Genomic DNA, 62,590 nt, shown 5'->3' with positions numbered 1-62,590 from the left:
TCACTTCTGCTGCTCTGCAATGCATTCGTCCCTCTGCTCTTTTAATTGTAAAAGGCCAAAACGACGTCGTTTCGGGCATGAGGATATAAAAAAAATAAACCCGGGTCTCAGCCAGGTTTGGCCGGGCCGGCCGGGTCCCAGGTCGACCCTCCAGGTCGATCGGGTCTGACCGGGCCAATCCCCAGCCTGTTTTTTACTTAGACCCGGCCCGGCCACAGACCCGGGTCAACCCGCCGTGCCGGGCAGGGTCTTAAAACACTGATTAGCACCCCTAGTACGCCCTACCTAAGGTAAGTTGCTTGGTGTTTGGTTTGCTTTATAATTACTATGGTGTTGGTGTTTTCTAATCCCAATAGTTTTCCTAGGTTTGATTCAAACTAAATTTATTAAGATAGAAATCCAAGGAGATTCCATGTGCTTTAAAAGCTCATTTTCCCCTTACTATTTCAAGAGTTTGCGACCCGTAAATCGCAAGGAGAAGGGACAAAAATTTAGAAATCTAGGGCGCTTTAAAAGCTTATTTTTGCCTTAGTGTTTTATACTCTCACGGCTCGTAAACCATGGAGTAAAAAATTAAAATGTCCTCGATTATAATCAAGGCTTCTTTCAACGATGTGTGATGACTTATTATCCCTAGAAAATTATTTTGGATATTTACCACTTAGAGTTTCTTTATCCAAATATTAACAGCGAATAATAACAAGTTATTCCCATTAATATTTTGGATATTCATCCCTTTGGGATTTCTTTATCCAAACATTAACGGTGAATAATAGATGAATTCCCCTCAAAATAAGATTTTTTTATTTTTTTGGAATATTGGTCAATACCCTTTGGAGTTTTACAAACATGTTGTAAAATCCAGAAATGCAAGAAAATAATTTTTGTTGTGTTTAAGAAATCCATGCGAAAACACATTTTCAAAACTTCCAATATTTTTTGTATAAAAAAAAGGCGTTCAAAACATGTTAGGGTAGTGGCCGTATGCAACACACAAGAAACATTTTTTTGATACATATGTATATTTGTCACATTGTGTCGAAAACCGGGTATTCTAAATACGAGATTGATATTTTTTTTACAACATAAAAAAAATTCAGACCTTAAAATAAATATGCCAGAAAATCATAAATCTCTTTCTCTTTCTTTTATTTTTTTTGAAAGAAGAATAAAAAAACAGCATGTCCGGCCGGCCAGGTCACTTGCCCAAGCAAGTGACCCGGCTGGACAAAAAAAAAAGAGGCGCAGTCTTCTCAATGAACATGGCAAAATGCATGCAAAAAGACCACGTTACTGTTCAAGTGAATTAAAATTCACTTGAACAGTGCAAACACAAAGCAAAAAAATGCATGGTGCGGGAGGTGAAGAGAACAGACCTGGGAACGAAAGGACAACGGTGATGTTTGAAGGCTTGCTGGCTAGTCCATCAGTGCTGCTGTCTACTTCAGCTCTTTCCCCCTATTCTCTGTTGGCGTTCTTCTTCTGAGTTTCACCTCTGCAATCTTCGTTCCTCTCTCTCTTTACTGGTTTTCTGCACTTTCTTCTTCCCTGTTCTGCAGATTTTATATGCAAAAAATGAAAGCAAAGACCGAAAGGCAGTCCCTGCTGGTTTATGGTTTCTCTTCTCTTTTTCGTTTTTCCTGCGCTTTTTTTTTCCTCCTCCTCTGTCCCGTTTTCTGTGTTTTCTTTCTCTCCCTCTCTGGTAACTGAGATGGATGAAGACAATGGTACTGCAGCTTCTGCGCACAGCCGGTGGTCACTACTTCTGGGGACAGTGAAAACGATGGCCACGCCGGTTGATGATCTCTGTTCCTTTTCTTTCCTTCTGCTGATGCTCTTTGTGGAGATGATGAGGGAGACGGCGATGAAAACGTGCAATGCTGGTTGAGTTCACGTCCCTGCCTCTGTGTTTTTCTGCTTTTGACAGTGGCGTTCTGCTTTCTTTTTTCTTTCGTTCCTCTCCCTTTTTTTCTCTTTTTTTCTTTCCTCTTTCCTGTCCTTTTTCTCTCTTTTTTTCATCCTCCTCCTCCTCCTCCCTTCAGGTTAGTAAAGGGTTTATATAGCCTAATCACAACTCTTATTTAGGAAAGATTTAAGGCACTAATTCTAGGATGCAAATCCCTGATGATTTTGCATGTAAAACACAAAAAGGAAATTAAAATATTCTGATTTCTATTCTGATTTCAGCAATTAGTTTCCATTGATCAAAGGGTGGTACAACTCCTTTCTTTCCTTCCATAGCTGTGACTATGAAGCACCAGCTGCTCCCTTTGAAATGAGGCAATAAAAACATGGTTGCAGCTCCAAAAATCAGGCGTGATGATAAAGGAAAACAGCAGGAATTTGCAGAGAAAAAAGGAAAGAACTCAGCCGGGAAGGTTCGTGCAGGAAAGAAACCAGGCGAGGGGAGGGGTTGTTCTCAAAATGACAATCGTAAAAATGAGAGCAAAACGTGATCAGCTCCCCTATTTTCCTTTTCTGATCAAATCTCTATTCTTCAATTTCTTCATCCGGCAAAATTTCTTTCTAATTTTATCTTCAATCAACTTTCTTATTTTAGCACCTTTTCCATTTGGTCCTTGATCCAAAAAAGATTCAAATTGGCCTGCAATTGGTCTTCAAACTTTAAGCATCTTGCAATTGTGTCTCTGCAAACTTGGGCAAAAATCCTTCTTACGGCAGGAATCCCTGCTTTCACACTAGATATTCAAATGAGAATATCTTGAGCTTCTGATATCGAAATCAAGCGATTCAAAAGCTCAAATTCATCTACGTGTCTCAGAATACAACTTTGATGAAGGATTCGAGGTGAGATAAATTCTTTTTGAATAACAGAATTGCAACCAAACTCGGCTGGAAACCTTCTCGCGACAGGATTCTATGTTTTCACGCTAGATTTCAAACATGAATATCTTGAGCTTCTGATATCGAAATCAAGAAATTCAAAAGCTCAAATTCATCTACATGTCCCGAACTACAACTTTGATGAAGGATTCGAAGTGAGATAAAATTGTTTTAGATAACAGAATCCGACAAGAATCTGGTTGGTCAAAAAAGTTTTCTTGATCTGACAATGCCGAGCATCCAAATCTGACTGAGAGTCTGTCCTAAGAACAGTGATCCCTAGGACCCAATAAAGGTGTAGGTCAATTTTTCAACATGTCATGAGTGACAAAATATAGCTAGGATGGTCAGATATCATACGAAATCACGTCAGAATCAGAGCTTAAGTTGGAACAAAAAAATTGCGACATCAACATTACCAGTTTTTTTTAGTGCAAATTCTGAGGCATTTATCCAACCTTAAAGACCAGATAAAGAAGGAACAAATTTAGCATTATGAAGACTCCTGATTAATCTAAGGAAACCTGGCGATTTTGGCAGGAAAGTGGAAGGATAAAGAGAGCAAAAAACAGCTCAAAAAGGGTTTCGAAAAAATATTTATTTCTCAGCTTTTGTCAATCTTCCATCAAACATGAATTAAACTCCTACACTCAGTTCAAAAGAGGTATACACCGTCTCCAGCACGTGGGGTCCAAAAATGAGTAACAACAAACATGTTTTAAATGAATTATGGATAAATGAGAAATTGGTCTTAAATAATTATTGGTTGGCATGTTTTGGTAAGACCCAAAACTTTTTACAGAATTATATCTAGCATTGAAAAAACCAAAAATTTTCTAATGTTTATAAATTAAATAGGTGAAAAAGTTAAAATTGGTCTAAAAGTCACTCAAAATTTTTAAGAGATGAGAGATCTTAGTCACAGTGAGTTTTGAGTTTAAACCCACTTGGGCTTGATTTTATTGTACAATAATATTTTAAGCCATAAAAAAATTATTTTTTACCAACTGAAATTTAGACATGGATCTGGTTCATGAATAACTATTTTTTTCAGCCTATTGCTTGTCTAGTCCAACCAATGAATGTTAACAGTATTTTTTAAAAGCATTTTATATAAACATGAATAGTTTTTTCACTAAAAAAAACTAGATTTATAATCATTATGTTCAAATTTAATTCTTGAGTCATGGTGGTTAATTAAAGGTTGAATGATGTGAATTAATTCTTTAACCGTTTAGCTTTCAAAATTCACTATAAAAAGAAAAGGTGAAGGAAGAGCTTAATACAATATTTTTTTTTAGATTTTTATGAACTCTTACTCGACTCATTCTTGATGTTTTTATTCTCTTTTTTATGCTTTAATTTTCTTTTTAAATATTGAAAGTTTAGATTCACTTTGTTAAGAGATAATTCAGTCATTTCACTCTGTTTCAAAAACCTCAGTTTGAAAGTGTATCCAAATCAAAGTGATGTTATTGAAATCTTGAGAGGCATGTTGCAAACATTTTAAGTGTACAAGTAATGAACAATAAAACCTTAAAAATAAATGATTTCATCATTGATAACAATAAAATATTCATCATTTTAAAGTGTTTCAACAATTAAGTACTCTTTTTTATTTTAATTTAAGCATGATTAATTTTATTATTAATATGCATAATAAAACTGTTTTTATATCAATTACAAGTTTGAATATATGTTTAGCATACATGTTAATATTTTTTTTATTATATTTGTGTTAAAAACATGCATGTTTCTCTTGAATTTTACTTTTGCATGTGTATAAATTTAAAATTATAAATATTCTAAGCTTTTTTTAATAATTTATATATTCATATTTTGATAAATTAAATATCATTATGCACCGATACAATATATTTACAACATGGAATAACGAGATGGTGATCCAGAAGCTATATGATGGGATTTTGTTGAAACAGTGGGATTTATTACTTGGAAGTTTCAGAGCACAAGCCCACTTGTAATTTCAATTTTCTCCGCCCTACAAGGCCTTTTGGTCAAACACGTAAAGTTGCCGAGGACTTTTAATTTTCTTACAGCAATTAATCGATAAAGATAATGATTAAGAGAAGAAAAGTAGTAATTTTTTAGAATTACAGATGACACTAATTCAACAAATTAGAATTACAGATGACATTGATTGATGAAAACCATAAACATATTAGAATTACAGATGACACTGATTTATGAAAACAAATGACACTGATTTATGAAAACAAATGACACTGATTTATGAAAACAATGTCATATTTTGATACAATATCAAAGTATTATTACTCTACCTCGTACAAATTCAAACATAAGATTGCTCAAACTGGACATCCTTGGAATTCAATGGCACATTCTCTTCATGATAAACATCAAGGTGATCCGACAGAGCTGACTTTTCAATTTTTTCATGGTGGTTCGATTTGCAAACAAAATAGATCACTGTTTGGATAACAAGTCCAAACAAAAACAAACCAAGAAACAACGATAAGCAAATTACCCCATATAATACTCTTGTCGCCTTGTTCATCGACACCCCATGAACAACTAGATTCTGGAATGCCATGCATACTACTCCAGAAGATAAATTCTGCATGAAAAATATAATTATAGCAGTCCACATCTTACCTTTGATTAGGGCCCTGCTCTTGGTCATGGCTTTAAACCCACAAGCCTCCTCCAACACAGACACGGGGCGAGCCAATTGCCAAACTATGGTCATATACACAACCCCCATGATGTACAGAACCAACAGAACGATCCCAAGCGAATAGAAGACTTTGAGATAGGGAAATCCGATAAAAACAAAACTTGCAATGATCAACACCAACGAAGAAACCAGGATAGCAACTACACTGTATGCGAAAAAAGCTACAAAGATAGACAGAAAGGTGACCATCAGCCTCTTCCAAACCTTGGGGACAACACTCATAACCTTCTTGAAACTCACTTCTCGGTCAGTATAGATACTAGCTATGGTGTAAACAACAGCCGCGGTTGAAAGAAGAGAGAAAATAAGACTAAGGATGAGATATGCAACTTCGAAGAGCCAAAAATAGGCTAATTCCGAGGAGATATGATGGGATAGTTTATTGTATCTCTTCGTGCCAGCTTCTGTCCCTAGTAACTCTGCTTTGTTATTGATAACCTTTCCAGAGAGGACATTGGATACCTCGATTTGAGCTAGGGAGATGAGCGATAGGGGAAGAATCAAGGCAAGAGTTATCTGACTGAAGATCTTTCTCCATGAGAAGATAATCTTGTAGGCTTCTTTGTATATGCCAAAGACCCCAAGAAATTGCATCTCTTCTTGTTCTCTCTCCATGACTATTGTCTTCATTGAATTTTGGCGCGGGTGAAGAAATGGAGGGAGGAAATGATGAGGGAGAAGTGTGAAGGTTGTGTTTTGGTTGAAACAAATGTGTGTGTATATATATATATGCGCTCGCGTGCCTTTTCAGCGGCAAGAAACTTACCTGCTGCTACTAATTCCTCTTCTCATTAATACCAAGTCAATGCTTGACTTTTCAGCGGTAAGAGACTAACCTGTTGCTACTAATTCTTCTTCCGATTAATACCAAGTCAATGCCAATATTAATTATGTAGTCGAAAAGACGTACAATGGAAAAATTACTATATTAATAAAAAACAAAATTAAAAGAGATGAAGAAAATATTGTTAGCCCAGATATAATTTACCAGACGGGAACAATGTTTTCTCTTTCTTTGCCTTAAAAAAAAAAAAACTCTTTATCATGTGTTTAAAGGTTAAATAATCTGTCCTTAGATAATTTGGTGTTCTAAAATTAACCGGCGGGAAGAACAAGTATTTTGTGTTTGGATTTTCAATATTGTTGCATAGTAAAAAGATATTTGTGTCAGATAATTTAATTCTTAAGTTAAAGGGTATTTGTGTTATTTTGTTGTTGTTTTTTTAATTAATTGGTTGGGTGGGTTCATTTGAGTGTTTTAATATTTAAATAAGAATTAAAAAAAATTGACGCGTGTTGTGCAAGTGTTAGCTGCTTCGCTATTTTTGAAAGGCACATGTGGTTGATTCCAATAGCTGAAAATGCTATTTCAGAGTTATCTCAGTCTTATAACTCGGGTCACAAGTTTTGCAGGTTAGTCGTGTCGACTCGGGATTTCTTTCTTGATTTTTACATTTATTTTTTCTCAACTTCATCTTTTAATATTTGTTTAGTTGAGAATTATGCTTCATAATCATAATTAATTTTTTTATTTTCTTTCTATGAGGTTATTATGATCTCATGACCCGAGTTTGACATGTTAACTCATATTGACTCACGTTATTGTTTTTTTTATTTAATTTTATTTTCAATTTAATCCTTCAATACTGGGTTGATTGAGAATTGAGATCCATAATTTATTTTTATTTGTTTTCTATTGGATTATCACAGTCTTATATCCTGAGTAACATGTTAAGTTGGTTGACTTGATTTTTTTCTCTGTTTTGTAAGTTGATTTTTTTTTCAATCTTATCCTTCAATATTAGATTGAATGAGAATTAGACTTTATAATTTCTTTCAATTTGAATTCTATGAGGTTATCTTGTTCTTATGAATCAGATCGCGAGTTTGTTTGGTTGACTTGGATGATTTTTATGTTTTTTTAAAAAATTATCATTTAAAATTGGGTTGATAGTGAATTGAATTTCATAATTTATTTTAATTTATTTTTTTATCTCATTCTCATGACCCGGGTTTGGAAGGTTAACCTAGATTGACTCAACTTATGTTTTTAGTTGAATTTTATTTTTAATTTTATCCTATAACATTGAGTTTTGAGTTGAATATTTTTTTTCTTATTTGCTTTTTATAGGGTTATCAGGGTCTCATGACCTGAATAACAAATTTGACAGGTTAACTTGAGTTCATCCGAGTCGATTTAATATGTTGTCGTTTCAATACTTAAAAAAACATATATACTTGATTTTTTAATTAAATTATATTTTTATCGTTCATCTAATTTTCTTTGGACCTACCAAGTCAATTTGATCATATCAAATCAATCTTATATAGTTTTAAATTTTTTTCTACTAAAAACACATCAACAATATCTAAATATTTTTTATATTAAAAATAATAATTCATTCTTGAAAATTATCTAGTTAATAGTATTCTTAGTCAAACAGATATTATTGAAGCTTTGTCTTTTTAGCATCTTAGGATATGATAACCACAAATAAGTAGTGGACTAGATTATTCTTTATCGCTTTTTTTTAAAAAAAATAAAATAAAAACAATTATTACATATAGCAACCACCGTGATCGGTAGTGTTTTATTCATAAATTGCTTGCAGGTCTCATCTCTGGCTTAAAGTGGCTTTATTAGAATGAATCTTGGTTTTAACCAGAATTATTAAACCCGGACTGGCTTGGCAGGTCGACCTGGAACCCGGCCGACCCGGTGGCTAGACCGGTCCGGGTTTGTCAAAAGACCGGCCGATGCAATGACCCAGCAAAACCCGGTCGACCCGGTGAGTCGACCCATGACCCAGGCAAACCTGGACGAGACCCGGTGTTTTGGAGTTGGGTCTACTTGAGATGATTGCAGATCTGGGTTTGAAGATCTTGAGGATTGGTGTTCGGTTCCCATTTCTTCCTTCTAGCCCTGATTATTGATGACTGTAACTGGGGATGTAAGAAAACTTCCAAGCAAGATAACTAAAAATGGCTAAGAAATGGCTGGTAGGAGGACTGTAATTGGAACGTGAGCCTCAGGGAAGGCAAAAAAGAATAGATTAGATATTTGAAGGAATCCTCCCCTGCTCCTCAGACAAATCATATAAGTGATTATATAAATCGTCTAAGAGGGTACGATTCGTTTCATTATCCAGTGCCATCCAATCGAGGAGCTAGTCAGCTATTTTGTTTTTCCTTTTGATGGCTCCGATTTAAAGAAGTTAACGAAGCTCTTCGCTCACCCGTTTCCTCTTCGTTAGCAGGTCTTGGTCGTCGAGTGGGGGGCGGACCAAACTCATAGTTTTAGGAGAGAGAGAGGCAACAGGAGCAAGGACCGTGCTTCTGGGCTTCCAACAAGTCGTGTTCATCCCTGCACAGAACTGATGGTTCAAAAAAGAGAGACAACTTGGTTGCTTGTGATGAAGTCAGAGAGGGTAAATAAACTTTGTGAGGAGATGGTGATGAGATGAGCCCTTTCTCTGCACAAAACAACCAACAACATGACTGCCACATTCATCCCATTTCACTGCCTCCCATTTTCCATTTCTTATCTTTAACCTAACCTGACCTTTAAATAATCCGGTTTTTATGGGTTGACCCGGGTTAACCCATACAAACCGGGACCCGGCTCTTTGGCCGGGTCAATTCACAGACCGGGTTTAATAACTTTGGTTTTAACTTGAGGTTTATTTTCCTTTTCTTATTCTTGTATTATTTTATATTTTGATAAAAAATCAAGTTTTTTTATTAACAAGTTTTTTTAATAAAAAATAAGGTCAATTAAAATAAATACTCATAAAAAATTAAATTATTTTAATTTAACAGAAAAAATATATTTTCAATCAAACCCCCTTACCTTATTCATGTAATTCTTTTTTATTAAAAAAAAAACATGATTTTTATAATAAATATTTCTTTGTCAATAAAAACTTGAAAAAGTAATTAAAAAAAAAAACAAAAAAAAAACGTGACTTGATAATTATTACACAATTATAGAAAAAAAAACAAAAGAAGGTCCAACACACCTGCATTTGAAAGGTCAATCCCTTGCAAATGACTTTTTCTTAACAGGTAAATGACACGTTGTCCATTAAAGGTATTTTTCTTTTGAATAAGATAAGGGTAAATGATGTGTCGTCAATTGTTGTAGTTTCCCGCCATCTTTAATTTAGACTAAAATACAGAATTTACACAACCCCTGGATATATGCATCTAGAAGGTGAGGATACTATAGTTTCTCTGAATTCAGAAATGAGAAATTTCGATGTCTGCGGAAAAATTAAATGTTGGAATATAAAATTTTAGGATCCTTTTATGTTTTATTTACCCATAGCTCCCTATAATGTCTTATAATAGCTATAATTCAGTCAATGTTTAGATTATAAAAAACCATTCATGAATTTTTATAATAATTTAAGTTTTTGAGTTAAAATAATTTTTGATATGATATTTTATTTTTATTGACTAAGCAATGAAAAATTCAAATACCATTATCTTTGAGGAAAATTATCTCTAACATCCTATAATTTTATTAAAATTATATTTACTTATCTAGTTTTGAAAAATTACAATTTTGATGGACGTGGTAACAATTTATATCCTTTATAAAAAGTTTTCACAAAAATTGTATAATTATTTATAAAATTACTTTTATATTCCAATTAATGACTAGACAACCATTGCATTGCAGTGTTAAAATTACCATTAAATTAAAAAAAAAAAAAACCTTGAACCCATTTCTCCTCTGTCCTAGCCACCCGTTTCTAGAAGCGGAACTGTCTTGAACACAGTAGTTTACAATCTCAAATCAGTAATTTGTTTTTTAAAAAAAAACACGAAGGAACAAGGCAGGCCCATAATTTTTGATATGATATTTTGTTTTTATTGACCAAGCAATTAAAGATTCAAATATCATTATCTTTGTTTTTGGGGAAAATTATCTCTAACCTCCTATAGTTTTATTAAAATTATATTTACCTATCTAGTTTTGAAAAATTACCACTTGTGACAATTTATATCCTCTATTCAGGCATAAAACAAATTAACAAAAATTGTATAATTATTTATAAAATTACTTTTATATTTCAATCAATGACTAAACATCCATTGCATTGCAGTGTTAAAATTACCATTAAATTAAAAAAAGAAAAGAAATCCTAGAACCCATCTCTCCTCTGTCCTTGCCACCCATCTCTCCTCTGTCCTAGCCACCCATTTCTAGAAGCGGAACTGTCTTGAACACAATATAGTTTACAATCTCAAATGTCAAATCAGTATTTTTTAAATAAAAAAAAAACGAAGGAACAAGGCAGGCCCATAAGGCCATAATATCTAGTAGCCCACATTTCTGTTTAAATCTTTAACACTGGCGATAGCGACTCCACCTTAAACAAGGTTTGACAGCACTCGAGATTTTTCCAGGACAACAAACATCCAGGTTTTATTTCCAGTCCCATCATCACTCTAGAAAACGCTAGCCTCACATGAACACATGTAGCACAATCTACTAATACAGGGATATTACAAGAAAGATAACCTTAAGCCGAAGGTTCAAGCAGCATTAATAGCAATCTTCATCCCAGATTCACAGTGTCCTGCAACATTGCAAATGAAGAAGTTTTGTCCCTTTGATAATTTTATCTGATCTTTTCCTGATTTATAAACTTTTGCACCCGCTGGAGTGATGCAACTGCTGTACCCTCCTCTGTTCACGGCCACCACATTGTGGATCGTTGGATCATAAGTGAATACTGAAAAATCTCACCAGAGAATGTACATAAAACAGCCTTGTTATTTAGCTTGATCACCTCTTGAACATGATACATGGCAAATGCACGGGCTTTGTTTCTTGATTCCCTTAATTTACCAGTTCTCAACAAATTTTCGTCCATCAATATTCTTTTTCATGTGTCTGTGTCTATTAACATTATTAACCACTACTACGTGGCATTTTCCAGTTTCTTTATGACCATTTCCTGCATGACTTTAACTAGTAGAAAAAGAATGTGACGGAACTTACCTAGGGTGTCACCAGCTTTAAAGCGCTTGCCTTTCGGCCAACTATCCATATTAAGGGTCCAACCACCAGAGCCGCCGACTGTGTAAGTTGCTGCGTGAACGTGCCCAGTGAGAACCATTAAGCACAGGAGTGCAGCCACATTAACCATCACTAGATCTGCACTGCCCCTTCCCTGAACCATGTTTAACTATTGCTTGTAAAAAAGAAAGCTGAAGTTTTGAGTGAGAAGATTGATGTGAGGATACAAAGCAAGAAAAAACATAGCCTTTTATAAGAGATTTACTGAAATAAAGAATTTGAGGGGTCCTATATTTTTTTGAAAAATGACAAAACATGAAGACAAAACGGTGACTACAAAAGATGTGCATTGAGTAAAGGTGACGCCAACAACCCCATTATAGGCACTAACTTGGGCTTTCAGTGTTGAGGATATGATAACCTGCCATTAAAGAACATGAAGCTGGGTGGACTATAAAGGGTGTCCTTTGGACTGTATAAGGACACTTGATTACATAGCATGAGCAGCAACAAGTAGAAAAAGTTTTGGCCAGTGAAATGGTAGCGTGGTGGTTGCACTAAATAAAAAGGTGACAAAAAAAATTTCACGGGTATGATCAGTTGGCCACCAGTGAACAGTGAACGGACCTGTGTACCTCCATCCACTTAAATTTAAGGGTGCTTTGCCGTGAAGGACGTAGGGAATGAATTTTTCTTTTTTTACAATGATCACACACAAAAGGTTTTGGCATTTAAGGATTTTTTTTTAATTTCATCTTTTATTAGGTATTGAATTTTATAATTTGTTTTGATTTATTTTTAATGGAATTATTCCGGTCTGATGACCTGAGGCGCGGGTTTTGCAGGTTAACCGTGTTGACTTATGCTATTTTTTTTCCTTTTTTAATTATTTTTTCTCAGCTTCATCCTTTAACATTGAGTTGAGAATTAAGCTTTATAATTATTTTTTATTTGCTTTAAATAGGTTTATCACAGTCTCATGACCCGATTTGCGAGTTTTGCGGGTTAGCTAAGTTAACTCATGTTCTTTTTTATCCTTTTAATTGAATACTTTTATTTTCTTAATTTCATCCTTTAATATTGGGTTAATTGAGAATTGAAAATTTATAATTTTTTTTATTTTTCTTTCTATGAAGTTATTTCGGTCTCTTGACCAAAGTTTGGTAGGTTAATCCAAGTTAATTCAGATCGATTTTTTTATCATTTTTTTCAATCTAATCCTTAAATATTGGGTTAATTGGTAATTGAGCTTCATGTTTTTTTTACTTGCTTTCTGTGGGGTTATCTCAATCTTATGACCTTGGTCACGGGTTAAACCGATTGACTTGAGGTTTTTTTTGTTATTTTTTGTTGATTTGTTTTTCAATTTCATCCTTAATATTAGGTTGATTGGGAATTAAGCTTCATAATTTGTTTTGGTTTGCATTCTATAAGGTTATCCCAGTCTTTTGACTTGGGTCACGAATTTGGTCAGTTGACTCGCTTGGTTTTTTGTTATTTTTTTTTAATTTTATCATTCAACATTAGGTTGTTTGGGAATTAAGGTTTATAATTTGTTTTGATTTGCTTTATATGAGATTATTTCAATCTCATGATACAGGTTTGACAGGTTAACTCGTGTTAACTCAATTTATTTTTTTAGTTGAATTTTGTTTTCGTTTCATCCTTCAATATTGGGTTAATTGAGAATTGAGTTTAACAAAAAAAAAAAATTGGTTTGCTTTCTATAGGGTTATCAGGGTCTCGTGACCTAGGTAGTGGATTTGGCAGATTAACTCAAGTTGATCTAATATATTATCATATTAATATTTTTTTAAAAAAAATATTGTCTTGATTTTTTTTAGTCATGCTACATCATTGTCATTCGAGTTGTTTTTAGATATGTCAAGTTAAGCAGGTCATATTAGATCAATTCTCATATAATTTAAGTTTTTTTTTGCTAAAAGAATACATCCAAAAAGATTTGATTTTACCCGAAGTGTTGTAGTGCAGGCAATGATATAGTGTGTATCATCAACACACACATTACTCTTTTACTTTTTATTAAATAATAAATTATACTTGAATAATTGATAATCAAAACTGATAAATAAAATATAAATATCTAAATTTAGCAATGAATAACATATGAATATAATAAATATTAAATGTGTGATACTTATGGCTATTGTTAGAAACTTAGCTTATATATTACACAGCCATAATTTCAGCAAACGTTAATTAACTAAAACTAAAAGACATAGTGGTTTTAGTTTTAGTGTATTTCATCTCACAAAATACTATTTATTACTATAATTTTTTTTTTGTTTTGTACTTTTTCTTTAAAATTTAAATTTTATTTTATTCTTCAACATTTGAGAGATTGAGCTTCATGATTTGTTGTGATTTGTTTTTTATGTGATTATTTTAATCTCATGACTCGTGTTACAAGTTAACCCGATTGACTCAAGTTTTTTTTAATTCATATTTTTTAAATTTTATTCTTCAATTGATTAGAAATTAGATTTCAGAGTAACAAAAAAAAAAAAAAAAAACTAAAAGTAAACTCAACAAGAACATAACTAAATTATTACGAAATTTGATGAGGATTGAGTGTACAAAACATCCATCAGCTGCAGAGATAATACCAGATAAAATGAAGTACATGGCTGGTTGAAACGTCTAAGGTTGTGTTTGTCAAGGGGGATAGAGGAAGTGATGGATGAAAGGGGAGGGATGAATTGTTAAGGCTCGGGTGTTTCCTTTTTTTAGGAAGAAGGATTAGGACCTAAGGAAGAAGTGGAAGGACCTCTCCTATTCTTCCTCATTTGTAATTTCCAATCCTCATAATTTGGGCGGAATAACTTTAGCCCCTCCCTCCCATGTTAGCCAAACAACTAGATAGATGGGTTCACACCCATCCTTTTCCCTATCCACCCTTTCATTTTATCATATTCATCCTCCCCCGATCCATTCTCTTTGACAAACAGACCCTAGATTTTGATACTTGAAAGTAAATGGAGCAAAAAGAATAAAAATAAAGAAGAGTTGTTCTGCTTCAATGCAGCAGACATCCACTATGGAGCTCACACAAACACATTTACTTATCAAATAGAAAGGAAATATAAAACTAAAATATCCAAACTATGTTCTCTTAAGCTAAAGGATCCGTTATTTGGAGGATACTGAGTTTTTCTAGGAATAGGTCCACAAAATATTGGAACAGGAAGCATTGCAATAAAAAGACTAAGAAATTAGAAAATCATATGTTGATATATAGTTCAATGTAAATGGCTTTAGATGGAATCATCACTTGCTGTTGGTTGCAAACAAATTAAAGGCCTCAACCTTGAGGACATAATAACAGTGGTCAAATCACAGTGCGGGATACAAAAGGAGAGAAATTTTAGAATAAAATGCTTCTCTAAGTCTGGGAATAACACATATTTTCTCATGTTCCTCTTCCATGGATGTAGAACTTTCAATAAGTTTATTAAGAATAGTTCAGCCAACACTCGCGTAGGCCAGTAGTAAAGAAATTTCAAAACTGTGGTCAGTGTGACTCGTGAATGAAGACCTTTACTGCTTCCAATCGAAAGCAACATACTAGAATAAAACCATCAGAATGCCACTTTAATGGTGATAAAAAGTCAAACATCCTATCAACAGAAGAAGAATGTAAAATAACACAAGATGCATACCTCCATTTATAGATTAGCCCTTGAAATGGCATCTGAGAGACCATTTTTTGCTGATGTTGCACGTGCATCAGTCCTAGCCACAAGGAAGAAATCAGAATCCCCAGCAGCATCTCTGGCAGATGCTATTTTGGCAGCATGCTCTTCTGCAGGTATAACCTAAAAAGAGGAAGAAAATGAGGAAGCAAAGAAAAGGAGAATGTAAAGACAGTAAATCCTTAAAATTTTTTACCAGAAGGAACAATTACATCAATTTAACAAAGAGATCTACAGAAATGAGACATCTAGCTTCCTTGCATGCGCTATTCCAATAAAAAAGCTGGTGTCTAAGGAAAAATCAGCAGAACCTCTTATACTACAAGACTAGAAATCGAAATGAATACCTGTTTGCACACATGAAGAAAAATAATCAGAATTGGAGGCAGCTTACTGAAAACACAAGCTTGCGTTTACTTGTGGAAATTTTTCCAGTTTTTCAGTATTTTTTTTTCCAGTTTTTCAGAAAAATACAGTCAAAACGAACATCAACGAAAGGGTGGTGATTCTAACCACACTTCTTTGGCCATGCTTGATCCCGGAAGAAAAATCAATTTCAATCAGTTGGTGTATAGCCATGAAAGGAAGGAACAACTCCGTGTTGCCATCATCATTTGCAAAAGAAATCTACAGAAGTAGCACCTCTAGAAAGCATCCAGCAGCACCAGCTGCAATCAAGTCTTTGACAGTCCTCTGAACATTGAGAGCATTGCCACCACTAGTATCTGAAGTAAGCAGAAACATAGGAGAAATCCCGAGGTTCATATAAAAAGTAATGTGTATTATTAATATAAGACATTCAAGTCGACATGAAGAGATTTATTAACCAGTTTATGCTTTCAAGTTTCAAGTAATGCAAGATGACATAGATGCAAATGTACTTGAAAGCAAGTCTGGTTCCTCTGATTTCTACACCCCAACAGAAAGTTATAGTATTTTCCAGCACGCCATTTACAATTACAATTTACAAGTTAAGGTCGTTGATAATAAAATAACTTCTTTCTTTTTGATAATCAGCGAAATAGCTTCTTAAATTGTTTTCGATAACAATATATTCACGTTGGCATCAAGCTACAACAAGCCCATATTTTTTTTACAACGTTAAAACATGCTAATTATCTATAATCAGAAATAATAGTCACTACACAACAAAATTACATCTTAAAAAAAAAAAATTACACCCAAATTGAAAAAAAAAGTTTTTCTTAAAAAAAGAAAAACTTTACCAGCATCAGCAATGATGGGTTTGAGCGGAGCCGCACAAACCGTCCTAGCCGTGGCAGCCATTTCCGGTGGCCTGCAAAAACCAATCCAAGCAATATTAAAAATCTTAAACAAATGCAAGGACTCGTCAAATGAGTGGAGAGAGGAGTGGTGGCCCACGTACCTCAGGAGGCCAAATTCGGGTTTGCCGAGTAGAGAAGCAGAGAGAGCATAACCCGAAATAAAACCGGCACTGAATCCGGTATCGTCTTCGTCTTCAATCAGATGGTGTATCCTCGTCGTCGTCGTCGTCGTCGTCTTCCTCTGCATTCTCACCGTTGGATAAAAAGAGTACTTTAAGTTTGCCTTTGACTTTGAGTTTGACCGTCATGCCGAATGGTTCGGGAGTGCAGTTTTTAGTAGCCATTGGCGTCATCGACATTTTAAATTTAAAGAGAGACGATGAACAAATGATTTTTTTAAACTTTTATTAAAATAAAATTTTATAAAATAATTTTTTTTAAATTATAATTATAATACCGTAATATCAAACACACTCTTCATTCTTCATGTACTTAGATGCAAAGGCTACAGAGGGATAAATAAAAGTGTGTTGGGGGTATACGCGCCAGTAAGGCACGTGTGTGGTTGGGTGGATGATTTTTCTGCTTCTTGTTGTTGTCGTTTTGGATAAGACCTATTGATGCAAAAGGTTTTTTTACACCATAAAAGGAAGGCGCAGACACATTTTTAACACTAGATAAAAAAAATTAATTATAAAATATAAATTTGTTGAGTATGTTTAATAAAATAACAAAGGTTATATATGTAAATAAATGTTAAAAAATTATTAATACTGATTAAATAACAAGTTAAAAAATTAAGAGATAAATGTTCATTGAAAAAATATAATTTTGTAATGAAGTGAGCCATTCAATCGATTTCTTATTTTAATTATATGAAAATATTTTTCTATATAAAAAGATAAATAATTTGAATTGCATTGAATAAGAAGTGGATATAAAAACATAATCAAAATATACATTGTTTGCATGTTTACGCGAGTAATTGTTTTATCAGTATTATTAAATCCAATATTTTTTGATGGATTAACTTTGATATCCCTTAACTCAGCTTATTACTTGATTTAAGTTTCAAATTAAATTTTATTAAAGTTGACTTGGTATAATTCAATTAATTTTTTAATTTTGGACACCACCTTGTCAACCATGTATAAATAACTTGTTTTAATTTTATAAAAAAATATTAAGACAATAATATTTTTTATCGATCCAAGTTAATTGAGATTATTTCATAACTCGGGTTATAAACCCGATTAAGTTTAATAATTTTTTTTTTAATTATATAATAATGAAAACACTCACGTGCAAAAAAGATATTGAATTAAATTTTTAAAAAAAATCATAAAGGGCCATGTAAGACTAGCACATGCTAATATTAAAAAAATATTAAAAGCTTATTCGAGAACTAAGTAGAAATTGGATGGCTTTTAATGAAGTAACAACCTAAATACGGGTTTGCAAAGTCAAGCTCACGCACTTGATTTTATTTTTTTTTATAAATAAGATAATTTTTGTTTTTTTTTTTAAAAATATACGATGCTTTGTCTATCATGATAGACGATGTGTCATTGCATGGATGATCTCTAAGCACCTCAAGTGCCTGGAAACTACTAGAAATTCAAGTTTTAAATCCTTGGAACCAAAAACCAGTCCCTAACCCTCTTTTTACTTGAAATATCTAAAAATATCTTATGAACCTAAATAAACTCATATTTAATCTTCAAACAACATTTAATCGATTTAAAAGTAATAATTCTTCCTGATTCAAAAAATAATCGCGGTTCTCAATTTATTTTTTTCTGCAATAGAAGGACAAAAAAACATCTTAATAGAACTCCTCTCATTAAATGGAGCACATTGACATTATAAATAACTTTTTTTATTGTCAAAATATAAATAATCATTCACTTTCTCTATTCTCCCTCGTTTTTCAAAAACTCTTTATCTCTCTTTTTTTCTCTTAATTAAACTTCTGGATTGAAACATCAACAAAATAAAATTTTGGACAATATATAAAATTAACCTCAATAAACAAGGATCAAACATTAAAAAAATTCTTTGAGGACCAAACATGAAAAAAAAACCTCTTGACTAGTAAAAAAAAAGATAAATGGGCTGCATTTTGGTTTTGTTGTCAAATTTGATCCACGGAGTTTAAATTATTTTTAATTAATGAAATCAAATTCTATCTTGCTAATTCAAACATTAACTTAATAATGAAATATATTTTTTTGAGACAACTAGTGAAAGACAAAAATCAACAGTTGCACTCAATTATTCATCCAAAGTTTTCGCCCTCCACATCTCCATCATCTTGTTTTTTCCTGAATTGTTACAATTCTTGGGTCTAAATCCTCGTAGGGTTATATGCCTTTTTCTTCCTAATACATTTGCCTAAATTAATGTCATATCGCGATTTTTGTCTAATCAGCGCAAAAGATCTTTATTATCTCCAGATTATGGTTTTAGGCCACTTCCTAAATCAAAGCAAGAGTCAAAATTACAATCAAGGCTCTCATCCAGGGATGATAATTTTCATCAAATCCAGGAGGAGTATTCTATTGGATTATATTTTTATTTGATCTCATCTTATTAATTATAATATCTTATTTGAACTGATATAAAAATAATAATATTACTAATAATAAATTGTTCATGAAAAATTAATTCGTTTTTTTTTTAAATATATTTTTAACATGATTTTATCATGTTTTCAGCTTTCAATCACACATAAAATATTAGCGTACTAATTTTTATTTTTTTTCTTTGGCTTTCTTAGTATTTCAAAACAAATTTACCATATTCACTTACTCTTCAATTTTGACATGGTTTTTAAATATTATTATAAATTTTTAATTTGAATTTTAATATTTTTTTCAATTATTATGTATCTCATATAAAAATAATAATACTAATAATAAATTGCTCACGAAATTCAATTCAAATCTTTTTTTATTCTTAAAATTTTTAAATAGATTTTTAACATGATTTTATAATATTTATGGTGTTTTTAGCTTTTAATTACACATAAAATATGAACATGATATTTTAATTTTTTAAAAAAATTTCTTTAACAATTATAAAATATTTTTTTAAGAAAAATAATAATTCCAGTTAAAAATATTGAGTTCACTAAGATAAATAAGAGATGCAATAATTAAAAAATTATCTTGATTGAAAAAAAATTCAAACAATTGTATTTTTTAAATATTTAATAACAGTGCCAACAAGTTTTTTGAGACTTAAATATTTTTTTAGTGTTTAAAGAAATTTTAATCTTCCTGTAATGTGGGTACATACATGCAAACTAGTTTATCCTAAATTAAAAGTGCTCTGAATTAATACGAATTGCCAACTAAAATAATAATTATGTCAATGCATTTTTTTTTATCAAGAAATATAATAATTTCATTGAATCAAAATTAAAACAAAATATATAGTTATTTTAAAATTTCATTAGTTAGAAAAACTATAAATTAATAAATAAAAACATATTAAACAAAACAATAAATAGTGAAATATAATCTTTTAGCTCATTACTAATATTTTTATTGAAGTCATATTGAAGTTTTGATCTTTTCTATCTAAGGTATCCTAAAAAAGGAATGTTGTTATGTATCAGGTATGAAAAAAGTTTCAAGTGTTACAGGTTATTTTTTTTAATATATTTTTAAGTAAAAAGTATTTTAAAAAATAACTGCAATTATATTTTTTAAAGTGTTACAGATCAATTTTTTTTTTCTTTTACAAAAAAACTTGTAATTGTATATTCAACTATTCATGCATGGGATTCATAACACCTTCGAAATTCTTCACATACGAGAAATTAATATAGCTGCCATTAATCTAGCTGCAATAGTACAGAACATATGACGAAAATGGAATTAAACTACTCATACCAACCTGACATTTTCAATATTTTTGTTAGAATTCTCAAATTATGACCAAAAAGGCCGGGGATCGGCAATGATGTCTTTGTTGAGGTTGTTAAGAATCTAAGAGAGTGAAATCATTGCAAGTCTTTGGTTGGATAATATCGTTTATTTGGATTCCTGTCATAATTAACTTAGTTTATATATGTACAAATTACAAGTATCATTAAAGAATCATCATTAATCTTCATGGCATGAATTCAGTGATAAATTAGATCATTATGTCACAAGTTTGTGAACTGGATGTGAATAAAATTGATATTATTTTCTTTGGGGTCTCAACAAACGACGCACTTAATTAGTCTAGTTGGCATCACCATTGTCAAAGTAAATTATTTTTCAAAAATAAAATAAAATTATATGGATCAGTAGAGCTCAGATTTAGAAATATTAATTTAAGATGATGGGTGAGAGTTCTCTGAGAGGAAGGTTTTTCGAGTTCCCACTTCCGATATTGATCACACAATAACCAAAAATATAGGGGATCGAAAAAGAAAACAGTGAGCCATATAGCTAGCTTGGGAGTGTGACAGATAAACCTTAGAAATAGTTTTTTTTTTTTTTTTTTTTACAAATGGATGCATCGATAAAAATATGACAAAGTAAACAAAATCAATGCTTATATAAGGATACATAAAAAAAAAACGTACTATATGTATGATCTTGGCATCTCTGACCTAGAGAAGATCAAGAATGTCTTGAAATTCACATGAAGGTCGTCTACATCATACGTTATTACGCTTGAATCTTGCAATATATATATATATATGAATTGTTACCAAGTATAAATTACATGAAAGCTACGATACGGCTGTTACTTAATTTTCATGCCATCAACATTTTTCACAGGATCGAAAGAAAGTGTAAGCCCTACAGTACTATCATGCATGTGATAAAATATAATTGGAGTTTTTGTGGGTGATCAAGAAGATATACCCACACCAAGAAAATCTATAAAAGGAACATCCTTGTGTCTGATAGATTCATGATCTCGTTGCTCTTGATGGTTACTCGTCGCTCTCATATTCTTTAATGTGGATGAATTATGACAATACAACTCTTTCTTGATCATTCCATGGTTTCCATAATCATCTCCAAGTTTAAGGTATCCTAATGGACTTGGAACAACCCTTCTATAGTTTGGAAGCCCGAATTTACTGGAACTCCAGTTGCTGCTACGCCCTGAAGAATTCATATGGTATCTATAAATAGATTGATCGGAGACTTTGGAGCTCTCGGTGGTGCATAATAAACTTGAGTTGAAGTAATTATCTCTTCCTTTCCTTCTCGATAAATCCACCAAAGAACAATTGTTTGAAGCTGCTAAAGTTGATGGGGGGGAATTCCAAGAAGGTGAAGAACTAGAAGGAGATATTGAGAATGTCCTATCTTTACTGGGGTTTCGAAATTCGCACTCTCTAGAGTCCTCAAATCCAATTCTCGAACTGAACAGCTCTTGAGTCCTAGATTTCCTTGCATGCGAACTACTGGAGGGGGGATTGGAGTCACTTAGACTATCTTGATATCTCCGCTTTCCACATAGCTTGGATTGTTCCCTTTGCTTTCTCGCCATTATTACATGCCAATGATTTTTCACAGCATTATCCGTTCGACCTGGAAATACTCTGGCTATTAATGCCCACTTGTTTCCATGAACTTGATGAGCTGCTAGTAGTCTCTCTTCTTCCTCTTCACTGAAGGGTCTCCTGTTGATTCTAGGATCAAGTTGATTAAACCACCTCAATCTGCAACTCTTCCCTGCATAAAGAGAGAAAATCAGGAACCAAGTGATCAAAGTGTGTGCATGTGTGTGTCCTTGTAATATTTAGAGAGAGAGTGACGCCATTAATATACTTGGTATAATTTTATCTCCCTTATCGTACAATAGGAATTTTGGAAGTTACTCAAGCTGGCATACACATATATGAGACATTATAGATCCAATCATAAGCTGGTAAAATTAATTACTTCCATAAGAAAATAAAAATAAAAATATCTGGAAAGATTACATCTAGCATGATCCAGAAGTCCTAAACACATTTAGAGAGACATAATAACATTGACATAACTGTTAATTAATGCTTAATTAAGCTAAGAATCCATCTGCAATTAATCTTAATTCTTGAAAACCCGTTTCATGTAACAAATTAAAATTTAAGATATGCGTATACTGTATGAGCTAATCCCTCCTTGCAATATTTTTCGTACGATAATCTGTGGATATATGCGCTATCTCTAAATTAAGCATCAATTTCCGATTATCTAACGTGTTTGATCTTAATGATATTCACCTGATTCACAGAAAAAATAATTTAAAAGTTATATATAACTAACCTGATCTTCCTTGGAGCTTCTCTGCAATATCATTCCAGTTTTGTGCACCATATTGTTCAACCAGTTGCCTGAGTTTGTCATCCTCAGCAGGTCTCCAGTGACCTCTAGGGCAAGCAGTACTCTTTGCATCATCACTTGAATTACCGGCCAAAGAATATTCCTCCATGGATCGATGGCCAACAGTACTTTCAATGTTGAACACCTATCTAGCTATGAATTCTTTATCATTAAATACAACAGAAAGAAGTCCACAAGAAGATATATAGTTGCATAAGAAACGAGCACCAACAGAATAAGAAAACGGGGTGTTGGTTTAGGGTTAGGATGGCAAGTCACTTTTGTTGGTTTTACACGACATTTTTAGCCCTAGTATACTGTAGAACCAATGACCGTTTCTTGTTATTACATGCTCTTAGCCCAAAAACTTCTTCTCACCTATATTCTTTGTCTTTTTTGTCGTCTCCTTTATTTCTCTCTCTCTTTTTTTCTTTAGACACACACACACACCATTTTAAGCCATGGTACTACGTTAAATCAAACAAAACCCCATTGATTAATTATTGGGTAACTTGATAATAGTTTGAATACTAGTTAAAGAGACAGCTCTCCAGCCTATTCGCAATTAGACTTCTTTCCCAATATCTTTCATTAAGAAGTTAATTAGCGGAAACACAAGAATTGATGTGATCTTAATCAGATTGATCATTTCTAGATGCAACCGAAAACTGGCTTGGCATGATAATGTGTGACTACGGCGACATATGAGTCCATCTTAGGGTTTAGCAAGCGATGAACATTGGTCTAATTGGCTGGTCAAGTACAGGAGGCGATATCTGGGCACTCTTTAATTTAATTTGCAAGCACATAATTAGTAAAATAGAGGTCCATATATATGAATACAAATTAATAGCCATTGATTGAAGTTTTCTGTTTTTGGCACGTCATAATTCTTTTTGGAAGCAATTGGCATAGTGGTTGAATATAGGTAAGCCTGTATAAATTAGTGTCGAAGCAAGCTGACATGACAATGTCAAAGTTGTCATGCCCTGAGATGGCAGAAATATAAATGTTACCACGAAACGAAAAATATATAATCAAAGGGTTGATTATATATATTGTGGCGTGAATAAACAGTTGTTTTCTTTTAAATAATTCCCTTTTAAAAGTATATGTTTTTTGGTTTTAATAATTAATGTTAAATTAATTGTCATAATTGTTTATGTAAAAAGACAATTCTAACAAGGTTTTAATTTTAGTAGAAGAGAACTAAGGTTTCTTCAATACTGTCCTGTCAAAATTTTGCTACTTCTTCCAGAGAATAAAATATAAATTTTAGTTTATTATTTATTCTTGTTTATATTATCAAGAATTAGAGATTAAGGAAGTTTTAAAAAATAATATAATAATCACTCTGCTAGCACCAAATAACATACAATAAATTGCTTTAAGGCTAAGGAGTTGATCATTGCTTCAATATACATCTTCAAGTCTATATTTTTTATAATTAACAACATCTTCAAGTTTATTAATTTTATATCAACAAGTATTCTAAGTTGATTTTTTTATATGATAATTTATATGCATGTTTTATGTTTTGATGAAACCAAATCATCGGAACAATATACTTAAAAAATTAAAGTGTTCCAATAAGAATTTTATTTTTTATCTTTCATTTACGTACAATGAATTTACCTGGACCAATACATGATTTTCTTTTAGTCTTTTTAGGATTAGGTTTTATATTAAAACATCCATGAGTGATTTTACTTACCAATTTTTTTTTTTTTGCTTTGATGTTATCCTCACTTTCCCCCGACTTATCACCAACAATATGCTCAAGGATTCCAAACTCAATGATGACAAGTAAACACGAGGATCCCATTCATTGCAAGACTTAACCCAACACCTTATAGCATGAGTTGATAGGAGCCTTGCACCACCTGTGTCTCTCTTTCAAGAGGATTCACGGTATGTCAAGCTCTGATAAGGTTCTTATCTTTGCAATGAATTAAATCACATGCTCCATCAATTTCTTTGAGTTTCATTCTTGCGAACACACTCCTTAGACGGGATACTTAATGAATTAGCTACAACACTGCACATGTCAATACACACATTACCTAGGACTACTGGGTATCTAATCATATTCTCTCCCTTAGCTTTTATCTCTCAATGTCAATGTGTGGTCTAGCAGAGTGCTTTCATCGTTGGTGTTCTTTTCGATCTCTACGCATTTCACCGCTTTACCAGAAATTTCCTTTGCCCTTACCGTACTCTAGTTTGGCAATTTCCACCTCTTGTCCAGGTTTGAGCCCTGGGATTTGATAACAATCTTAAAAAGCCACCTATATACGCTTTATACCCAATCATTCTGGATAACACTTGCATCCTTTGTATTATCATGACTGTTGGCACAAAGTTAGCAGATGCTTATTCCTTAGATATCGTCATTGCCTTTTTCTCCAGGAAAAGAAGTTCACAACTCGTAGGCCTTCTACCTCCACGTGAAATTGCTCTGTCAAGCTTTCACTCGTTGCAAAAACTCCCTATTATTGCCTCTTGCAGGAGTTTAGGTCATGTCGCAGTCCTAATTAATATGACTGATCATCCTCCCAGATCAACTAATGATCATCGCCTTAGTAAATTATTGCCTCACTAACTAACTAATCAGACACAAGCCTCTCCACATGCAAATTCCTCTTTTTTCTCCTCAACCTATGGGGTATTAGTAGTCATTTTCGGTTATTGTTCCCCTCTCAAGGGCAAGTTCGTACACGTTACTCACTTGTTCACCACTGAAAATATCATTTCTCGTCTGACTTGCATGTGTTAAACATGCCACCTACGTTTATCCTAAGTCAGGATCAAACTCTTAATGAGATTCATAGTTGCATTACCTATAGTTTTCTTGTTCGTAAGCAAAGCTGATGTGAAATTGTCTTTTGTTTCAAGGCTTGTTCTGGTAGAATATACATGTATATTATTTTTATTATCATGAAATGTATAAATAAAGTAGTTAATAAATGAAATAAAATAATTAAAAATAAAGTTATTATTATTATATATGTGGGAGTGCATCCGCGCGCATATGTATATATGTATATTGTGTTCATGCTCGTGACCAAAACACGATACATATATCTCCAATTCCACGTAACATATCATGGAAAATTAAAATAAAACTTGGGAAGGAAATGCTAGAATAAAACATGGTACCATGGAAATAGGGACACAATGACAGTTTAGCTTAATCGATGTTGAGAATAGTTTTGCTGGCTGTGGCCAATATCATGGAAAGAAAATAGGATATTTTAACTGAATTTTCAAGAGGGTAGTCTCAAGGGTTAATAATCAATGCCGTGTAAGGACAGCATAAAGAAAAGTATGGGCAACCCGTCGTCTGCCATATACAGTACTTTCCATGCAGATGGCAAGTCAAATACAAACGTTGAAAGATTTTGTGCACCAATCATTATACAATTGTTTCTTAACTGATTGAGATATTATACCCCACGAAATCAAACTCTTGATGAGAGCTAGCCCATCTGAATATTGTTCTTCAAAATTAATATAGCAATCCATCACACCATCATATATATGCACTAATCAAGTAAACTAAACATCAAGATTTGGCGGGTATAAAATCAATATCTAGCTGGAATTGGTTGATGTGCCAGTTAATCAGGTTCATATATCCTATAAATTTTCTGATTAAATTGTTTTTATTCTTCTCGAACTTGTAACAGAGATTAGTTGATGATCAAAAAGTACACTGATTACTTTGACTTGTTCAAACACGACCAGGTATAAAGCAGCTAGGTTTGATTTCTCAAGAACTACTTTACAGTTCTGTTTACAAGGCTTACAGTGGCATCATTTAATTAACAAACCATTTGTATTACTGGGAGGGATGGAAGATAATAACTTCATCAAGTAAACGTGCAATGTGAAAGTGCCCTGGTGGAGTTGATATGTTTGAAATATAATCTTAGATAGACCACCACAAATATAGGGAAAACGTTAACTTAGATGTTACATGTTTAAAACCAAGATGCCCTCGATCGGAAAGACACATGGGATCGATGGTTTTCTTAGTACCCAGTCCAGATTAGACAGCACATACGAGGTTTACTACATCGGATCTCTTCTCGATAAAGCGACTGATAAAATGTAGTTTTGTGGAGTCAACTGGGGAAATGGCCATTTATAGAAGCCACAGCAACATATACTCAAGTAGCTCCACGGGCCAATGCCATGCAAAATGGATAAATTCGTTGGCCTAATTCCTTAAATTAATATCATATGCTATCTTAGGGCAAGTCACCCAAGCATCTGACAATATATTCATTGGCATGCATATATATATATATATATATATATATATAGAGAGAGAGAGAGAGAGAGAACCCAGCACAACTGTTATCAACACACACCGACCGATTGACGTCCCTCTTCACGTCTCTCTCTCACTCTCTCCCTACAGGTTGTTTCTGTGTGTGTATATATATGGAGTGTCTGTTATAAGAAGCATAAATATATAGAAGGGTTTGAGATAGCTGTCAAACAGTAAATGCAAAGCACTTCAAGTTACCATTTCCTCAAATGTCAGATTTTCTTCAAATGTCCTTGTATGAAATATATACCATTTCCTCAAATGTCAGATTTCTTCAAATGTCCTTGTATGAAATATATACCATTTCCTCTCACCTTCCCAAGAAAACTATACAAGCAACCCCACCTTCCCCAACCACACTCCATTTTAACATCACAAGGACCCTTGAAAATCATCAACAAACTACTTTGACTCCATCCTATCCAATTCCCTTTCTAACCCTACCTTTTGCAGGTATGAACTGATCTAGCTTTCCAATGGTTACCCATCTTCTTACTCTCAACAAAAGCTTTTTGTTACGTGGTAGTTGATAATGATGCTAACTTCATTTATTATAATATTAAGGAGTATGAAGATCGAAATCATTAGGTGCTGCTATCGGAGATAATTCTTTTTTGAATTGTCTGTAAGAATATATAATTTGGATTATATTAATATAAACCTCGGGTCATTTTCTAGTTTAACCCTGCAAATGATTCACGCATGCTATATTTGATGTCTAATTTCTAATGAGGACCGTCTACGGAATTTGTAATGATGATACATGAGATGGAAAGCGTGTGGTTATGGTAAAAGATTGAGGATGGATCGAGTTATCCTCCTGAATTTTGTTGGATGGCATGATTGACATCTGAAATATAAATTATATATAGACGTATTGTGAGGTAAAATCTAAAATGTGCTTCTAGAGCACACCCTAACAGGCATTTAAATTTCAGCGCAAATGGCTTATTAAATGTTTCAGAGAAAAGAAAATTGTTATTTTATATGCAAGTGCGCATGACTATGTGCCTTTTCAGCTAAATCCCATCTCTCTTTCTGATGTATCTAGGATTTTTGGGTCAATAGAGTTATTTTTTATGATAAAAAAATCCATTTAAATTTGGAAATTTAAAACCTTGATCTTACATTATTAGTTATCCGCGACTTAATTTCCTGCTCTTTCCTAGAAAGATTCAATATCAAGAATGGTATGATTACTAATCTATACTTTTTACGCCCCTCTTAGGGATGTTAACAATTGTGAAGACTATAATACCCTTATTACTTTTAAGGCTTTAAATTATATTATTTTAAATTTCTAATTATTTAAAAAATTATTAAATCCTTCTAAACAAGAAACACTTACAAATTTTAGAATCCTAATCTCGCTACACCTCTCCACTTAATTATAGAGTATATATATATAACAGGAAAAGACGATGTACGTAAGAGAATCCTTTAGATAAGAGAGTATGAAAAAAAAAAAAAAAACAAGAGGAAGAAGAAGAAGAATTTGGTTTTACAAAAGAATAAAGACATTTTTTAATAAGATTGTATTCCAAATGTTTAATAAGATTGTCATTTGCATCCTCAATTTAAAAAAAAATAAGAAAAGAAGCTACACAGAGAAACGAACTGATAAGGAAAATTTTAATGGTGAATTTTTACTAATTGTTAAAAGAATATTAAATTTCCATTTACACAATTTTTTAAAAAAAGTTTTTTTATTGAAAATATCACACGCGAAATTTTAAAAAAATAGCACAGCTCAAAAGAAAATATTGTTGAGAACAGAGCATTATTGAAAAAACACTGAACCCAACAACATTTTATCATGAAATATATTATATCCCAAATATAAACCCCAAACACTAACTTTAAATTCTAAATTCAATCTCTAAACTTAACTAAACTCCAAATTGTAAACCCTAATCATAACTAAACCCCATACTCAAGCCCTAAAACACGTTGGGACCGGTGTTTAATTGGGTATATTTTTAAAATTAATTATTGTTCTAGTCTTAAGCATGAGGTCAGCCTTCAGAGCTTGTGGCTTTCTTTTGAAGGAAGTAGGGTGCTCTTTTGTCTTGTCGTGTGATGTTCTATTTTTCTTGTTTTCTCTTTCTTATTGCTTGAGTCGCTACTTGCACTTCTTTTGCTCTCCAACTTGATTATTACCAATTTGTGCTTTCAATTATACACCGCATATAGTTCAACGTTTAATTGGCTTTTTTTAGAAGAAGAGATAAAAAAAAAGGAAAAGAGTTTATATATTAAGCAAAAATGTTGTTGGGATAGCCTTTTTTTTATATAAAAAAACTGGTTACAACATTTTTTTTTAAAAAAAAAAACACGGTTCAACAATGTTTTGTTTCTGGTTGTCTTATTTTTCAAAAACAAATTATTTGTGCTAGTTTCTCAACAACAAAAAATTAATTCAAAGATGCTAATTTAAAAAAAAATCAAAAAATAATTATTTTTTGCTATGTATATATGTTAAACCCTTAATCTAAATTACTTATAGCCAAGTCTTTTGTTATGCATATCGGAAATTCCATCCAAAAAGAAGAAACGAATGATCTCTAATATTGCTTTTAGAAACAGAAAAAAGTTATGGCATAGAACGATATTTAAATTAATATTTATAGACTTTAAACACAAGTTTATTAGATGATTTTGATCATACAGGAAAGATGATTTAGCTATTCCATCGTATACAGGATGTCATGTAAAAATAAATTCTATTTTGAATATTATTTACATGCGTGGATCAGTAAATCAGATCGAACATGCAGAAAAACTAGTTTAACAAAACGCAATTTAGAAGAACCCTTTAATAATTAAATACATACCCAGTTGGAATATTTACACTCTTTAATTTTTAAAATCAGATTCGTCCACTTTTTTTTTTTTTTTTTTTATCAAAGACGAGAAACTTCATTTATAGCCATTATAAAGTAAACGGCTAAACAGGAGAAAGAAGAATAAGCATAGTATCACATACTTTTACAAACAAAACTTTTTAGAATATCTGATTTTGTTGTTTGTCTATGACTCATTTAGGTAATCTGTGGGTACTCTGTTCTCCTCTGCAGCTTGTGCTCCTTGGGGCAATGATTTGGTTCCTATGCAGGGATCAAGATTCAGCTGCTTGTTGACGACCAGATGGTGGAAAGAAACGGAATTGATTGGTGTGATATGTTACTCAAGGGAAGGATCTTCAGAGGTGCTCCATTGTCCATAGCTGCTCTGAAGCTTAGGTTTCTATATTTAGATAGTTAGTACTTCGACTTTTCTCTGTGTAATGTGATGGCAGAACACACTTATGTTCTAGTTAATCATATCAGCTTCTTTCAAAAATCTAAGTAATAATATTATAAGAACCAGACTCCATAATCCACTGTTGTCTTATCCATGCCACCACACATGACCATAATTTTCATACCAATTCACAATAAAATAGAAATTATTTTGTGGTTTCATCCCATTGATTAAAAAAAATGACATCTTAAATCATTTTCTTGCAGCAGATCTCTTCCTCAGAGAAGATCTTTTGTGGGTAATTTATTTAAAATTATCAATCAAATATTAAACTCTACCTTTGAATGAGAGAAAGAGGACTAGATATCTTATTGAAATGTTTTATCACCTTGCAAAAGAATTGTCGTTGAACAACTTTTAACAAAAACAAAGATATATTTTGAATCTGGCTTATCCACAAATTTTAATAATCCTCTTTTCTTAACCTTTTTCTAGTCCCAAAGTCTCCTCCGACATGTTAATATCCATTTCTAGCTAGTTGATGTCATTCCAAGTTTTTATATGTGACATTATAGCATTTTGATTCTCACAAATAGCATAAAGACTAAAATAATTGATTTTTAGGACAAATTCTTTTCACCTTTAGAAATGAGTTTGAGTCCCATTTCTAACAGCTACTGAATTTACATCTTTCAATGTAAGTAAGATTCCATTGATAGTAGCACAGTGTGATCTCAAATTAGCCTCATCAATTGATAATATTTATCCCATTCAAGCTTCCGTCTCTCATAAATTTTTTGTCCCTGTGCTTTTTGAATTGAGAGTATGTTTGAGAACACGGTATAAACCATGTTTTTTAAAATTTTTAAAAAAAAAATTTGCTAAAAATATATTTTTTTATGTTTTCAGATCGTTTTGATATGCTGATCTCAAAAATATTTTTTTAAAAAAAATATCATTTTAATATATTTTTAAGTAAAAAATACTTTGAATCGCAACAACTACCACAATCTCAAACAGCTCTGAATTTATAATTAACTCTCCATGCTGTGTTTTGATAATAATTAAAAAAAAAATCAAAGTATTTAATTCATATCACATATATCACAATTGTACTTATTAGAAATAGGTTACTCAACTTAATTATACGAAGGTATTGTAAATTTAACTCTAATAATGAAGTGATTCTCAAGAAAAAAGAAAAAAACTGTACTCATATATATATATATATGAAAACGCAAATCATATTATAAAACTTTATCACAAAGACTGTTTTCATTGTTTATCTCAATAATTTTAATATCAGCAGCAGCCTTAACAGTTACCCAAGCAGACCTTTTTAATTCTGTCTCTTCTGGTTCTTAGAACATTATTATATGACGTGATATCCAACTCGGTGAAGGCGAAGTGAAGTAACCTGTAAGTATTTGTTTGTCAAACTTTTCTTGCATTCCATGATTAAATTTTTAAAACAAGCTCCATTTTATCTTGACCAAAACGCAGAAAGATTGTTTTCATTAAATATTGTAAACAGCAGTAATTAGTTGGTTGATTCCCCTTGTTCTCTCTCTCTGTATATATAGATATAGACACACACATACCATCTCTCTCGTTTAGCAAACAACGACATCTCCATTATCCAGTACTAATCATTCTCAATCCCATTACGACATCTTAAGTATTTAATAATGGTGCATGATTATGACATTTCAGCTACCCTAGCTTCATTGTTCCCTTTTAAACTATACGGTCATTATCAGTTTTAGCACTTGATTTGCCCAAGACTCCTCTCTCTCTCTCTCTCTCTCTCTCTCTCTCTCTCTCTCTCTCTATATATATATATATATATATATATATATATAACTGTGTGCGTTATGACATCTAACCCTCACAGTGATTGTTTCTAGAAAAGTTAAAGACTCCATATATAAGTGGCTACCTGCTGAAGCTGCAACTTGGTTAATTAAATTAAAAACTCAGCACCATTTACTTGCAGGTTATATATATAGTGGCTGCTTCACGCCGCTAATCTCCACTTTATGTTTATACAGTGAGCAGATATCACCTCAAGCATTAAAAACTCAAGGTAGTTTGGACATTGTTCTATTAGACGCTTAAATTTCAGTGAGAAATTAATGGTGATGTTAATAAAATATCCCAGGTCTTAATTGCTTGCTAGAACTAGCAATGTGTGCCTTGTGCATCTGCAGCAGTACTTTGAATTTTATATATTGGATGTTGAGACAGTTACCATATATATACTTCAAGAACGACATTCTACCTGACCCCCAACCAACATATATACTTTTTTTCCCGAACATACTAATATTAATGTATGTATTAAGATCGATTTAATTAATAATTAGAAGCTCCAGCTTAGACTCTGCATCAAATTAAATATACTATAATTCAACAACAGACATCTTCTTCCATCCCTTCAAGTGGCTTTATATATATATATGAATGAATGAATGTAGACATCCATGCCAGTAATATTTATCAAATAAAGTTACGGTAAACACACAGACAAGTCAGATTCAATTATCATGATAAGGAGGAAATGGGATGAATAAAACATGCAATTGAGCCAAATACGTCGGCATCCAAATTAAAAAATATTATACGGATAAACAAGAAAAAATATTAAAGAAGAAGAAGAAGAAACCATCTCCACCGCATTACCTACCTCTAAGGTTTTAACGGATGTGACTTTACAATGAGCATATGTAACTTTTACGATAATCAAGGGACTAATTAGATTGGAAAAGTTAATGCAAGGAAAATTTCTGAGGCAGGAGGTGTAGTTTTGCCCAGATATTGGGATTATTAAACGGATTTGGGCCTCGTTACCAGCTCCTACTCTTACTCCTCAGTCGGGCTACGTACGAGCCCATAAATATTCTTTTCTATTTTTTACATGTGGGCCTTCGGTAGTAGGAGCGGAAGCAGTGCATTGGCTAAAAAGATTCTTCAAGAAAAAATTGATTGAGCTTTGAATCATGGAGGAAACCATGCCATACCCTGAAAGTGTTTAATATATTGTGAGCTGAAGAAAACAAAAAAGTTATAAAATATTATCTTGCATTTGCTCTTCCTTTTCCTCTTTTGTTAGGCGAAACCCAGTTGTTGGGGACCAAACTTCCCATGGTAAATACTGCGACTTTTCGAACTCTGTGGTCGCCTCGGTTTTTTTGCGAAGAAAGACAGACAAAGGTTGACCTGCCCGGCTGTGGCCCTTCAGGCACCTCCAAACAAAACTCACAATAATCGAAGAGAAGGAATCTAGAAGACAACAGCAACACAAAGAGTAGTTCAGTTATTGACCTGATTGATCTTATCGACCATAACCTGACTTGTTCAAAATTTAATCATTAATGGACGACGTTAACCATTTCCAGTCTAATACTCATCATGGTAGCTGGCTGCATATATATACTCCATACATGCCCCTCTCTTTATGTATATGTGTGTATTACCAGGAAAAAAAAAAAAAAGACATTAGTCTTACTGTGTTAATAAAGACTAGAATTATTATGGATTGAAACAGTCTACAAGTAATTTTTCCATTGCTAAAAACACCGACTAAATATGTTTTTTCATTGCTAACTAAATATGCAATTGAGGGTAGAGATATATATTTTTTATAGGATATATTTAACATTGCATATTTGATTAGAGGCAAAATGGGATGTAAATTTCCTTTGTTATAGTATAAATACTATTTTGCCGTTGGAAACACGAAGAAATAATTCTTAAATGAGGGGCTCTTTCATCTTTTTAGATAATAATAAAAAAAATAAAAATAAAACAATAAGAGTATGGCCATACCCTAGGAGGGGAAAAACATACATCCATGGGGATTATTCATCTTTTTTATTTATTAAAACAGTTAAATGACAGAATTACTGTAGAAATTAAAAAAATCAAGGCTAGTTGTGGGGGGTGTTTTGGTCTTTCTAGACTGTTTTTTTTTTTGTTATTCTTGAATTTTGACAGGCATATCTTGGTAATTTTAGGTTTAAGAATATTATTAAGAAAAAAAATTACTCATGTGTTAGCGTACAATGGCCTCCATGCCATTCAAGTAGCGCGTGAGAGCCCATGCAACAATCAAAATCTTGCTTTCACTGTGGCGTTAGTAGCGGCGTGCCGTCCTCTTTCTGATGGTGTAGCGCGTGCTCACGAAGAAGGTCCAGTTAGACTGCGGTGGAGATTTTTTCTTTCTTCTCTTTTTTCTCTCTCATTCCCTAGAGAATCGCACCTGAACTTCCAGAAAAACAATTGTGTCATCCGATTTGTAATTTTATCGATTTTAGTTCTTCTTCTTCTTTTAATTACTGTTTATTTGGTTTTTGAACCTTTTTAAAGTTTGGATTTTTTCAATTTCATCCCTAAGAATTTTATTCAATTTGATTTTTTTATTCAGTTTGGTCCCTCTACTTTTAATTGCTCAATTTATGTGCTTTATAGTTTTCTTTATTATTTTTTTCTTGTAATTTCGTCTCTTTTCATTTTATTGCATTTGTTTTTTTAATTCATTTTTAGCCCTCATTATTTTGATAGCTATATTCTTATCCTTTTTTTATTTATCTTTTTTTTTAATTTTGTCTCTAAACATTTAATTTTATTTGGTTTTCTATCCGGTTTTGATCCTCGTTCTTTCAATAACTTCTTTTTTTCATTTTCTTTGTTTTTTTGTTTAACAATTTAGCCCCTAATTATCTTCTTTTGTTTTTTATACCATATTCGGTCTGCATTGTTTGAGTTTTTTTACGGTTAAATATTTTACTTTATTATTTTTTTTGTGGTTGCCTTACAACAGAACAGTCCTTTATTTAAAATTTGGTTTAAAAAAAAATCATCATTTGTCATTTGGTTATTAAGCCTTTAGCTTCATTGTTTGTTGTGCTTTCTTTTTTGTTGATTTATCACGGTCTCATATCTCGGGTATCAGGTTAGTCAAGTTAATCATGGTTGTCTTAGATTTTGTTTTCCTCGGGTTTTTTATGATATTTATTTTTTTTTTATAATTTCATACTTTGACGTTAAATTATTGTTCCTTGAGTTATACAATTTTTTTATTTATTTTTTCTTTTAAATTATCCTGCATACTTATTAATCAAGTTAACTTGCACTCTTTTTCATCCCTGAAAAAGTCCGGCTCCCAAATTTCATAATGGAATAACAAAAGAGGTGTATGTATCGAAATAATTCTCCAAAATTTATATATGCCGGAAGGATTTAGGGTTTTAATGAAATTCAAAAAAGAGTCCCCAAGAGGCGTAGCGTGATGGCAAAGGGCTTGAGATCTGCACAGCAGGTCTTGAGTTCGAGTCAGGGCGTGCACCTCTTGTAAGAGCCTGGAACAACCGGGGTTTTACTCGCTCACCTGAACCCACAAAGTACGCTTTTCAGGAGATGAAGTTTCCTCGAATCCAAAAAAAAAAATTTCAAAAAAGAATTGTCTAGTAATTTCACCAAATAAGTTTCTCCCTTTCAATGTCACACTTGTCATCTTACCGGTAAAAAGAAAACGACTACTCAGTCCACCAGCCAGAGTCACGAGTTCAACTCATTCATTGTAGCCCACACTACTCCTTCTATTTTGATCGAAGGCATGATTGACAGCTAATTACAAACCATAGACTTTCCTCCTATCTCGTTAATTGTTTATGCATTTACAAGGATTAATTTCCAACGCCAGTGGTTGGATAAGATAAGGAAGGATGACAAAGACTTATTACCAATAAAAAAATCGAACATGGCTGTTCAAAATGGATCCTTGGATCATCCCAAAATCTTCAATGCCTAATTCCACAGATTCTTATCTTATATGATTGATGTCATGCTGGATTCATTTCACTTTTTAAATGGTCAGTGGGTTAGATTGACATTTCGTGCAAGTAAATATAAAGGAACATTAAATATTAATATTATGAACAAATAAAATAAATAAAACCTGGTTTTATTGTGTAAGCATTGTTCACTCTCTTGTATCTTCCTATTTATCCCAGCTAATTTCCCCTTCTATACCCTTCAGTTTTTTATTTTTTGCATTTTGATCATTAAACTTTGTTTTCTTTCAATTTTATCCTTGCAAGTTATGTTAGCATTGTTTATATGATATGATTTGTTTCTATTTGTATACCCTTGCATATTCCATGTGTCATGGAATATTTCGACATTGAATTCATGCTAAATTCAAGTTTGATTTTATATAATAGAATTTTAGGTTATTGCTGGAAAAAAAATAACAAAAGGACCAAAATTAACCAAAAAAAACATAAATCTTTTCTCAAAAGCAACGAAAAACATCAGTTTTTTTCCCTCACGTTGCAAATTATACTGTGTAAACATTGTTCACCCTCTCATTTATGCCTATTCACCAGCTATTCGTAGCCAAGTTTTCCTTTCTAGGCCCTTGAAGTTTTCAATTCTTGCAGTTTGATCATTGAATTTTATTTCTTGTCAAATTCAGTGGTTTTATCTATTGCTTGTATTTGCATTTTCTTGCATATTTGATGCGTCATTACACATTAAATACTATAAACAGTTTGTACCCCTGCTTTAATCAACTTAGCCCAGCGGCTAAGCACTTTAACCCCAACCTACCCCTCCTAAATTCGAACCTATGACATGCTCCATGCGAGTATGATGGTTTACGCAGTCAAAAACGCGTATTCAGCAGACTCTTTTTTTTTCAAAATAAATTGAAGTATTTTGTGAAGGGTGAGATATGATAGCGTGACGATACCTACAGTAATATTTAGCACTTAGCAGTATTATAAAAATATCACTAAAATCATCTAGGTGATGGCTCAGTGATAAGATCTTGAAACCAAGAGGTTTACTCTCTATGTAGTCTCAGGTTCGAGCTATGTGGTTCCTCATATGATGGTCACTAGAGGCTTACATGGTCGTTAACTTCAGGGCCCGTGGGATTAGTCGAAGCGCGCGCAAACTGGCCCGGACTCCCATGTTAAACTAATATATATATATATATATATATATATATATATATATATATAAAAGTATGTTTTACATCTTAATTAAGGAATAGAAAACTGAAAATATAATTCGCATCCTTGTAAACACATATAATTCACTTATGCGTCATTACACACACACACACATATATATATATATATATGGGTTTTGCGCATGCATGCCAATATGAAATGACACAAGGTTGACATGAACTACAGAGACTCGTTTGTCTTCTTCCCTGCTTACGCGTATTCAAGATTAGGTTACACGGCAAGAGTGGATTGCCTCTCTGAAATTCAATAAAGATAAAGCTTGACGGTGCAGTACTGTTTTGGCTCCCGAAAACGGAAGTGATATGAGATGGAAAAACATGGAAAAAATCAAAGCCACCGCCATGAAAATGAATAAAACAAAAACAAAATACTTTGACCTTCCCATCTTTATATATTTCGGAGCCTGCAATTGATTCTCCCCACTTTTACTCACCCACTGATCACCGCTTTTCATAAGAAAATCCAGTCAAATACTCCATGGATGGCTTCAAACAATTTCATGTTTTATGCCTACATTCATTCCGGAATTAATGCAGGACTAAAGAGAAGTTAACAATTCTTATAAAGCACACCAAATTAATGGTATACAAATTAAACGGTGAGGATTGAATGATGAAATTGGAGTCACATGTTGCTGGTGTATTTGGACCAGATTTAAGAATGACTGAATGACAGAGTTGGTAAAGACACGCAGAAAAAGAAAAATGCTCCAAACCCAAAAGACATAGTTAAGGAAACTCCGCCTGAGGCCCTGAGGTTCCCCATGAAAGAAAAGTCAATTTTATGGTGAAGAAAGCTCTAAAGAAGCTTCTGACTCCAAGAAAAATATTTTTGCCTTCGGTTAGTTTCTCATAACCTTCATTTAACTCTTTAAACAGGATATTGTTGGGTCTTTGGGATTTTCACTTGTTCAGATTCTTGAATTTTGGGTAGCTTAAATCTTGTCAAACAAGCAGTAGGTTTCCACTGGGTCTTGATTGTTTATTTTAATCACTTGCTTAGATTTTCTTAAGTTTGTTTCTTTTTTTTGTCTACTTTCAATATTATTGGTTTGTTGTTAAATGGCTTGTTGCATTCCAACCTACCTAACATCACAATCAAATGTTGGGTTTTTCTATTTGTAAAAAGATACCATACAGAGGCATATTTACCCTTTTGCCTTCAAAATACTGGTGTTCATAGTCAAAGCCTGTTTTTCTTTCTTCCCTTCAAAGCCACTCTTTAGGTTTACGTCTATCTGGTTATCTACTAAATTGCGGGGCTGACTGCTTTGAGCTTCGCTACTTCCTCTTGAGTTCTTTCTCCTACTTCAGGTACATGCCTTGTTTGTAAGAACATAAGAATTCAGGACTAACTACTTGTATGACCCTCTACTGCTGATTGGTTTCCTTCCTTTGATTTATGTTTTTATCATTTGTACGTAGTTGTTTGTCTATGTTTTATTGGATTCTCAATGGATCTCATTTTTTCCTTAAGAAGACTCTCTGTCGCTCCCTCGAAATCTGGATCCTTGCCTTCTCTGCAGTGTTGCTTATCACTGAATCCTCGTCTGTCATAACAAGAACCTCCAAGTTTATTCTATGCTTGATTCCATTTCTAATTGAACAAACCGGACTTGTCCTTTGATATCAATTATATCTTTCTTTTAAGGAAACTGAAGCCAACTTTTTTACTAAATTTGTCTCTTTAATATCAATTATATCTTTCTTTTAAGGAAACTGAAGCCGATCAGTAAAAGCAATCTAAGAATTAGATCCATTGTCATAGAGTTAAGGGCTCTCTCCAGTTTAAAAGAACATGCAGGCATGTGACTTCACTCTTTTCTAATATTATTTTTTTGCCCCCCCAACCTCCGATGCTGGGATGGCTCTTTGTACGGATTAATTATCCTCTCTGTCTATAATTTAGATATTCGGTTCACTTTCTGTCTCATTTGTGGCTCAAGTTATGTAGATAAGCTTATAATATTTTGGTTTTCCACCAAGTGTTTTCCTTGACATCGCTTGTCGCTGAATGCAGACACCCTATAAATTTCATCTGGATTTCAACTGTAAGGGGCTACTCCAGGTGATTATTTCTCATTTCTTTCGAAGAGATTGTTAATGTTTGCTAGTTCCCATGTTTGACAAACATTAACAAGTTTTTTTTCCTGCCAATTTGATGACTGTGACTCCGACCATAGGATATATGATACAACCATCTCTCTTCAAAACTGAGTTAATTTGGAGAAAATCATGTCTTTAGTTGGACCTGCAGAACTTTCTGCAACACCATACGGAAATCATAAGCTGTACTCACTGAAGGGGAGCAATGACAACTCTGGCTTGTCTGCCCAAATATTCTGCCCTGATAAACGTCAGAACATGTATATGACCGATTCTTACTCCAGTGAGAGTTATGAGAAGTACTTCCTTGATTCCCCAACAGAAGAGCTAATACAACCATCAAGTTCTGGCATTTCAGGGAATTCAGCTCCACCTCAAGGCACATCTTCCTACCAGCTAAGAAAGAATTTAGGTTCATCCATGTCCCCTCAAGATGATCCATACGACGCTTGTTTCACATTGACGACACCCTGTGATGGCTATCAATTCAATTCCGAGTCAGATTACTTGGACATCGAGAGCCCAGATCCACTAAACTATGATGAATATAAGATGAAATTAAAGTTTCAGGAACTTGAGAGAGCGCTTCTAAATGATAATGATGAGGATGGCATGTTTGGAAATAGTCAGAGCATGGAAATGGATGGAGAGTGGTCTGATCCAATCCAGAATGGGATGCTCCATGATTCTCCCAAGGAGTCATCATCTTCTGATTCTAGCCTAAGTAGCATCAGCAGTAATAAAGAAGTATCACAGTTATCTCCTCGAACTCCCAGGCGATTGCTTTTTGAATGTGCTAATGCAATCTCAGAGGGAAACATTGAGAAAGCATCAACTTTAATAAACGAGCTCCGTCAATTGGTGTCAATTCAAGGAGATCCTCCGCAGAGGATTGCAGCCTACATGGTGGAAGGTCTTGCAGCTCGTATGGCTGAATCTGGAAAATATCTCTATAAAGCTCTGAAATGCAAGGAACCTCCTTCTTCTGATAGGCTTGCAGCTATGCAGATCCTTTTTGAGATTTGCCCTTGTTTTAAATTTGGATTTATGGCAGCAAATGGTGCAATGATCGAGGCATTTAAAGGTGAAAGGAGAGTTCATATAATAGATTTTGACATAAACCAAGGGAGTCAATACATAACACTGATACAAACACTCGCCAACCATCAAGGTAAGCTACCACACTTGAGGTTAACAGGGGTCGATGACCCTGAGTCAGTTCAACGACCTGTTGGTGGCCTGAGGATCATTGGGCAAAGGCTTGAAAAGCTAGCAGAAGCATATAAGGTCTCGTTCGAGTTTCATGCAGTGGCCTCCAAGACTTCACTTGTCAATCCATCAATGCTGAACTGCAAGCCTGGGGAAGCACTTATAGTTAATTTTGCTTTCCAACTCCACCACATGCCTGATGAGAGTGTTTCAACGGTAAACGAGAGAGACCAGCTTCTTCGGATGGCTAAGAGCTTGAATCCAAAACTAGTAACTGTTGTTGAGCAAGATGTGAATACTAACACTGCCCCTTTTTTCCCGAGATTCACCGAAGCTTACAACTATTACTCTGCTGTGTTTGACTCTCTTGATGCAACTCTCCCACGGGAGAGCCAGGATAGACTGAATGTTGAGAAACAGTGCCTGGCAAGGGACATAGTGAACATAGTCGCATGTGAGGGAGAGGAAAGGATTGAGCGGTATGAAGTTGCAGGGAAATGGAGAGCAAGGATGATGATGGCTGGCTTCACTTCATGTTCAATCACTCCTAATGTGGTTGATATGATCCGGAAACTCATCAAGGAGTACTGCGATAGATACATGTTGAAGCAGGAAGTAGGTGCGCTTCATTTTGGGTGGGAGGACAAAAGTTTGATTGTTGCTTCAGCATGGAAGTAACAGCTACTATTTGATTACTTGAGGGTAAGTACAAAGTTGGTTAGGTCTGCCTGTGCTAATATTGTTGTTTGATGAAACTGCGTACTGATATGTGATCTTATTAGCCAAAATGACTCTCTGATGTTGTGCGAAGTTCTTTGCCAGAGGTGATGTATCAGGGTTGCTAATTGTCTAACATTATCCACTTCTCCTTTACTCCCTGCTTTGCGTGCTTGTCTTCATTTTAATTTTTGCTATATCAATTTGCAAATCTCCCAGGTATCCTGCTTACTTTCAGGTTTCTCTTTGGACATTATCAGGGTTCTTTTCTTCAAAAATTTCCGTATCCTCAGATCTTTTTTTTTTTCCTAGCAAAATCTGGCAGTCAACGTCCACCCTCTAACACAATTAAGCATGGAAAACTGACCTTCAAAATACAGAAATTGCAGTTTGCGAGAACAGTTTTTTTTACTGTGAATTTGAATTACGTCATTGGATAACCTGGCTTTGGACTGACTATTACCTTGGTAGAATATTAATCCGAAATTATTCTTTATTCCCCTAAATGCAAACGGCCAACAGAGCAATGGTCCTGTCTTTCTAGAAGAACCCTAAAAGAATGATAGACAAACAACCATCAGCGACCTGGTCCACCTCTCGTCTCAATCTACCGAAGTAATTGGTTTTCCATTCTTTTTGTTCCTTTTTATCAAGGACAGGGCGAAAGGCTCGACCATTGAACCAAAGCTCATTGAATTCTTCCTTGCCCTTTGTTAACTAGACATCTATCTCTAAATTTTCCGAGCTAATTATTTAAAATTTTAAGAAATAACGCAGCTGGTTAAGCCAGAATTACTGGCTGGAGATGATGAGAAAAGGGAGGTGAAGCAACAACAGAGGAGATGCCAAAGAAGCCCGGTTACACAAAAGAAATCAGTGCATTGGCTTTCTATATTCATTTACACAATTTGCTTACTATTCAATGAATGATGTCTAAGGAAAATCTGCTCAGCGACTGTTTCTACACCAAATTTACGAAAAGCTTGCTACAAATGCAAGCAGCACCAGAATGAAGGGTGAAAAAACAAAGACCAAATACCTATCTCGCATGTCCTCGGTTCTTCACACCCACAAAACACAAAGCTACTTCAGCTTGAGCTTGGAGCTCTTCCAAGACCTGTACAATCTTCTCAAGAGATATTGCAGTTTCTTTCTGTTCGACAAGAATTTTCCTTAACCTTCATCCACACAAAACGACAAGGAGAAAGAAAAGCGAAGATAATGAAACAATTTGAAAATTCAAGATGAAAGGTTGAACTATTAGAAACAGGCTGTGTCACAGATTCACTTCAAACAAACCACTGAGTAATCACGTTAGCTTTGTTGCAAACCAATAACTTAAAATGGCTTCTAAACAGGCATTGGAAGTACTAAAACAGGCATTGAAAGTGAGAAACTCTATTCAATACAAGCACTACATATAGAGAGCTAAGTGAAGGATATTAGACTAGCCAATGACTTAAAATGGCTATTCAAAACATACAACTGAAACATTCAAGGGAGAAAAAAATCCCATCATGTGTACAACTAAAGATACCTATCTTTTCAAACTTATGCAAGCCAGAGCTTAATGCAAGAGATGAGAGCATCACCATAATTTTTCCTCGTCCCAGCAATGAAATATGTAGAGCTATATGCATTTCCAAACCTATCAGCATGCCTACTCGCTGACATATATGCATGGAACATTTCTGAGAGTTTGTGATCAGTCTTCAAAGTCCAATAATTGTCATATCCCAACAGGGCAGATCATGGTCAACAGATTTTTCCTAAAACAAAAGGAGAGCAGAACGGTGCTCATCCTAATCACCCTAACGATTTTTTTATGTGGTGTGGAGGCAGCATAAAAAGAGGGCATTTAGTGGAGAGGAATAACCTATCCATGCTACTCTTTTATAGGAAACAATATTTGCTTGATGCTCCTTATGTTATGGATTTTGTAATATGTTTTTGATGAATGTATCAGTTTTCAATATGGGTGCAGCCCCTTCATGCTCCTGTATATATTTTTTTACTTATTGGAACTACATACTTTAATTGTCTGTCTTTCAAAATATGAGGATTTAATTACTATCAGATGCATTTGCTTGGTTACTTTTCAGTTTTATTTATTCAATTATCTAAAGCATGAACTTAAGTGATTTCTGAAAGCAAAGAAAGAAATAGGCATAGTAGATGAAACAAAATGTTCTATAACACTTAAAAATTACATACCTATGCACTATTGCTGTATCTCCATGTCCAGTGCAAATTATGAGCATGGTATTAGTTGGTAGCGTGGAGTAGAGGCAACGCACCCAAGCATCCATCTGAGTAGGAATTTCCTTTAGTTCGGATGTCAAACTGCATTTCATGCCTTTTCTGTGCGCCGACTTCTTTTCACATGTAAGTAACGATATCATCTCTGCAAGTTTTCCATTTAACTTCCCTTCATCTTCTGCTTGTTTCTTGAAATAGGAATTCAATTCTGAAAATTGGGTCCAGACAAAATGTACTCGATCATTCATAACCTACAACCACCACCATTCAAATAAGCATATCACTGATCAAAGAAAAAATATATATATCCACAGCCAATTCCAAAACATACCTCCTTTCTAACCTTCAAAAGTGCTTCCTCACCAGAAGACACAGGAAATGAATGGGATGAACCAGAAGCATACAGATTTACTATGGAAATATCATCAATTAATGAGGAGGTTTTACCACACTCACTCAAAACTGTGAGGAGCTTTCTACTGACAAATGATGGGGGAGACCCAAAATCAGGCCCTAGCAGAAGAGTCAGAAGCATAGAATATAGATAAGCATCTGGAAATGCATTCATACAACAGAAAACAAAAAACTACATGAGTAAATGCTAGTAAAGAATCCACTTGCCCGACAAGGATGGTCTCTTTATAAACCAGCTTTAGTGAGCCTTCCTGAATACAGTAAGCAACTGTAAAAAAATGAGAAGATAATATCTTAAGAAAAAAATCATCAATCAGTAAATTAACATTACACCACCAGTAGAAACTGCATGAAGCATAAAATCGGGGGCGTCTTGATTGGAGCAGCATACCTGAACATCCTTAAGACTTGTGGTTTCCCCATTCAGCATTGCACACGTAATCCCACTAAACCTGGAAAATGAACGTAGTGTTGTTAAATTAAAAATATTAGTCGTTTTTGCAGGAGAGGGGGTTCCAGAGACATTTTCCCTAATCCAAGCTGGGAGGAGTCTTCCTATGATGGATTTGTCAGAGCTCATAGGCTGAGGGGATAAGGATTTCTTTTTGCGAAGAGGATCGAGAATCAGAGTATTTACTATATAGAATCTGTTGTAGCACGCAGAATCTTGAAAATGGAGTTGATCAACATAATTTATAATCATGCTGACAAACTTATCATGATGGCGAAAGGATATTAGATACCCATTTGGAGATTTATTTAGCTAATAATTCAAAAATTAAAGCTTCGACTTCTCCCACTTCCAACCTAGATTATGATTAATCGTCGTGATTAGCAGGAGCAATAGTTTACATGCATCCTGATTTTAGACTTAACAAAAATACCAAATCCAATTCATGAAAAAAATGAATGAATGAATGAAGAAAGCAAGCACAACATGATGTAAAATTAATTAAATGTTCATGGTTTTCGAGTGTTAAATTAATTAAATGCTCAATAGTTCAAGTGTTATAAATCTTAAAATTATTAAAAGTTTGTATAATTATTAATTTTAGAATTTCAAGTAATTAGATAAGCCAATCTGGATACCTACAATTAAAATAAAACAATTAAACGTGAAAAAATAGAGAAAGTGATAGCAACCTGTGGTCCATAGTTATCGTGAAACTTGTTCAGGAAGATATATATATATATATATATATATATATATATATATATATATATATATATAAACAAGGCTGGGCTTGGTGCATTTATATGCTCTTATGCCGGGCCTAAATAAACCCCAATTAAAAAGATATACTGGACCCAATGTCTCAAGCCCATGTATATATGGAAAAGGAACTGGGAGACCTCCTCCTCCTGCTCCTGGCTAATAATGAAATAAAACAGCAGAGAAACAAGTTAAATCGAGAAGGTCCTACTAGAGAGAGAGAGAGAGAGAGAGAGAGATGTCGGTGAAGTTGCTGCAGCCGGTAGGGCAAAAACGGTTGACGAACGTAGCAGTGGTTCGATTAAAGAAGCATGGTATGCGTTTCGAGATTGCTTGTTACAAGAACAAGGTCCTCTCTTGGCGCTCTGGCGTGTAAGTGCTCTGTTTTTTTTTTATTATTATTATCATTATTATTTTAAATCGATTATTATTTGTAGTATTATGTTTATTTTTAGAACGAAGAAAATGGGTCATATCCTCATTTTCTTGTTTTGAAAAAAAAAAAAAAAAACAGAGAGAAAGATTTGGATGAAGTGTTGCAGTCCCACACAGTTTATTCAAATGTTTCAAAAGGAGTTCTTGCAAAGAATTCAGATTTGGTTAAAGCTTTTGGACACGATGATCATACCAAGATCTGCCTAGAGGTAAAAGGAAAATACCTACTGTATTTGTGCAACCTTTTTTTATTATCATGATTGGTTTACTATTACTATTATTATTAATAGATATTGGAGAAAGGGGAGCTTCAAGTGGCTGGGAAAGAGAGGGATTCTCAGTTGTCTAGTCAGTTTCGGGATATAGCAACTATTGTTATGCAGAAAACTATTAATCCCGAGACGCAACGTCCTTACACTATCAGTATGGTTGAGAGATTGATGCATGAAATTCACTTTGCTGTTGACCCGCATAGCAGCTCTAAGAAGCAGGTTTTTTGGTGGCCTTTTTAACTTCTTCAAAATGTCATGTTTTTTGGAATTTTGGCATATCATTCTTGCTAATTGTGTATTTTGTTCAGGCGCTAGATGTTATTCGTGAGCTTCAAAAGCATTTTCCAATCAAACGGTCTCCAATGAGACTTCGGCTTGCTGTTATTGGACAGAAGTTTCCTAATCTATTGGAAAAGCTCAATGCCTGGGATGCTAACGTTGTTTCTAAAGATGAATCTGGAAGCCATCAATCTGTTGTAAGTTTCACTCATTCCTGTTTAGTGTGAAATTCTCAACTCCACAGTGCCTCTCCCAGGGTTAAGTTTTCCTCTCTTTTTTGTTGGCAACTTTTAAATGTTGGCTACAAAGGTTTAGTGGCTTTGTTTCTTGCATTCATCCTCTGAATGTGCTTTTCTTATGTATCGCCACTGAACTAGTATGCACTAGAACATGTGAAATAAGTTAGGCATCAAGCTTTCAAGGCACTAGTCTATTTCTAAAATTCTACTAGGTTAGTTGCTGTTGATTGCGGCTCACTGAAGCAGAGTGAAGCTACAGGAAGTTTCATTACCCATTGCATTACATGATGGTAGACACCCATTACGTGTCCTGGTTGAACCCCTACAATGGAAACGTTTCCTATCAATAAAAAATAATACAAGTAGACTGATATTGTAAACAACTTCTGAACACATCTTTTCAAGTTCGCTGGATTAACTGGATTTTTCTAATGTCATGGCTGCTTTTGAGCACACCTGATGTTATGTAAAACTAGAGAGTTAAAATTCTCTCATAAAAGTCATAATTGTGACATTTAACTCTTACCAGTGTTTTTCTTGATCTGATCAAGTAGGATTTTATGCTGTAGTACAGAAATGATACTTATTTGTAGTGTCAACTGCTGCTGTTGATTTACCTGGCTTCTATGTCTGTTGTTTCTCCATGTGTATACAAGTATTGTGATGAGTTGTGTAATATCATTAGGCACTTTGCTTTTTAATTCTTACTAATAAAATGCAGCAACCATAGTAGTTAAGTTGTACTTGGGCTGTAATTCTATGTTGAACTCCCCCCCAACCCACACACAAAACAAAACAAAAAAGAAAAAAGAAGAAGAAAACAGGACTAAATACAATTTTATTAGGTGGACCATTTGACTTGGCGATTCGTGTCGGCTCAAGTGTCTATTTGGTCATGAAATCTGCACATGTTTTGGATCTGAGTTTTTATTGGATTTTCTGCAGATTTGTGAAATGGACCCAGGTTTCTTCAGGGACTGTGATGCCTTAGTGAGGAATCTGCAGGGCAGGATGGAAATTCTTGCAGTGTCTGTTCATTTTGAGGGGGACACCCATGTAGATGACTTTGATGATTATGAAGATGTGCCACCAGCCCTACCCAAGGAGTCTGCTGATTCTGAAGTACAACTGAGTGAGAAAATCCAAAAACAGACCATCTCTGAGGAGAAGAAGGCTGACACGCTGGCAAAGCAAAACAAGTGCAGCACATGCAATGCATTTGTTGGGGATGCAAAGCAGTTCAGGGATCACTTCAAGAGTGACTGGCACAAACATAATTTGAAGCGCAAGACCAAGCAGCTCCCACCGCTCACTGCAGAAGAGTGTTTGGCTGACATGGACCTGAATGACTCTAAAGCAGATTTAAAAGAATACTCGTTTTGAGATGCGACTGATCAATTTGCGATTGTTGTCTGTGTGTAGACTAGCACAGAGTTTTTTATATTTTGGGGTCATCTTCAATGATTCTCGCTCGAGTTAGATTTTAAAAGTTACAAATGGGGATTCTTGCGCGCAAAAAAAAAAAAAAAAAGAATGCATAATCATTGTTTTGTACTGTCTGGTTTGAACCGATTGACTTGAGAAGATCTGAATTGCATCGGGTTTGCCTGGTGATACCTTAGGTATGTACGCAGAAAGACCGAGTATGTTTTTCCTCGTATAAAAATTATAGAAATTCTGACATGGAAATGATACCATACTTTCTCATACCTATTTATTTGGATGAATAACATGGGGATGTCACCTGGGTGGCACAGCCGCATGGTGTCGATGCTTATTTATCTAGTAATTCCATATACACTATCGAACTGGCTCTAGGTAAAGCTCAACTGTTACATAATTATGTCCGAACATTATGCCACTGGGTGTTTCCGAATCTTATAAGTTAGATCCTATGATCACTTAAGCTAAAGCTTCCATCACTAGCTTTTGACATTTGAAACACTTCTGTGGTTGCCATTGTCTCTCCTTGGTGATCAAAATGCGACCACGCCACAATGATGTTGGTTTGTACCGTGTAAAAAATGAAAAACCCTTGTTCTGCTACACCGAAGGATTACTGTACCCAGAAAACAAAGGAATATTTATTTTGTTTTATATCCACATGTATGAATATTTACAGAGAAGTCTTTCATCATCCGTCATGTGGTACATTTTCTCAACATCAGTCGACATTATTTTAGCAGGCTGTCCGCTGGAAAAGGCCAGGAAGAACTCATCGAGTTCCCATTCATTCAGTTCAGGCGGATGGAGTGGAGAAAGAAGTCTTTATATACCTATTCTTTGGAATCCTTCAATCGCTCATTGATTTTATTCTTTGAGGATTAAAAAAAGCATCTGACCTGCTATTATGCTCCCAGTTTCTGTCGAAGGAACCTCAGACCAAGCTTAACATATATGCAGATACCAGCGTAAAAAAGGCGAACTGAGCCTGAACTTCGTGCTGTAGGCATTGATTTGACTGCATCATTTGCAGGCTGCAGAAAAAATAACAACATTTTGAATTCCTGGAATATCTACTAGTACTATTAAAAAGAGGACAGGCTTGGGGTTGCATGTTGCCTTGAGATCTTTCAAGCTCTTGAAAGTTATAAGATCTTCATCCTGTTAACTCCTCATCAGAGAACTTGTTCTATTGGAATGAAATTCGAAGCTGCCAGTTATGGGGAGACAACAATTCTATGAGAACAAGAGAATACATCTATCAGAATAAATTTTATTGTGAGAGCAAATTAATGAACAAGCTTACCCCCCCCCCGCCCCCCCCCCCCCCCCCCCCCCCTTTAATCTTTTCTGATTCTTTGAAACGAACTAGTTTGTATGTAAAAATTTAGCATAGAGATTCTGAACTCAATGAAATAGAATTCTGCAAGTGCAATGACATTCAAGCATTGTTAATACTACCGGAGGATATCTCCAGGTTAGGCAAGGAAAGGGGTTGTCCACAAAATCGGAACTAGCAATTTTTCCTGTCTTTAGTTTTCGATGAAGGGGTGGTGGTAGCAGTTGTGAAGCTGTGGGCCGTACAGATGGATCCCTCTGCAGGCATAGTTTTACAAAACTCTGTGCATCTTCTGATGGGTGACTGGGGATTTCAGGATAATTTTTGCTCTATGCAATCTTAAATATTGCAGCTACCTGATGAAGAACAAGAAGATAATAAGACTGGGTCCTAAATTCTTGGCTCATGGTGAAAGGCAAAGTATTTCACATGTGTAAAAGATCATACCCCCTCATACTGGCTCCATGGAGGTTTTGAAGTTGCCATTTCAAGAATTGTGCACCCTAAGCTCTATATATCGACAGCAAGACTGTAGCCACTAGTGTTCTCTATAACCTGCATATAAGTAATCTCAATAAATATATGAACTTACAGGATGCGGGAAAATATTGAGATTATGAACGTAAAGAAAGAAAACATGACAGGAAAGGGTACCTCTGGTGCCATCCAGTAAGCACTTCCTTTAAAAGAAAGCATCAAGAACAAGTTGTCATCTGGATTCAATTAAAAGGAGATCAGAAAAATCTTGTGGAATAAGAGAAATGTTAAGTGGAATTAATTATGAAAATCATTTAGAAACCTTACATGTCTAGCCATGCCAAAGTCAGCAAGCTCAATCTCTCTGTTTGGACCGACCAGTATGTTTGCACCTTTGATGTCTCTGTCAAGTGAACATTATTCCTCAGTCAATCGAGGCACTTACAGCAAGATGAGATGAGGTTCCTGATAAGAAATTGAAATTATTAAAATTGCTAAATACCTGTGCATTGTCTTCCTTCCATGCAAGTAAGCTAACCCTGAAAGAATCTGCTTGGTGTAATTTTGTATTAGCGGTTCTGAGAACGGACCATACTCACTTAGCAATTTATGGATTGAACCCCCAGAAACGAACTCCAAGTATACTGAGAGATTATCTACACCCTACATTAAGTATCATTGTCAGAATCCGATATTACGAATGATGTAGGGATGCTGAAATATGCGAAGGAGCTCATACCAGTTTGCTTCCATAATATTGAACAATGTTAGGATGTGACAGTTCACTAAGCAATGCTATCTCCTGCTCATACCAAAACAGAACGAGTCAACATATTACTCCTCATTTTGCTGATTTCAGAGGCTATTCCATGAAGAAAAAAATGCAAATATAAGTTCTTGGTTGTAGGAGGAGAAAATGAGAGGGAAACCTGATTCAGTTGTTTGAGACATTCATTTGAGTTCTGATGATCAGAAATAACCCTCACTTCCTTCATTGCACACATTTGTCCATTTTCACTGTTGTAAGCAGAAACTATGCCATCAAATTTCAGTGCCAATAGCCTTCATTTTCGCTCACTAGATAAATACTGTATAAAGTATTTGCTCTTTCTCTCTCTCGGGAACACAACAAAGCTAAGAAGGCAAAAGGAGGTGGGCCTGAGCTGAGACCCAGTGAAAAAGCAACAAACAACGAAAGCACAAAAGCAAATTAGCCCAGAGCAGCCTCAAGCCAGACCAACAATGTGCCGGGCCTCGAACATCTGGACGAGACTTGCATGATAAGAAGCGGCCCTCTTGGCAGAAGTGATTACAGGGGAGCTCGTAAAGGTGATTGATGTTGAATTATCAACTACCCATCAATGGGAGTATGGATAAAGGTTTCGTGGCCCACAACTTTTTTTTTTTTTTTTGAGATTAATGATGATATCTGAGATTGCATCTCAATTAATTTTACTAATACTAAAATTAATAATAATATAAGTTTTTAATAGTTTTTGTGATTGTTAAAAAGTACATTCAAAGCCGTCTGACAAGTTGATCTACTATAGGAAGTTGTGGCTCACAAGAGTGTTTTTTAAAAATATTTTATTTAAAAAAATATTAAATTAATAATTTTTATATAATTTTATTGAAGGGGTGTCACCTCTCCACGCCAGATAATATAGGTTACAGGTACCCTCATATTACAAACAATGATCCTCAGCTTCCTATTGGATTGTTAGTCGCAACTGATGAGGAAGGATGGAAAAATATTTCTCATAATTGGATCTTTTAGATTTTTCTTTGTGAGCTCACTTCATAAAATGTCGTCCACATGAAAAACCAAACCCTTTACCACCTTACGATTTTGAGAGCATATCCCCGCTGAAAAGTTAGAGATAAGCAATTTAAAGGATTAAAAAGAAAAAAGAAAAATAAAAAATAAAATAAAGATCTTGTAAAACTCTTGTCCGAGAGACCAAAGCCACAACCTCCTTTTCATGATTCTTTCCAACTCCATAACCTGTAAAAAGATATATCATCACTCCAGAGAGAGAGAGAGAGAGAGAGAGGGAATGGCTATGAAGAATTGTTTCCAAGTTAGTTCGGTGAGCACCACCAGAGCTGGTGTTTGTCATCCATTTGCTCCTGTGGAAAAGCTTCAATTGCCAACATCTAAGGGACTGAACACATCCAATTTGTTATTATCTTCACCTTCTTCGTCCTTTCCTCCCTCATTGAGAAGCAGATGCCAAGAATCCCGCATTGTCTGCAAAGCTCGTGAAGCTGTAGATGCAGGTTTGCCAAATTCTACCTTGGCAGCTTTTTATGCGTCTCTTGTTTACTAGAACATCATGCAAGGAATGGAAGTATATAGTTACTAATCCCTTCTTAGTCATTGGGCATAGGCTACGTACTTCTTGAAGGAAGTAACGAAATTAAATCGAGTTAAAATTAGATAGCCCCTGATATTTTCCTCTCCATATATCTCCTTATTTAATCGCAGGAGACTATTAAATGGAAGGATAAAATCTTCAATAAATTCATCAGCTTTCTTCCCTTTTTTCCTTGAGGATGAGTATTCCTGAAATCTGATACATGCAAATGCTTGAAAAGTGCAGTTCAAGTAGCGACAGATGCAAGCTGGGATGCTGTGATTGGAGGTGACACCCCTGTTCTGGTGGAGTTTTGGGCACCATGGTGCGGACCTTGTAAAATGATAGCACCAGTAATCGAGGAATTGGCACAAGAATATGCAGGAAAGATAGCTTGTTACAAAGTAAACACCGATGACTGCCCTAGCATTGCCACAAAGTACGGAATAAGAAGCATACCAACCGTGCTGTTTTTCAAGAAAGGAGAGAAGAAAGAAAGTGTAATTGGAGCAGTGCCAAAGACCACCCTGTCTAGCTCCATAGAGAAGTATATTGATGTTTGAAAACAACAAATTATGTAGAGCTATGATGGAGCTATAAGGGAATAGCTATCAAAACTTTCTTGCATAATGTAAATGTCACTACGAATTCAGTTCTTGTTCCAATTGATAACGCAATGAGCATCACTATTTCTTCAGCTTATGAACTGTCTTTCCTCCATTTGTAAATGCACAGAAATCCATTTAAGCCTATCATGCAGCGCCTTGAAAGGCTCTTTTTAAATTTGGAAATCACATGCATCTCCATTCATCTAAAGATTAGACCATGTTCTTCTCTGATCTGCCACAGCTCCTAATCGTGCTTTCAAGTTTTAAGTGAGATGTCACCGTTATAATAATTTGATTAATCAATGCTGAGCAATAATAGAAAAATTAGTTGCCAGTTGGCAAGATCTAAAGACAGACAAGATTTAACACTTCACTAGCCTCCCTGCCTCACCACTTAATTTCAGCCTAGTGTTTCAAATCAGGGAATCACTTATCGAGCCTCACCATTCTTGAGCTTAACCACCAGGTCAACAAAATTCAATGACGCCGAATCTATAGGCAGCGGTAAGAGGAAACTGAAAAGAATACAACGCAATAAAATACATATGGGCTCTAAGATAACCCTAAAAATCGAACTGATGAGCAAATCCATCAACACTTGATGTATTTTCATGAATGATGACTTGAAAATGAGCAGGAACTACACGTGGAAAGGGCTCTCAACCAGACAGCTATCCCTCCCTGAATTCCCATTCCAAGACTGTTAGTTAGAAAAGAGGCTGCATTGAATCATAATTAGGAAAACAATTAGAAGTAAATGAGGCAACTCAAGGAGGATTTAATATTTCTTTGATAAAACACTATGCTATATGTTTACTTTTCCTCGACAATTAGTACAAAGTGGGAAGCACGCCCTCAAGCTATTCCTTGGTGTAATGCAATGCCATCTTCACAAGGCTTTTATGAAATTCTGCCCACACTTGTACCGCAGAAGCAGCTGCGGAGACATCAATATAATTAACAGAACCTTCAAGGGGATGGTTTCCAATCAAACTGGAGATTACTAAACCCATTAACTGCTCCTAGCCCACTAAGCAGTTGGTTCCCCAAATCCTGTTGATGATTCATGCTCTGGTCTCGTACCATCGATGGCATGCCCATCCGACCATTCATCATTGAGTTATTACCCATTGCAGCTCTGATCCCATTGACCATTACAGACTGCGCAAGTCCACCCATAGTCCCATATCCAGCACCCCCTATTCCAGAACTATTGACTGCCCCATTTCCCACCAGGCCATTTCCACCATTAAGAACCGTATTATTACCTGTTGGCAAAATTCCATTGACATTTTTCACTTCATTCCCCAACGAACCAACCCCAACCATGCCACCAGTTCCATTAAGTTGACTGGTTAACATCATTTCATGTAAAAATTTCTGGACAGAGCTTTGAGAATCACCATGGTCAGCCTCGCCAGAAAGAGTTGGCTGTTGCAACGGAATATTTGCTGGTGAATTTGTGGAACTAATGTGATTCACAGCTGTCAAGGCACTATGAGATGCTTGTGGAGGATTATTAGACGAGGACGGTGTTGGCGACTGGAAAGGAGAAGGGTTAGGTTGTGCTTGTGGAATCGTACTGGAGGAACCAGGAGATGGAATCTGAACAGAGTTTCCTCCATAGGGACTGCTTGCATTATTGATAGAATTTTGTTGTCTTGAATTCATAGAATTTTGGTGGACAAGCCCAACAATAGCGCTGGCATAGGTAGTTGTAGATGCTGTGTTGAGTGAGTTATTTACACTAGCCATACCATTGCTAGCAGCAATTTGCATTGTGGCTTGGGCAGAACTTTGATCACTATTTGAGTTCGCAGTTATTGTTTGCTGTTGTTGTTGCTGTTCCTCAGGCTGTTGTGCTTGACTATGGAACCCAATTGAAGCACCTGTCCTCCTAGGGAACTTGGACAAACTCTCTGAAAACAAAAAAAATAAATAGATAATTGAGCCCAGATTGACAACAAAGGACAACAAGGTATGTTGGTGATATGCATGATCATCACTGCCACGTCACGATCAGCATGAACTTTTTCAGGGATCATTTCATTAGGACCACATCAGAAAATTACAAACAAGAAAGTTAAAATAATAGCCCAATCAAGAACCCGTCAAACTTACCCATTGGTCCAGTTCCTGTTTCTCGACTATAATCAATCAAGTCTTTCATACTATTTACCACTTCTGATATCTGCAATGATAATGAACAAATTATTATGAGAGAAAAAAATATTCAATCAGACTGCATATAACTTGAGCAAAAAATCGTGAAACATCCTTGAAAATCACCATTTTTCACTTGACATTTTTACGGATATAAATCTTTTCAGATGCCATATCCAGACTTCAAGGAATAATATGCAAATGATGTTAACAAAATAATTAAGATCATTTTCAGCTGTTTGTGACAGATTTGTTAAAAGGATAGGATAAGCAGGCAGAGGCAGTCTGACTTCAAACAGCATTCATTAGATATCAAAAAAATCTACAAGCCCGTATCATTGCAAGAGTTTCAATGTGAGTTTAAACGAATATACAGCTTATAGCAATAAAACCAGCAGTTCAGACCTTAAGATATTTCCAAGTCACAATTTCAAACACCATGGTAGAAATGGAATTTACAATTACAGGGGCAAATCAATGCCACAATATATTATACAGATGTTGATTAATCTATAAAAGATAAAGGATGAGGGGGTACAACGAGCAACTGGGTAAAAAAGAGTATATATTTGCATGGAGGCTAGAAGCATACAGAAATCATGATATTCTAGTTCAACATCAGCTCTTAAACCATTGTATTTGCTAGAAGAGAGCAAGCATAATGGAAGTTGCCGTAAAAGCAAAGCAACTGCCAAATCTTGTATGAAATTGAGCCATCCATATTCATTATGTTACAGGTCCTCAAACAAAATCATGCCAAACCTAACAGACACATTAACATATCCTGAAAGATGTAGTCGAGAAGACAACTTTTCTAGGCATGACTTTGAACAAATTCACTGCAATGAGCAAAAGGACAACATTGGAGAGCACATGCATTGAATACCAGAAAACAATTCAGATCTTAACTGCAAATAAGAATGAAGAAAAGTATGATCGCTTTCCTCCAGAAAAACAAAGTGCATATGAACTTGAACTTGTAAAGCTGAAATTGAAGGCACTAATATTTCAAACCCAAAGGATCTCATCACCAACATTTGTAGTGAGCTCAGAGTCCGAGACATGCATCCAGTCACACTACTAAATGTAGAAAATGTGCGCTACCAGTGACTTTTAGCCCTTAGCAAACAACAAGGACATTCACGAACCACAATGACTCTAATAGGAGTTGGAATGTCACCTGAAGGCACCGCACATATCTCTTTGTATATCCCAGATCATTTACTAATGGCACTTCCAAGGCTTTTGCCAGTTGCCGAGCTGATGCAACAAACCTAAAGAAAGATAACTCATCAATAATAGATAGAAGGCATGGACAGCACCATACATGTATTACAAAAATGAAAAATTTCTCATTGCGCTCATGTAGAACAGTTCATATAATACAAGGATAAAGAACTTGTAAAAATGCAAATTTCTGCAGTTGTTGAGACAATAAGTCAAACAAACTACACTATAAAACACAGGGCCAACCATAAGGGATGCATTGGAGGGTGTGTGACTTTCTCACTTTGTGGAAATGTAAATTGCATTCCTGATGTGCCCTAAATCTAAGTAAAAAAAACTTGCTCCAGTCTCAACAAAAAATATTCCTCAAGATGTTCATCTCTTAAATTATACAATGAAGAATAGAAAAACTGTGTTGAAATGGAGTAACTGACAGTGTAATCTCATCTCCCTCATGGACATGCTAAGCAAAGATGATACATAATAACCAAGTATTAGTTACATTTACATTCAGAAGCATGTTCACACAACATAAATTCAAATTGACAAATGAATGAAAGATTGTCATGCACATATATAGGAAATATTCCAAAACATTGATCTTGATTGACAGAGCAATGGTACTCAAATAGTTGCAACAACTTTGTCATAATTAATCCTGCAAACAGATCCTAGTAACCACAAAAGGTATATAAACATAAAGTGCATGCTCAACCAAAAGCTCATGGTTGGTCAAAACAAACATAATGTTGCGAGACTACTTACAAGTTACAATTATTTTGCAACTCCGGGACAGATAAATTGGATGATGCATTTTGAGTAGCAGCCTGGTACTTTTGAGCTGCAGCACCAAGCTGACTTACCTACAAATATAAAGAAAAACACTGAATACTTGAGTTGCAGTTGTAAGCAGGAATTATGTTCTAGCTCCTAGATACCATATCACATAGCAAAAACCTTAATCCTTATCATTAATCACTTAACATAGAGGTTTCTTCAGTGATGAACTGAACATCAGTATGGGTAGTGAACTGGAAGTTAAGGGTACTTCGGTTATTTCACAAAAATCAACAGGGCCGTAAACCACGTAGAAAATAGCAGAACATAATAAGCAGAACAAACAAAACGCTTCCATTAAGCATTACTTAACATCAATGTTTGTTTGTGATAAACTGGATATTTAAGGTTCTTTAGCCCTTCTAAGGATACGAACAGGGCCACGAACCAGACTTTGCTAACAGCAAGTCCATACAAAATCTACAAATATACAATCAAACAAGTCAAAATATCAAACATTCACCGATATCAAGCCTCAATTTAATTCATTTATATGATCCTGATCCACCGACCTACTCAATGGAAGCACAAATCTTCCAACTGCTGTGGGTTAAACAAACATCAGTACCCAGAAGATGCATAACATGTAAGGAAAAAAACACAGCTAAAAATGATGGCACTTCGAACTAAACAAATTCAATTAATTTCACTTCCAACAGGAAATAAAAGTAACAAAGAACTTCTCGCCTAATTAAGTGAAGCACAGCTAACCTGTGGTATCAACAATCTTCGAGGTATTAGCTCTTCATGGCGCCGAGCACAAAACTCCCAAGAGCATATCTGGCAAAATAATGGATGAAAAGGACACAGAAAAAATCAGCTAACACTCCCTGAAGAATTTAGAAGCTTATAAAAGCAAAAGGGAATTTCTCTTAATGTGCAACCTTCAAGTCTGGGGAGAAGACTATCCGCAGCTGACCATCACGAACAACGCGAAGTTGCTCAAAAACACTCTCTTGTATTGCTTTTGCATAATCCAGGACAATTTGACCAGATGAGTTTTGATATTCACGTGGCATATCAACATAAAGAAGTTCTTCCAAAGTGCCACTTTCATATTTGATTTTGAAAAGCCTAGGAAGAACCTCAACAGTTGCCTCTGAAAGTACAGAATACCAAAATCAGATATAACATGATCCATGAGGCAGCAGCAAAACAAAGAGACAAACCAATTCAAACTAGCACCAAGGTCAGTATCATCTGTGGCCAGAAACAACATGCAAAGAACAACAAAGATTTTGAAGATCTAACAACATACCAAAACCACGGCCTGGCTTGCGATTGCAAATCTCACAATGCCATACGTCCTGCAACACTAGCACAAATTGTTACAATTTGCATTCATAATTGGCTCTACAAGAAATTAAAAAAGCAGTTCTACCGAACCCTTATAATTAACTTTTCTAGCATGTGTATCATGGGAGCATCTTTTTGTTCTCTGGATTTGAAACAGAGCATCCAAAGAGAACATTTAGAAGATACCATGAATATGCATATATCTTTGAAATGATATTCCTAACTTGTCTACTTTCACCTAAGACACCAGTATAAAAGTGCTTGATTGAATCTACAGCACAATAATAGTTTTTTAAAATCACCAAGTTTTCTCTAGCAGCAGACCTGAGGGAAAACACCAGTTGTTTGCCGGCCACTTCCGTACATAGAAACACACCACTTCTTTTTTGCATGGGGAGCAAAGAACTCAGCAACAAATTTCCTCCAGAATTCTATGTTATTGTCCTAAAAGGAAAGTAGGAGCTATTACGAATCAAAGCAGCCAAAAGGAAACAGTTAACAAAATCTTCACAAGGAAATCTTACTTCAGGTCTGCGCTGCTGTTGATGCATGTAATTTGTGAGACGACGGGCACACATCCCAGGTTCATACACTGGTTTTACAGGAGACCTCAAAGGTATATTCTGTTGTTGAAATTGTTGTGGTAATTGAGGCCGTTGCTGTGGCATTGCCTTCAAAAGTTGCTGTTGCTGCAGCAGCCTTTGCTGATGCAAAAGATTTAGTTGTGCAACAGCCTGCTGAGAAGACTGCCTTGACATGTGAAGGAACTGCTGCTGCTGTTGCTGCTGCTGCTGCTGCTGCTGCTGCTGCTGATGATGATGATGCTGCTGCTGTTGCTGCTGATGTTGTTGCTGTTGATGTAAAAACAAAGATTGATCTGAATGTTGAGGTTCCAACTTCACAGTTGGCAAACTTCGCATCGTCTGAATTTGCTGGTGCTCCAACTTAACTGGACCCATATTTCTCAGTGGCTGAGGTTGTTGCAGTTGCCGTGCTCCATGTTGATCATTAGTCACATGTGGCTCCAACTTAACAGGTCCAACACCAGCCAACCCTCCTCGTATTGATTGAAACTGGTGCTGCTGCTGCACCTGCTGAGTGTTATGAGCGCCAGAGAACTGTTGCATTGATTGCTGACCATGCTGGAAATTTTGTGCTTCAAGTTGTTGGGACTGCTGTTGATCTGGCAACAACTGGTTGCCAGAAGGGTTTGAAAACTGATGTCCCTGAACTTGACAAGAAGGACCAGGGTTAACCATATTTGATGGTACAAATGACGATGAAGGAGCATTGAAACCCATTCCATTACCACCATTTGAAAGTGGATCGGACTCTGCCCCAGTATCAATATTTCCGCGCTGACTGCTCCCAGGGCCAGGAAGTCCAGGATTTGGACCTCCATTACCAAAAGACTGGTTCAGCAGGGAGGACATGTTGGGCACATTTCCAAGCATGCTCATGTTATTAAACTGAGTACGGGGGGACACTAGAGACGGGAAGGCTGTTTGAGAACCCAAAGGGCCACCTTGAGCTCCCAGCATCCCCGAATTCGATCTCAAAAGTGAAGGAGAGACAGACTGGGCACCACCAATTGGAGTAGGCGGCCCCGAGGGTAACATCTTATCAAGAATCACAATCAAAAAAACTCTTTGAAGTATAAAACTATCTAAAACAACATAAATTGAATAGCCTAAAATTACATAACAGAGCAAGATAAAGCACTTAGACAACTGGACTCGGTCACCACTTCAAGTACACTCCCAAATCCTGCAGACCTCAAAATCCTTACTGCGCACCAAATAGGTTTTGTGCCTGAGCAAATGGTGCTGCGTTCTATGAAACACGAGGCACACGCCAAAAAAAACCAAAAGCAAAGAAGAATCTTCAATTCTGAACATTCTACAGCCACGGTATCTTGACACGAACAGCAATCTTTAAATGGTTCTCGCATGAATCTCTGTATGTCATGAGGAGTTTCAGATCTATTTGAATCAGGATAGTATGTACAAAGCTAAATATTTCAAAAACCAAAAATACCAATTTTCACTACTAAATACAGCTTTAAAAGAAACTCATAACAAAAACCATATCAAAATCACAACAACTTAGCAAGAAGAACCATTTCACCCAACTCAAACACTCACAAAAGAATATTTATCAAAAAAAACCAACCTTTTTCACAGCATCCAAAGGCTCAAATTCAAATCTCACAATCCAGAAAGAATTCAAGATTGTAACTGTAACTTTCAAAAGAAACCAATATAAACTAAAAACAGTAACTAGCAAGGTTTAGAACACAGCTAAAACAACCTTGATCAAGCTTCAACAAACTAAAGGGATATAAAGGGAAAATGGGTTTTTTAAGGAAATAATAAAAGTTGAAAAAGTTTGTGAGCTAAAAAACTTAAAAACAACTTACCACAATACAATTCTCAAACAGTAGTGAGGCTGATAGTCTCTCAACAAGATTTCTCTTTCAATGAAACTACAGGCTGAAAGAGAGAGAGAAAAAGAACACAACTGAGCTGTTTTAGAAGCACACAAGACCCTAGGGTTTTATTTTGTTTCGCTCAACCTCTTCAAAAATCTAATATTAAGGTTCTTTTTTTCTGTTGCTGTTGTTTTTATTTCTCTCTCTATTGAGGAAGTGCTGCTGTATGTCTTGTTTCTTTGCTGCTGAATCTAGAGAGAGAAAGGGGGGTTATTTCAGAGAGAGAGTGTCCTTGCGGACGTCAAATTTGTATTCGATCGGATTCAATTTTTTCTTCTTTCATTCTTTTTCTCTCTCCAGCAAGCAAGTCAAATGCTATTCTTTCTCTCTTCCTCGCTTGTGTTTTTTTATGTGAACATTGCATGCATGTATGCATGGTTTATCATAGTTTTATGGGTCGTTACATTACATGCCATCATGTATTGGTCATGTTGCATGTATTATTAGGTTTTGAAAATGACATTGGATTGGTTGGTATTTACAGAGACTGCCAACTAGGGTTGGTGCCGTGATGAATTCCGTGTGAGTGCTTGGACCATATTTTGTTGCTATGCTATTGATCGTTTTGCCACGTGTGCTGTGGATTTGTCTTGTTGTTTCTTGTGACGTGATCACGAGATTTTAAGTGTGGGTGGAATTTTATGCTAATAAATGTCTGTAATTAAGTGATTGGTGGAGATTGATTATCTTTAGAAAGCGATATTTCTTTCCAATAAGAATGTCATGTCATTTTCAGATAAGGAATTATTTTAAGAGTTCGAACTAATAAAATAATAATTATGCATTACATTGATTCGGTTTATTATATTTTTATTAAAATAATAAATAAATATGGGTTGTGAGGTGTCTCTGTGATATTATGATATGCTCGTGGCTCTTATATTTTGTAGTTAAAAATATCAACTAATCATGATTAGTTGTGAACATGTGGCATGTTCTTACAATGACATGTGTTAAAAAATTTACTGTGTAAATAAAATAACCCAGATCAATATAGTAAATGATATAATTAATGCAGTTGATACGGTGCTGAAATATAAGGAAAATAATTAAAAAATATGTTACATGTTCGAAATTAACTATGATTAGCTGACTTCTTAAATTAATGATACAGGGAGCCATAAACATGTTATAGAGGGACACTAGTTATTTTAACCGTGCCTTTATGCTGGTTAGTTTTTTTTTTTTTTACTAAAACAAATTGAACATGTTGGTTTTTTCAATATTTTTTTATATTAAAATATCAAATAAAAAAATTATATATATATATATATGTATGTATCTAATTAAATAAATTAATAATCGTCGATGTCAATAACTAAATAACTAAATACTTGTATGAAAAAGTCAAAAGGCGAATGTAAATCAATATATTTAATATCGTCATACGGTTCATTTATCCAATTGTGTTCAATGATCTTGTTTATTAAAATTATTTTTTTATTTAATGAAATGATATCAAAAATAAACATACATGTAAAAATTGATTGAATAAATCAAATGAAAAAACAATATCTCGCAATGTTGCAATTATTATAAATACCTTCCAAAAATAAATAATTAAATTTAAAAAATACATGTGTTTTTTTTAAAAAAAAAGCAAAATAACAAAAAAGAAAAAAGAAATATGTCAAGCGCCGCTAGGCATGCCCATCTAGGAAGGGCCCACACGCGG

At 34.6% G+C, this 62,590-nt stretch overlaps 9 protein-coding genes and 1 pseudogene across 13 annotated transcripts; 3 read left to right on the top strand and 7 right to left on the bottom strand.

The window, feature by feature from the left end:
* Positions 1-4,927: 4,927 nt before the first annotated feature.
* LOC18109623 (uncharacterized) lies at positions 4,928-6,273 on the bottom strand. The gene has a single exon (XM_006387847.3). It carries the CDS (start codon positions 6,191-6,193, stop codon positions 5,159-5,161), a length of 1,035 nt encoding a protein of 344 aa, XP_006387909.2. The 5' UTR covers positions 6,194-6,273; the 3' UTR covers positions 4,928-5,158.
* Positions 6,274-10,820: 4,547 nt separating this feature from the next.
* Positions 10,821-12,253, bottom strand: LOC18096186 (basic blue protein-like). The gene is made up of 2 exons (XM_052450658.1): positions 11,577-12,253; positions 10,821-11,307 (listed from the first exon to the last, which is right to left on the bottom strand). The coding sequence occupies exons 1-2, from the start codon at positions 11,755-11,757 to the stop codon at positions 11,108-11,110; spliced, it is 381 nt and encodes a 126-aa protein (XP_052306618.1). The 5' UTR covers positions 11,758-12,253; the 3' UTR covers positions 10,821-11,107.
* A 3,022-nt stretch (positions 12,254-15,275) lies between these two features.
* Positions 15,276-17,057, bottom strand: LOC7466427 (carboxyvinyl-carboxyphosphonate phosphorylmutase, chloroplastic). 2 transcript variants are annotated; one of them, XR_002980264.2, is made up of 4 exons: positions 16,695-17,057; positions 16,534-16,604; positions 15,821-16,032; positions 15,276-15,430 (listed from the first exon to the last, which is right to left on the bottom strand). XR_002980264.2 is itself a non-coding variant. In XM_024594990.2 (3 exons), exons 1-3 carry the CDS (start codon positions 16,838-16,840, stop codon positions 15,935-15,937), a joined length of 315 nt encoding a protein of 104 aa, XP_024450758.1. In that variant the 5' UTR covers positions 16,841-17,057; the 3' UTR covers positions 15,276-15,934. The 2 variants fall into 2 exon arrangements, 1 of the variants encoding a protein (XP_024450758.1); XM_024594990.2 differs by having other exon boundaries at positions 15,276-16,032.
* A 4,200-nt stretch (positions 17,058-21,257) lies between these two features.
* Positions 21,258-23,296, bottom strand: LOC18096185 (transcription factor MYB56). Its single transcript, XM_006386267.3, has 2 exons — positions 22,860-23,296; positions 21,258-22,283 (listed from the first exon to the last, which is right to left on the bottom strand). Exons 1-2 carry the CDS (start codon positions 23,023-23,025, stop codon positions 21,448-21,450), a joined length of 1,002 nt encoding a protein of 333 aa, XP_006386329.2. The 5' UTR covers positions 23,026-23,296; the 3' UTR covers positions 21,258-21,447.
* Positions 23,297-37,974: 14,678 nt separating this feature from the next.
* On the top strand, positions 37,975-41,727 carry LOC7466426 (scarecrow-like protein 1). 4 transcript variants are annotated; one of them, XM_052450657.1, is made up of 4 exons: positions 37,975-38,375; positions 39,250-39,338; positions 39,555-39,602; positions 39,718-41,727. In XM_052450657.1, exon 4 carries the CDS (start codon positions 39,770-39,772, stop codon positions 41,525-41,527), a length of 1,758 nt encoding a protein of 585 aa, XP_052306617.1. In that variant the 5' UTR covers positions 37,975-38,375; positions 39,250-39,338; positions 39,555-39,602; positions 39,718-39,769; the 3' UTR covers positions 41,528-41,727. The 4 variants fall into 4 exon arrangements, with proteins under 4 accessions (XP_052306617.1, XP_024450877.1, XP_024450876.1 ...); XM_024595108.2 differs by lacking the exon at positions 37,975-38,375 and adding an exon at positions 38,453-38,848; XM_024595109.2 differs by lacking the exon at positions 39,250-39,338.
* Positions 41,728-42,425: 698 nt separating this feature from the next.
* LOC7467840 (small RNA degrading nuclease 5) lies at positions 42,426-45,126 on the bottom strand. Its single transcript, XM_024595110.1, has 4 exons — positions 44,631-45,126; positions 44,157-44,507; positions 43,781-44,076; positions 42,426-42,744 (listed from the first exon to the last, which is right to left on the bottom strand). The coding sequence occupies exons 2-4, from the start codon at positions 44,391-44,393 to the stop codon at positions 42,606-42,608; spliced, it is 672 nt and encodes a 223-aa protein (XP_024450878.1). The 5' UTR covers positions 44,394-44,507; positions 44,631-45,126; the 3' UTR covers positions 42,426-42,605.
* Positions 45,127-45,613: 487 nt separating this feature from the next.
* Positions 45,614-48,360, top strand: LOC7466425 (uncharacterized). Its single transcript, XM_002302164.4, has 5 exons — positions 45,614-45,824; positions 45,967-46,096; positions 46,178-46,378; positions 46,468-46,635; positions 47,623-48,360. The coding sequence occupies exons 1-5, from the start codon at positions 45,691-45,693 to the stop codon at positions 48,058-48,060; spliced, it is 1,071 nt and encodes a 356-aa protein (XP_002302200.1). The 5' UTR covers positions 45,614-45,690; the 3' UTR covers positions 48,061-48,360.
* Positions 48,361-49,025: 665 nt separating this feature from the next.
* On the bottom strand, positions 49,026-51,198 carry LOC18096184 (mitogen-activated protein kinase kinase kinase 3-like; annotated as a pseudogene).
* Positions 51,199-51,857: 659 nt separating this feature from the next.
* On the top strand, positions 51,858-52,995 carry LOC7466424 (thioredoxin M-type, chloroplastic). Its single transcript, XM_002302163.3, has 2 exons — positions 51,858-52,216; positions 52,540-52,995. The coding sequence occupies exons 1-2, from the start codon at positions 51,919-51,921 to the stop codon at positions 52,854-52,856; spliced, it is 615 nt and encodes a 204-aa protein (XP_002302199.2). The 5' UTR covers positions 51,858-51,918; the 3' UTR covers positions 52,857-52,995.
* Positions 52,996-53,608: 613 nt separating this feature from the next.
* Positions 53,609-61,221, bottom strand: LOC7466423 (transcriptional corepressor SEUSS). Its single transcript, XM_002300911.4, has 10 exons — positions 60,844-61,221; positions 58,949-60,381; positions 58,749-58,868; positions 58,387-58,435; positions 58,013-58,227; positions 57,840-57,908; positions 57,057-57,154; positions 56,245-56,338; positions 55,023-55,092; positions 53,609-54,820 (listed from the first exon to the last, which is right to left on the bottom strand). Exons 2-10 carry the CDS (start codon positions 60,041-60,043, stop codon positions 53,871-53,873), a joined length of 2,760 nt encoding a protein of 919 aa, XP_002300947.2. The 5' UTR covers positions 60,044-60,381; positions 60,844-61,221; the 3' UTR covers positions 53,609-53,870.
* Between the last annotated feature and the right edge of the window lie 1,369 nt (positions 61,222-62,590).

The sequence above is a fragment of the Populus trichocarpa genome, chromosome 2 (genome assembly GCF_000002775.5).
Source record: "Populus trichocarpa isolate Nisqually-1 chromosome 2, P.trichocarpa_v4.1, whole genome shotgun sequence".
NCBI lineage: Eukaryota > Viridiplantae > Streptophyta > Magnoliopsida > Malpighiales > Salicaceae > Populus > Populus trichocarpa.
This window is presented reverse-complemented; position numbering and strand designations above follow the sequence as displayed.

Coding starts and splice junctions, on each gene's coding strand:
- LOC18109623 (XM_006387847.3), bottom strand. CDS start 6,193: ATGAAGACAATAGTCATGGAGAGAGAACAAGAAGAGATGCAATTTCTT.
- LOC7466423 (XM_002300911.4), bottom strand. CDS start 60,043: ATGTTACCCTCGGGGCCGCCTACTCCAATTGGTGGTGCCCAGTCTGTC. Junction 57,909..58,012: donor TCTTCTCCCCAGACTTGAAG/GTTGCACATTAA, acceptor TTATTTTGCCAG/ATATGCTCTTGGGAGTTTTG. Junction 57,155..57,839: donor GAAGATTGTTGATACCACAG/GTTAGCTGTGCT, acceptor TTATATTTGTAG/GTAAGTCAGCTTGGTGCTGC.
- LOC18096186 (XM_052450658.1), bottom strand. CDS start 11,757: ATGGTTCAGGGAAGGGGCAGTGCAGATCTAGTGATGGTTAATGTGGCT. Junction 11,308..11,576: donor TAAAGCTGGTGACACCCTAG/GTAAGTTCCGTC, acceptor GAGATTTTTCAG/TATTCACTTATGATCCAACG.
- LOC7466424 (XM_002302163.3), top strand. CDS start 51,919: ATGATTCTTTCCAACTCCATAACCTGTAAAAAGATATATCATCACTCC. Junction 52,217..52,539: donor TCGTGAAGCTGTAGATGCAG/GTTTGCCAAATT, acceptor TGAAAAGTGCAG/TTCAAGTAGCGACAGATGCA.
- LOC7466426 (XM_024595109.2), top strand. CDS start 39,770: ATGTCTTTAGTTGGACCTGCAGAACTTTCTGCAACACCATACGGAAAT.
- LOC7466425 (XM_002302164.4), top strand. CDS start 45,691: ATGTCGGTGAAGTTGCTGCAGCCGGTAGGGCAAAAACGGTTGACGAAC. Junction 46,379..46,467: donor ATAGCAGCTCTAAGAAGCAG/GTTTTTTGGTGG, acceptor TATTTTGTTCAG/GCGCTAGATGTTATTCGTGA. Junction 46,636..47,622: donor CTGGAAGCCATCAATCTGTT/GTAAGTTTCACT, acceptor GATTTTCTGCAG/ATTTGTGAAATGGACCCAGG.
- LOC7467840 (XM_024595110.1), bottom strand. CDS start 44,393: ATGAATGCATTTCCAGATGCTTATCTATATTCTATGCTTCTGACTCTT. Junction 44,077..44,156: donor TTTTGAAGGTTAGAAAGGAG/GTATGTTTTGGA, acceptor TGGTGGTTGTAG/GTTATGAATGATCGAGTACA. Junction 42,745..43,780: donor GATACAGCAATAGTGCATAG/GTATGTAATTTT, acceptor GTGTGGATGAAG/GTTAAGGAAAATTCTTGTCG.
- LOC7466427 (XM_024594990.2), bottom strand. CDS start 16,840: ATGCAGAGGAAGACGACGACGACGACGACGACGAGGATACACCATCTG. Junction 16,605..16,694: donor CCCGAATTTGGCCTCCTGAG/GTACGTGGGCCA, acceptor TGGTTTTTGCAG/GCCACCGGAAATGGCTGCCA. Junction 16,033..16,533: donor ACCCATCATTGCTGATGCTG/GTAAAGTTTTTC, acceptor TGCTTACTTCAG/ATACTAGTGGTGGCAATGCT.
- LOC18096185 (XM_006386267.3), bottom strand. CDS start 23,025: ATGGAGGAATATTCTTTGGCCGGTAATTCAAGTGATGATGCAAAGAGT. Junction 22,284..22,859: donor GAAGCTCCAAGGAAGATCAG/GTTAGTTATATA, acceptor CTCTTTATGCAG/GGAAGAGTTGCAGATTGAGG.